General features: G+C 43.6%; 1 protein-coding gene, 1 long non-coding RNA gene and 3 other non-coding genes across 5 annotated transcripts; 2 read left to right on the forward strand and 3 right to left on the reverse strand.

Annotated features, from left to right (window-relative positions):
- Positions 1 to 4,618: 4,618 nt before the first annotated feature.
- LOC144670394 (histone H1-like) lies at positions 4,619 to 5,287 on the reverse strand. The gene has a single exon (XM_078532878.1). It carries the CDS (start codon positions 5,285 to 5,287, stop codon positions 4,619 to 4,621), a length of 669 nt encoding a protein of 222 aa, XP_078389004.1.
- Positions 5,288 to 11,285: 5,998 nt separating this feature from the next.
- On the forward strand, positions 11,286 to 11,357 carry trnam-cau (transfer RNA methionine (anticodon CAU)). Its single transcript has one exon. It is a non-coding gene; the product is annotated as a tRNA-Met (tRNA).
- Positions 11,358 to 13,242: 1,885 nt separating this feature from the next.
- On the forward strand, positions 13,243 to 30,322 carry LOC144670317 (uncharacterized). The gene is made up of 4 exons (XR_013573853.1): positions 13,243 to 14,230; positions 26,646 to 26,712; positions 27,759 to 27,924; positions 28,672 to 30,322. It is a non-coding gene; the product is annotated as an uncharacterized LOC144670317 (long non-coding RNA).
- A 10,607-nt stretch (positions 30,323 to 40,929) lies between these two features.
- Positions 40,930 to 41,003, reverse strand: trnat-agu (transfer RNA threonine (anticodon AGU)). Its single transcript has one exon. It is a non-coding gene; the product is annotated as a tRNA-Thr (tRNA).
- A 26,980-nt stretch (positions 41,004 to 67,983) lies between these two features.
- On the reverse strand, positions 67,984 to 68,055 carry trnaw-cca (transfer RNA tryptophan (anticodon CCA)). The gene has a single exon. It is a non-coding gene; the product is annotated as a tRNA-Trp (tRNA).
- Positions 68,056 to 72,089: the final 4,034 nt, after the last annotated feature.

Here is a 72,089-nt window from a genome sequence, read left to right on the forward strand (position 1 = left end):
GTTGACAAGTCTGACTTTTTAAACATTTATGTGTATAAAGATTGCTAAATATTTTTAAAAAAGATTGTCAATCTGATATGAAAATGTGAACTTAACGCTGAAGTGTTAACGCAGGACACTCGGTTCCGATTGAAGGTTAAACGGAATATTTCCCTCCTGGGAAAGCGGGGACCAGGGATTGATTCCCGCCCGGGACAGTTAGAAAGCGACAGGAGAATGAACCACATTTAAACAAAATGTTCAAATCCGCGCCTGCGATTGGTGATGACACAAGCTGAATAAAACCAAATAAAGAGAAGGGATTTGAAATCTCAGACCAAGGACGACATTTACTTTAATCCGCTTCTTTCCCGCAGTGAAATTGGCGGGCTTTTTAAAAATGGACATTTTTCTGGTTCTGACGGTTATTTGCAAATCCCGCCCCCTTCTGCTTCCATTTATCTGATTGGTGAAGAATATAGGCAAATAAGTGGATTGAACAGAGACCAATCAGACGAGTTTTCAGTTTATAAGAACAGTAAACGCTGGAGAAATTGTTCATTTTTTGCCGAATTGTTTGTGAGGTTGTGGAAATGTCTGGAAGAGGAAAGACCGGCGGTAAAGTTCGCTCCAAGGCCAAGTCTCGCTCCTCCCGGGCTGGACTGCAGTTCCCGGTGGGCCGTGTTCACAGGCTCCTGAGAAAGGGCAACTATGCTGAGCGTGTGGGTGCCGGAGCCCCGGTCTATCTGGCTGCTGTGCTCGAGTATCTGACGGCTGAAATCCTGGAGCTGGCCGGTAACGCGGCCCGGGACAACAAGAAGACCCGCATCATCCCCAGACACCTGCAGCTGGCCGTCCGCAACGACGAGGAGCTCAACAAGCTGCTGGGAGGGGTGACCATCGCTCAGGGCGGGGTGCTGCCTAATATCCAGGCCGTGCTTCTGCCCAAGAAAACCAGCGCCGCTGCGGGCTCGAAGACCAAGTGAAGCGGCCATTCTTTAATCTAATAACCCAAAGGCTCTTTTCAGAGCCACTCACAGAGTCTGCGAAAGGGTGACATATTGTCTGTCCGCGGCCGGACCAAATTTGTAAGTGATTCTGGATCAATAATGGCGAAGGAAGAACTCGCACAACGTTTGAGAAGTATTTAGTTGAGCCCTCGAAACGACATAACTAAAAGTACTACGGGCTAAGTGCTGGAGAATAGAATTAGAATAGATAGGTGCTTGATGATCGGCACGGTTACGATGGGCCTGTTTCTGTGCTGTATAACGCTATGACCTCTAGTGCAACAACATCCTTCCTATACGGGCAGATGAGATTTTCCCAGGCTGCTGTGGAAGGCAAGGGAGGAGATTGCAGGGACCCTGTTATTAATTTTCGAATCTTCTGACCACAGGAGAGGTGAAAGGACTGGAGGACAGCTAATTGTTTCCATTATTCAAAAAGGGGGCTAGGGATAAACCAGAGAAGTATAGGCCAGTCAGTCTTAACATCAGTGGTAGGGAAACTTATGAAAAAGATTCTGAGGGACACAATTAATTTCAACTTGGAGAGGCAAGGATTAATCAAGGATAGTCAGTCCGGCACGGACACGAGCGGCCTGTTTCTTTGCTGTATAACTGACTAATGATAACCATCAAAAATATCTGCGCACTGGAGGGTTACTCCTGGGCATTCGCTTCATGTTCATAGTGTTACCTTATAATAACAATGAGTATTGACTTACAAACCGTACCTCACCCTGTGCCGCAATTCGTTGGAAAAAAATCCGTGGCCTAAAATATTCACAGACATAACCTGAGCTGCAATTGATAACTGCATCATCAGTATTCTCTCAATTCTACAACCGCTATGTCGACATGACAAATAAACCGGTGCAAGGGAGAATAACTTGTATCTTCGAGATGTTTAAGTGCTGGAATGCTTAACAGGAGATCGCAGCTCTTTCATTTGTCAATTTAGTGGCTCTTAAAAGAGCCGTTGTTGTACTTGGTGCTGAAGCCGGGTTTTAGGCGCGTTCCCCGCGGATGCGGCGGGCCAGCTGGATGTCTTTGGGCATGATGGTGACTCGCTTGGCGTGGATGGCGCACAGGTTGGTGTCCTCAAAGAGTCCCACCAGGTAAGCCTCGCTGGCCTCCTGCAGGGCCATGACGGCCGAGCTCTGGAAGCGCAGGTCTGTCTTGAAGTCCTGAGCGATCTCTCGCACCAGGCGCTGGAAGGGCAGTTTGCGGATGAGCAGCTCGGTGGATTTCTGGTAGCGGCGGATCTCCCTCAGAGCCACAGTGCCGGGTCTGTAGCGATGAGGCTTCTTCACTCCGCCCGTAGCTGGAGCGCTCTTCCGGGCCGCTTTGGTAGCCAACTGTTTGCGGGGAGCTTTCCCTCCGGTCGATTTGCGCGCTGTCTGCTTGGTCCTGGCCATTTTCAGAACAGATTCACAAGAGTCTGAGATGCGAGAACTATTAATACAGTCTGCTCTACAATCCGCCTTTTTAAACTCTGTGAGGAACCGCCCCGAATAGTAATTGGCTGCAGCCTTACGCCCAGGCAGTTTTATCCAAAATCTAACCAATGAATTAATCCCTGGCAACTCAGGTCCCCATTGGTCGAGTTGTTTTTAATTGCCCATTTCAAAAATTCCGCCTTTTTTGCAGCCGTTTCCCGTCTCGACAATAGACTTCGTTCTTCCCTTTTTTGAAAATTAAAAATACCATTTTTCACTATCACTCACTATTTCCTAACCCCAATGAAATTCCAGTTCATGTAACCTGTCCCGGCCATTTTTAAACCCGGCATCATCCTGGTGAATCTGCTCATTTTTGGACAGAAACACCAGTCTGTTGTTTGAACTGTGTAAAGTCTGTGCTGAATTTCCGAGGCAAAAATTGAAGGACTGTCCATTGCTCCCTACAGCACAACCAACCCTCGAAATCGCCGCTCACTTCGTGGAATGGAATGGGTAATAAAATAGAAAGGGTGCTGGGGGCATCAGACCCCTTCGCATTGCCCTCATTCTGGGCTGTTCATGCCGATTAAGAGCGGCTCGAATCTCCCGCTGTTCCCAGTCTGAGTCTACACGAACATACGTGCGAATATTGAAATTAGGAGCAGGAGGCGACTCACCCCATCGATCCGGCTCCGCCTGATCCTGATATGATTGTAACCTCAACTCCACTGACGTATTGAACGGCTGGTGTCAGAGGAACGGTCAGATCCTGTCATTACTACCTGACTAATTATTCATTTAAAACAAAACCTATCGAAAATATGAGGCAGTGGAGTATTTTCAGTGTCAGTGCAGAATGGGCCATCTGGGTAAATAAACGATTAAACAGATTCTCAGTACATTCCCGTCCAGAACAAATCAGGCACTAACATTCCCGATCACAGCCCATCGCAGCTCCCGTTCTCAGGTCTCTGCTCTCTCTGTGAGACGGTGGGTGGCTCTTAAAAGAGCCTTTGTTGTTGTGTTTGGTAGAAAGGGTCGAGTTGTTCAGCCGCCGAAACCATAGAGAGTGCGGCCCTGGCGTTTCAGAGCGTACACCACATCCATGGCAGTGACCGTCTTGCGCTTGGCGTGTTCAGTGTAGGTGACCGCATCCCTGATCACATTCTCCAGGAAAACCTTCAGCACCCCGCGAGTCTCCTCATAGATCAAACCCGAGATCCGCTTGACACCGCCACGGCGAGCCAGGCGGCGGATTGCTGGTTTGGTGATGCCCTGGATATTATCACGAAGCACTTTGCGGTGCCGCTTTGCTCCACCTTTACCCAGTCCTTTGCCTCCTTTCCCTCTGCCAGACATGATGATTCTTCACTCAGATCGCTGCTAAATATGAGCGACAAGCTGTTTCAGCTTCCTCTTTTATACATCCCGCCCCGACCTGACTGAGAAAGGGACAGAGAGTGAGAGATGGGACGGGGAGGAGACTGAGTGACAGACAGAACAGAGGAACGTCTTTGATAATCCAGCTCCGCCTCCTGCCTGCTCGAAACGACATTTTTTTAAAATTATCGACAATGGAAGTTAACACAGCGCTCGGCATAAAACTTATAGATTGGAGCTTCATATTCAACGGTTTTAGAAACCCGCAGCTTTTAAATAAAGAGCTTTACAAAGAAAATTCAGTAATATTCCAGCCCAAGTACATCCACTATACCCTGTCAAATCCGCCTGTTTCCACTTCACTCCCAGCTTCTGTTCTATCCCCACACACCTCCCCTCCAGACGGGTTGAGCAGTTTACCGACACCTCACTCCAGCTGAATTAGACAAACTCATGTGTTGGGCTTTGAGTTGTAACGCGGGGTTTCTGCGCCCGGGTTACTGTCTTACACACTCTCATCCTGAATCTGTGAAAAGGAAACGAGCAGAAACTGACAGAGCAGCTGAACAAATCCCCAGTTACAATGGGGCACGGACACCGCTCTGTTTTATTGCAGAGTGGGGGAGGGACTGGGTATAGTGCATGTCAGTGAGATACCGGGAATTTTCAATTGAATATAAATCATTTCAGTGTGAAACCTGCTCCCAGCGCCGGGACAGCAACGTTTGATTCGGGGATCAGCTCTTTCCTGAGACGTGGGCGGCTCTGAGAAGAGCCTTTGTGTTCAGAGGTTTACAATTTGCTCGGCTGGTTTCATTTCTTTCCTGGCGCTGCTTTCTTAGCCTTTGCTGCTTTCACTTTGGGCTTGGCCTTCGATTTATCCACTTTTTTTAAAGCATTTCCGCCCGTGAGCTTCTTGGCGGGAGATTTTTTCTTCAGCGCTGCTTTCTTCACCGCCTTTTTTGGAGTTGCCGCCTTCTTGCTGCTTGTTTTCTTGACTGTTGCTTTCTTCGCTGGGGATTTCTTGGCTGCTACTTTCCTGGCTGGAGATTTCTTAGCTGCTGGTTTCTTTGTTTTCACCTTCTTGGCCGCTGGTTTCTTCACTAAAGATTTCTTGGCTGTTGGTTTCTTCTCCTTCTTTCCCACTTTCCCCTGGGATTCCTTCTTAGGGATTTTGAAGGAGCCGGAGGCGCCCTGTCCCTTTACCTGCACCAGGGAGCCGCTCTCCACCTTCCTCCTGATACTTAGCCTGATCTGGGAGCCGAGCTTCCCCACATCGACACCGCTGCCAGACAAAGCTTTCTTTATCGCGGCCAGGGACATCCCCTTGCGATCGCTGCAACCCGCCACAATCTTGAGGATCTGTTCGCCTAACTTGGGACCGGCTGCCTTCGATCGGGAAGCCGCCTTCTTCTTCTTGGGAGATTTGACTTGAGCGGCAGCGGCTGGAGGAGCCGTTTCGGCGGCTGCAGTATCAGTCATATCCGAGACTGTGTGTAAAATCTCTCTGACAGTCAGAACTGGATCAGAAATGAAACCAGTGGTGGCGGCTCAGAGCAACTTAAACACAGAGAGCGGACGGGGCAGAGACAACCTGCTGTCAGCTCCCGGCTCCTCCAGCCTCTCTGTGTTTCTCTCTCCTCATAAACTCCCCAATTCCAGTTCCAATTGGAAATTTCAGATTCCCACACTCGCTTCCTTCTGTTAACAAAATCCGAATCTTTGTTGTCGAGAAAGTTCCATCCGAATTAAAGGCAGCAATTTCGATTTAAACCCGTTTCTTTGCTGCTTTGATCGCACCCTCTCAGCCGAGCGCTGACTTCTTCTCTGTGTTTCCACTGAAATCTTGAAATTAACGAAAACTTGGCCTTAAGTTCTCTCTTCAGGGCTGAGCCGGGGAGCAGCGCGATCCTATGACAGGGAAATCTTGTGATTTTACACAAGAGGGACTCGGAAACCTGGCGCTGAGGCCGGACACACAAACACAGTGACATTAGTCTAACCCGCCGGCCCCTTTAACACACTCTCGCTGATACAATGTTCACATCTACACATTGACAGGACAAACTGTGTCTCAGATTTACAGCTCCCAGGACAGGCTTTCCTCTCCTCTCGGCCTGTGCTGTGGATTCTCGGGGATTAGGTGTAGTTTCCTAGCTCAGTAACTGTTAAACCCTCTGAGACCGGAGCTGCTCACAGTGTCTGTTCCCCAGATTCAGGAGGCTGCAGCCAATCACAGCTGTGCCTGGGTTAACCCGTAAGTGGTTTAAATTATTATCTTGTTCACAGGCAAATTAACTTTTGATCATTGGAGGGGGCATCGAATGAAGCTTTGTGGGTAGAGTTTAGGAATAAAAAAGTGGCAGCCACAATATTAGGTGTTTATTATAGACCCCCAGATAGTCAGCGGGAAATTGAGGAGCCGATTTGTGCACAATTTGTGGAGGTGGGTAAAAACAATAAAAATGGGGTGATTATAAAAGGTGATTTCAACTTTGCCAAAACTAATTGGGGTAGACATAGTGTTAAGGGTTTGGATGGAGTGGATTTCTTGAAATGTGTTCAGGAGAACTTTTTAGGTCAATATGTAGAGGGTCCAATAAGGGACGGTGCATTGCTGGACCTAATTCTGGTGGATGAAGCTGGACAGGTGGCTGAGGTGGTGGTGGGCGAGCATTTTAGTGATAACGACCACAACATGGTACAGTTTAAGTTTGTTATGGACAAAGAAATCGAAAAGTTGCAAAAATATGTTTTGGACTGGGGAGACTCGATTTTAGTAAAATAAGGCATGATCTGGCCAAGGTAGACTGGGAACAGATACTTGTGGGAAAATCTACAGAGGAACAGTGAGGGGTGTTCATAAAGGAAATGTTCACTCTAGGGTAATAGGAAGGAGTGAGGGCGGTGAGACACAGACAGTTGCAGAAATCCTTGTAAATTCTGGTGTTGTCCAGAAAGATTCTCATGGAGAGGCAGATGCTGCAGTCTCAGATCTTAATGATATTGTAACTGAGACAAATTATTTTTCCCACACGCAGGAATAATGCTGTGTTTTAACAGAAATGAAGCAGTATGAAGATAATGGTCCAGGTTTAAAAATTGTGCAAGGTCTGTGGGACCAAGAGTCTTTATATCTTTGAAGGTGACAGGAGATTTTCAGGGAGTAGTTAGGGAAGCAGATGGGATCTATGGTTTCATCAACAGAGTTACTGAGCTTACAAGCAGGAACGTTATGTTTAACATTTATAAAGCTCTGGTTAGGCTGCAACTAGAGTATTGCGTCCATTTCTAGTCACCACATTTTTGGAAGGATGTGAGAGTCTTTGAGAGGGTGCAAAGGAGGTTTACTAGAATAGTTCCAAGCATGAGGGATGACAGCTGCAAGATTTGTTTGTTGAATCCGAAGCTGCTCTCCTTGAAGCAACCGAGATTGAGGGCACCATCTCAATGCAGCTTGAGACTGTACTCTGCTAAACTACAAGTGTTCACCATATTAAAACAGTATTGGCCACGTACAAGAACATCCTCCAGATTCCGATCTTGTCAACTTGTAGGTTTACATTAAACAGACAGGTCTCTGGTACAAAGGTGACCCTACTTTCACCCAGACAGGGACCTGCCTTCCTATATAAACTGGGACCACCTGTCCTTCCCCTATCGGTTGAAGAACACACTTAATCTATGTTATTGCCATCCTCTGACTCCAGTTTAACTCCCAGGACCTTGCTGGTGATTGCAAACCCTGAGGGTGTACAAAGTTTGAGAGTGTATAAGGTTCACCTGGTTTAACTGTTTAATTATTGATTTACTGATTTGCGCTGGCCTGCCTATAGATTCTAATTTAAGTAATTCATTCCCTTATAATGAATTCTCCCTTACCATAAATTCTCATTTACTTCCTTCCCCCTAACAGCTTCAAAGCAGAATTGTTCACGGAATGTTGTAAAATTCTGCGCATGCGTCATTCCGACCCACCAGAGCTCAATGGGTGGGAGCGGAAGAGCGCATGCGCGCTGCTCTCCCCCAGCTCCACCTGGGACCGGAAGAGCCGCCAATGGAGAGACCCCGGTCCTGGGGGAATGGAACAAACAGCAGCCTCCTGGGAGGAGGGAGACGAAATGGCAAGAAGCTGTTATTGAAAATCATTGCTGCTTTTTCTCCATAAAGCAGCAGTGAATATTCCTGGTTGAGTTCCCACTCCCCAGGTTTGTTGATATTGGACAGTGAGGAGTGGGAACAGAGCCGGACAGTCAGGATGTGGGGAGTTAGTCAAGGAGCAGCTATTGCAGGCACAAGTTGAGAAATAGGACGGGCACTTTTTAAACGGCGGCTGTTTGGTTTCGGTGGCAGTTTTATTCGTGGAGAAGGTGGCTTAGCGGGAATCTAGAGTTCCAGGTTAATGAACATAAGAACAGAAGGAATAAAGAGCTGGAATAGGCCACTCGGCCCCTCGAGTTTGCTCCACCATTCAGTAACGTCTTGGTTGATCTGATTGTAACCTCAACTCCACATTTCTGTCTACCCTCGATAACCTCTCACCCACGTGCTTTCAAGAGTCTACCCCTGCTTTAAAAGTATTCAGAGAATCCGCTTCCACCCTCTTTTGAGGAAGCGAGTTCCAAAGACTCAAGACCCTCAGTGAGAAAAAAAATCTCCTCATCTCTGTCTTAAATGGACGACCCCTTATTTTTAAACAGTGACTACGAGTTCTAGATTCTTCTCCAAGAGGAAGCATCCTCTCCACACCTACCGTGTCAAGAAACATCAGGACCCCCTCAGGATATTGTTATGGAGGCGAGGGATCAAATCCCACCACAACTGCTGGTGACATATAATTATAAAAAATCTTGAAAGTCACGTTGATAAAAACCCATCTGGTTCACGGAATCTCCTGCTCCTTTTGAACGAATATACATTCCTGAGACTTGGGCTCACTGCCGGACTAACTTAGTTCTAACAAAAACAGAAAATTCTGGAAAACTCAGGAGGTCTAACAACATCTGTGGAGAGAAAGACAGAGTTTACCTTTCATGTATGTATGACCCTTAAACGTTAAATCTGTCTTTCTCTCCATAGATGCGGTTAGACCTGATGAGTTTTTCCAGCACTTTCTATTTTTCTTTAAGATTTCCAGCATCTGCACTATTTTGCTCTTATCTTACTGTGTTGTTGGTGCTTGTGGAACTGATGTCTCTGCTCTCTGTGAGTGATACTGTACTTACTGTGTGAGAAGGAGCTGGCTGCACTTCTACTTTTGTCACGGAATCACTATTTCGATTCAGCTGCTATCAAACTTTTGCCTGTCGGAAGAAAAAGGTATTTATAATAATTCAAAGAAAGGTGATGTAGCAAATACAAAATAGACCATCGCATTTGTTTCAATTAATAGTCATTATGAAAAAACAGAAAATTAAAAACAGCAACTCAAGCAGGGCCTGATCTGAAGGGTAATTAGAGCGAGGCAACATTTTCTGGTCTTGCCAGCGACTCCTACAGCCCGTGAACAAATAAAAACATAAGTGGATCCCGAGAGTGGGAAGTAGTAATTTTAACTGTACAGAACTCCCTGCTCTGTCACTCAGTCCCATCCATGGAGCAGTGGATTGTTTCTGGAAGGCAGGAAATGGTTGTAAAATGAACCAAGTCCTTGCTCTGCAGTAGCCGGGTGTTGCAGCCCTGTCGTGCAATCAGATACTGACTCTGTTCAGAGAGAGAGAGAGAGAGAGAGTGGAAGCAAATCATCCTCTATCCCGAAGGTCTGAATAATAGTAAGAATAACGGAGACATTCAGGTACAGAATTAACCCCACTTCCCCTGGCAGTAATGGGGTCTGATAGACACAGAATGATTCCAACATTCACATTCAGTACCAGTGTCTGATAGAGAATTAATCACACCCTCACATATAGTACCAGGCATTGACCCATAAAGAAGGAACCCTGATCTCACAAATTGTTCCAGAGACTGAGATGCAGAATGAATCCTACATTCACAAACACTATCTGTGATGGACACATACAGAACAGATCTCGCTCAATTCCAATAACAGATTTCTCAGGATGTATCACACAATCACATTCATCACTAGAAGGTAACAGTTTCAGCTGCCAATTGACGACTGTAGTCCAGATGTGAATTAACCAGGTTTTCACACAAGAAGAGGGAACATCTGAACACAACATGAAACACAGTAACATGGCAGGGAAAATTAATGCCACTGAAAAAAAATAATTTTCCAATAGAAAACACCCTCACTGAGCAACAGAGAACATCTTTGCAGAACAGGGAAAACTTTGAAACAGCAGAGAGCATTTTTACGCAGCTGGGAAAACGTTTGCACGACAGGGAAGCGGGTTACACAACAGTGAAGATCTCTCAACAGCAGAAAGCACAGTTACACAATGGAAAGCACAGTTACACAGTGGAAAGCACAGTTACAAAACAGAGGGCATAGTCACACAACGAGAGCACAGTCACACAACGGAGGGCACAGTCACACAATGAGAGCACAGTCACACAACAGAGGGCACAGTCACACAACGGAGAGCATTGTTACATAACAGGGAGCAGAGTTAGACAACAAAGGGCACAGTTATACAACAGAGTACACAATTACATAATCGTGAATACAGTTACACATCAGAGGGCACAGTTCCACAACAGAGAGCACAGTTAAACAACAAAGGGCACAGTTCGACGACAGGGGACACAGTTAAACAGGTGGCACAGCTACATAACAGAAAGCACAGTAACACAGCAGAGAGCATAGTTACACGACAAATAACACAATTACACAACAGAGAGCGCAGTGAAACAACATAGGACATAGTTACACAATAGATAGCGGAGTAACACAACAGAAAGGACAATTACACGAGAGCACAGTTACACAACAGAGGGCACAGTTATACAACAGAGGTCACAGATAAACAGCGAGCACAGTTACACAACAGAGGGAACAGTGAAACAACAGATAGCAAAGTTGAACAACAGAGAACAGAGTCCCGCAACAAAGAACACAGTTACACAGCAGAGAGAGCACCGTTATACAACAGGTGCACTTGCATAAAACAGAGTGCACAGTTACAAAAAAGAGGGCACAGGTCCATAACAGAGATCACCGTTACACAACAGGGTGCGCAGTTACACAACAGGGTGCACAATTACATAGCAGGATGCACAGCTACACAACAGGAGTCATTATTACAAACAGGGGACATCCCTGTGCAGCTGGGAACAGTTTACAGAAATGATTCGTTTCTCCTCCTCAGTATCTTGTTAATTTGCTCAGCATCTTTCTCTGTCATCTTGTGTATCCTGACAGTCTCTAGCTGCCTTTCTGTGTGTGTTTCTCTGTCTGTTTCTGGTGTTACGCTGTGGAATTGTGCAGCCAAGGTGATCCTCCCAACACATGTTCAAGTGACTATTTATCTCCTTAATACACGAAACTAATATTCATCAAAAAGTGACAATAGGCAGCAGAGTGGCGCAGCGGAAGCGTGCTGGGCCCATAACCCAGAGGTCGATGGATCGAAACCATCCTCTGCTATTTATATACCCACTAAAATAAACTTTTGCTGCTACCCACAAACTTATCTGATTTATAGGATGGCATCTCCCTTCCTGTGAACGCTTCAGTCTGCAACAAATATCTCAAATTGTTTTTATTTACACGAGGACACGAGCTGCAATTGCTGCAAACACACACCAGCCGAGACCAGCTCATTTCTCGCAAAGAGCTGGCACAGTCTGAATGTTCTTCTCTCGTTCACTATCACTCCATTTTTACCTGAATAGGAAACTACTGAGATGGAAAAGTATAGTGAAATTGATACTTATTACATGCAGTCTGTCCGACCTATATGACAACCTGCAGTCATTCATCATTCTAATTTGGACAACAGCTTAATTCACTCCGACATGTACCATCGAGGACGACAGAATCATCATAGTGAAGACAGCATCATGTCAAAGACAGTTAATCAATATTTGGGTAGATATCAGCGTTCCTGCTTAATTACTGGTTTAAAACTGGGATAGTGAAGTTTCCTTCCTTGGGCCTTGCATCAGATGCCTTTTATACAGAAAACACGTTTGAGAGCCTCTGATTGTTTCCTTTATCCTGTTAGTAGCTGTTCGGAATTTAATGTGTTCAGCTTCCTGCTCATTCTGCCCTTACCGACCTTACTTAAGGTGAAAATTGTAACATTTCTGTGACCTTTCTTTGCCTCCAACATATTGTGGTCACTCATTGCCAGATGCTCATTTACTGTCAGAATATGAATTAATTATCTCTCTTTACTTATTACGAGATCTAATATAACATTTTTCTCTTGCAGGAGAGGTTAAATGACAAAAGAGTTGATGGTGCAAGGTTAAGGTAAATGGGCAAGTAACAAAACCAAAGATGTGTCTAAAGGAGGTGTGAATGATGGGATGATGAACAGCTGCCATTCAAATGCAAAAAACAAGAGAAAAATGTGAATTCAGGAAAAATATCCAATGGAAATGATACACAATGGGGATTTAGATTACATTCTCAAATTTTTGTACTCAGTGTTGAGTCTGGAAGGTTTTAAAGATGAGACACGGTTCATCGAGCTGACATTGAGATTCATTAGAAAACTGCAGGATGCCGAGGACAGAATGGTCAGTGTGAGGACAAGATGGAAACTTAAAATCACAGCCGTTCGGAAACTCAGAGTTGTAGTTGCTGACCGAGCAGATGTTCATCAAATCAATCACTGAAACTGCCTAACATCGATCAGACCACCATTGTGAGCAGTGAATACGGGGTGCTAAATTGAAGAAAGTACACATAAATCACTGTTTCAGCTGGAATAAGTGTTTTGGTGAGGACAGATAATATTCCATACCAACACTGCTAATTTACCTTCCTTTTCTCAACTGGTTATCTCTCCTCTCTGTGATTGACAGGGCCCTCAAGCATTTCTGTTCCATTTCGAGAGCTCTGCTCTCATCACTTCCCTCTCTCCCAGAACACCGATAGGCTTCCCTTGTCCTGACCATCCTCCCCACCATCTCCCACATTGAATGGATCATCCCTTGTCATTTCTTAGTAAGGCAGAGAATTGTTGCAGTTTTAAATCCTCTGCTCGAAATGGTGTTGCAAGTCTAATCAAAATAAACTTTCAAAAGTGAAACGGGTAAATACCGAAGTGAAAATATTTTAAGGCTATTGTAAAGGAGAAGGGGAGTGGGACTGATTTGTTGCTATTGAGCTGGCACAGAAACCATTAACACAAACGTTTCTTCCCGTGTCGCTGATAAAAACGAAATGGCGCTAAACGCTTCCCAGAATGCTCCGGGGATATAAAACGGCCTATCTCTACCAGAAGGGCCGCATTACGCAGGCGCACCTATGTCCACCGGAAATCCTGTCTACGCCGAGCATGCGCGGTACATCTCCCGGTAGCTGAGCGCGGTCGAGCGCCGTTTCAGTAACACCGAGTCTCAGCGGCTCTCAGAGCCCGAATCAGAGCCGCCGGGTCCCGCGGACGTGCGGCGAGGGACCCGGGGGACTTCACCATGAAGCCGATGTGCACCATCCCAAGCGCCGCTTCCCGATTTCTTCCCCCGTTTGCACCGAGTCTTTGATGCGGTAACAGAGAGGGTTGGGGAGGGTGATGCTGTTCATGTGGTTTACATGGATTTCCAAAAGGCATTTGATAAAGTCTCACACAACAGACTTGTGAACAAAGTTACAGCTCATGGAATAAAAGGGACAGAGCAACATGGATATGGGATTGGCTGAGTGACAGGAAACAGAGGGTAGTGGTGGATGGTTGTTTTTCAGACTGGAGGAAAGTTTATAGCGGAATTACCCAGGGGTCGGTGTTCGGACCCCGGCTCTTCCTGATATATATTGTTGACCTGCTCCTTGGTGTATGGGGCACCATTTCAAAATTTGCAGATGACATGAAACTTTGAGGTATTGTGAACTGTGAGGAGGATAGTGTTAAACTTCAAGAGGTCATAAGCATATTGGTGAAATGGGCCTCTAAGTTCGACCTCAGATTGACCCGGGGCCGGCCCTGGGGAGCATGCACACTCTAACTGCCGGGGAAGTCAGTGCATTTGATCGAGCCGTTTCTGGGATGCAGGGAATTGTGGGAACTGCAGTCACCATGGGCAGATGTTAGAAAGTGTTTTATTGCAGGTTGATTCTCAGTGACCCGAAATGTGTACTTTCCTTTCTCCACAGATGCTGTCTGATGTGCTGTGTATTTCCAGCATTTTCTCTCTTTATTTCAGATTGCCACTATCGACATGATGTTGTCAGTGAATTATTGCAGGTGTTGCTCACAAAACCAAGGTCAGAAACTCAAACTGACAAATGAGGAACACTTTTGAATCAGAATGGATGTTGGACGTGGAAGTCATTCCTTGCTTACTTTAAAGGTATGTTCTTGTTGGCTGATTTAGAACTGGAGAGGAGAAGATGATGGGTTTAACCGTGAGCACTTTTGAGAACAGTACGGCCCAAGCATTTCTGATATAAGGTCAATAACTGCTTCCTGTACAGTAACAGAGACTGACAGGAAGTATATTTCACATTCACATGTAACAGCAGAGAGTGACAGACGGTGTTAATTCCACCCACACTGATATATTGTAAGAGAGATTGAAGGAGAGTTAATTATTCGAATCATAGAATGATTACAGTACAGACGGAGGCCATTCTGCCCATTATGTCTATGTTGGCCTTCTGAAGGAACAAATCACCTCTTGCCACTTCACCACCTTTTCCACATACCCCTGCACATTTTTCCTTTTTGGATAATAATCCAATTCTCTCTTGAATTCCTTGAATGAACCTGCCTCTACTACATTCTCAGGCACTTCTCCTATCCACTCACTGCATGACGAGGTTTTTCCTCATGTTCCCACTGCTTATTTTGCCAGTTACCTTAAATCTGTGCCCATTGTCCCTCCACCTTTCCACCAATGGGATAAAAAGTCTTCCTGTCTGCTCTGCCACACTCGCAGTAACAGAGACAGACAGAAAATTAATTCCACATACATTCAGTAATGCAAATTATTAGACTTTTTATTCAAACGCACTTACAGTAACAGACTCTAACAGAGAGTTAATTTCACACTCAGATCCAGTAACAGACATTGACAGGAAGACAATTCCACAATCACGCACAGCAACCAAGACTGTCAGAAATTTAATTTCACACTTACTCACAGTAACTGAGACTGGCAGAGAGTGAATACCGCACTCACAGCATAATTGATCCTGACAAGTACAGAATTAATTCTGCATTCATGTACAGCAAAGAGGTTGACATGTAAGGTATGAATTCCACACCCACAGTCAATACCAGAGACTTAATGATAGAGATTTAATTCTTCACTCACATAACAGAGACTGTGAGTTAATATCTCACTCATATACAGTAACACAGATTGGCAGATGATGAGTGTGGAATTAAGTTTCTTGAAGTAGCAGAGCCTGAAACGGAGTTCTTTCCGTGGCCTGATACAGTAACTGAGACTGACAGATACAGAATTAATTCCACCTTCTGATACAGTGACAGAAACTGACAGAGTTAATTCTATATTCACCTACAGTAACAGATTATCATACAGAGTTAATTTCACACTCACGTACAGTAACCAACATGATTGGATGGAAAGCTAAATCCGCGCTTGCAAATGTGACAGAGATTGAAAGTTAAGCTTAACACAATAGGAAGGATCTGAATGCATTGGAGAGAGTGCAGAAGAGGTTTATGAGAATGATTCCAGGGATGAGGCACTTCAGTTATGAGGAAAGATTGGAGAAGTTGGGAGTGTTTTCCTTGGAAAGGTGAAAGCTAAGAGGAGATTTGATAGAAGTTTTCAAATTCATGAGGTGTGTGGATAGAGTAGATAGAGAGAAACTTCCCGCTCGTAAACGGATCGAGAAGCAGAGGGCATGGTTTTAAAGTGTTTTGCAAAAGAAGCAAATGCGAAGTGAGAAAAAACTTTTTCACACAACGAGTAGTTAGGTTTTGGAATGCACTGCCTGGAAGTGTGGTGGAGGCAGGTTCAACTAAGTCATTCAAGAGAGCATTGGATGATTATTTGAATAGAAACAATGTGCAGGGTTATGGGGAAAAGGCAGGAGATTGGCACTAAGTTAAAATGCTCAGAGAGCCGACACAATAGGCCAAATGGCCTCCTTCTATAGCGTAACAATTCTGTGATTCTGTGAATTCACACTCACAATAACAGAGACTGACTGATAGAGAGTTAATTCCACACACTCAGTAACAGAGGCTGACAAATTGTTTGTTTATTCCTCACTCACACACAGTCACATAGGCAGACGAATATGTGAGTGTGGAACTAATTTTCTTACTTTCACTCAGTCTCTGTTGTTGTAAGTTAATTCATCACTGAAATATTAATGGAAATTGACAGGTCCTAAATTCCACTCTCAGATGTCACAACAGAGACTGGGAAGGAGAATTCCACATTCACAGTAACCGAGACTGACCGATGGAGAGTTAATTCCACACTCACATACAGTAACAGAGACTGACATAAGGAGTTAATTCCATATTTTCATACAGCACGAGGCTGACAGAGTAAATTCCACACTCATATACAGTGTTTGAGAGTTAGTTCCACTCTCATAACCATAAAAGTGACTGACAGAGATTTAAATTACACACTCGCATTCAGTGAGTGATGGACAGAGAATCAATTCCACACTCACATGCAGATCAGACTGAATTAATTCCACACTGAAATACAGTAAAAGAGACTGACAGACAGAGGGTCAATTCCACACTGACAAATTAAAAATATAAGAAAGAGAAGCAGGAGGAGGCCATTCAGCCCATCGGGCCAGTTTTGACATTCAATAAGACCATGGCTGATCTGATTGTGGCCTCAAACCCACTCTCCCACCTGCCCTATAACCCTTGACTCTTCTGCCGATGAAAAATCTGTCTAACTCAGCATGAATATATGCATTGACCCAGCCTCCACTGCTCTCTGAGGTGGAGAATAACAAAGATTAAGGACCCTCTGAGAGAAGAAATTCCTTCTCATCTTCTTCTTAAATGGGAGATGTTTATTTTTAAACTGTGTCCCCTGGTTCTATTTTCCCCACAAATGGAAACATTCCTCTCAACATCTACCCTGTCAAACCCCCTCAGAATCTTATATGTTTCCATGAGATCACCTCTCATTCTTCGAATCTCCTATGCGGATTAGCCCAACCTGCTTAAACATTCCTCATAAGACAACTCCTTCATCTCAGGAGTCACTCTAGCACCTCTGTGAATTTCCCCCTATACAATTATATCCCCCTTTAAATAAGGAGACTCCAACATAACACAGGACTCTCGGTGTAGTCTCACCAATGCTGTGTAGCTGTAGCAAGACTTTCCTACTTTTATACTACCCCCCCCCCCACCCCGGGAATAAAGGCCAACATTCCATTTCCCTTCCTAATTACTCGCTGCAGCTGCACATTAACTTCTTGTGATTCATGTACAAGGAGATCTTGACCCCTCTGTACTGCAACATTCTGCAGTCTCTCTCCACAGTATTGAAGGAGGCCATTTGGCCTATCGAGTCAGCACTGGATCTCTGAAAGAGCTTTGTACCTAGTGCCATTCTCCTCCCTTGTCCCCATAACCTTGCACGTTCTTTCCTTTCAGGTAGCAATTCAATTCCCTTTTGAATATCTCAAGCAAACCTGCCTCCACCATCCTTTGAGGAAGTTTATTCCAGACTCCAACCACCCTCTGAGTGAAAAAAAAATTAAATTTTAAATGAAACTTTGAGTCTATCTCACATCACATTTACTCCTTTTGCCAATTATTTTGAGTCTGTGCCTTCTGGTTCTTGATGTTCTATTGAGTGGGAACAATTTGTCATTTATTTACTCTGTCCATACCCCTCAGGATCTTGAATACATCCCTCAATTCTCCTTTAAGCCGCCTTTTCTCCAGGGAAAACATCCCCAACCTCTCCAATCTATCCCCATGGCGACAGTTCTTTATCTTGGAATCATTCTTGTGAATCTTCTGTGTACTTTCTCCAATGCATTAACATCCTTCCTTAAGTATGACACCCAGAACTGGACACAGTACTCCAGATGAAGCCTAAAAAGAGACTTATAAAAGTTCAACATGACCTCCTTGCTCTTCACAGAATCACGGAATCTTGTACTCAATGCCCCTATTAATAAAGCCTAAGTTACTATATGCTTTATTACCTGCTCCCTCAACATGCCCGGCCATCTTCAATGACATATGTACATATACAATGCAGTCCCTCTGTTCCTGCACCTCCTTTAGAGGGTCTCCCTTTATTTAATACTGTCTCACTATATTTTTCCTACCAAAATGAATCACCTGACACTTCTCTGCATTGAACTTCAGCTGCCACTTGCCTGCCCAATCCACCAACATGTCTATGTCCTTTTGAAGTTCAAGACTATCCCAATCACAGTTGACAATGTTTCCAATCTTCGTATCATCTGCAAATTTTGAAATCATGCCTTGCACACCACAATCTAGGCCATTAATATATTTATCATTTGAATAATGTGTTGTTTTTCTATTCTTCCCATCAAATTTTCCCACATTGTATTTCATCTGCCAAATGTTTGCCCACTGATTTAACCTTTCTATATCCTCTTGCAGACCCTTTGTGTCCCCCTCACAACCTGCTTTTCCACCTATTTATGTATTGTCTGAAAATTTGGTGATGCTCTCCCCACTCATCTGAGTCATTAATATCGATTGTAAATAGCTGAGAACCCAGCACTGATCCCTGTGACACTCTACTGGTTACAGTTTGCTAACCTGAAATTGACTCTCTGCCATAGAGTAACAGAGACTGACAGACAGAGAGTTAATTACACACACATTATTATAGATTGACAGAGAGTGATTTCCACACACACGTAGTGTAACATTGATTGATAGAGTATTAATTCTGCACACACACACAGTAACAGATTGACAATGTTTGTGCCACACTGACACACAGTAATGGAGACAAAACAATTGAGAGTTAATCCCAGGCTGTCATACAGTAACAGAGACCAACAGATAGAGAAATAATTCCACACACATATAAAGTAACGGAGATTAATGTAGAGTTAATTGTGCACTCATGTACAGTCACAGAAACTGAGAGAGAGTTAATTCCATATTCAATTACGGCAATAGAGACTGAGAAAGAGATAATGCTGCCCTCATATACAGTAACAAAGACTGACAGTTAATTCCACTCTCACATGCAATAATAGAGAGAAACAGAGAATTATTGTCCCACTCACAAACAGTCATAGAGAATAACAGAGACAGAATTAATTCCACCCTCACATACACTAACAAGATGGACAGAGAGGTAATTCCACGCAGAAATGCAGTAACAGAGACTGATGGATAGAGAGGTAATTGTGCACTCGTACAGATTGGCAGATACTTGGATTTAGTTAATTCTAGATTCACATACAATAACAGAGATAGACAGATAGAGAGTTAATTCCACACTCTTGTACAATAAAAGTCACCTGGTTCTCGCTTGAAGATTTCACCTGACATGCATCATACAGTCTTTTCATTGTTTCATTAAATTTTCTATCTTTTTCTTCACTGAATGAGCTCTGGCTTTGTTTACCCTCCCTTTCCCCCCTCATTGGAATGTACCTAGTCTGTACCTGAAACATCTCCTCCTGAAAGATCACTCATTGCTCTGTTACAGATGTCTCTGTCAGTCTTTGGTTCCATTTTACTCTGGCTAAACCCCCTCTCCTCACATTGAAGTTAGTCCTCTTCCAATTTAGAAGTTCTACTTTTGATTGCTCCTTGCTCATCTCAAGCTTGTGATACGATGATCACTCTTACCCAAGGGTCCACCCACAGACACTTGGTTCACGTGGCCAACCTTGGCCCACCTCATTCCCCAGCACCAGATCCAGCAATGCCTCCTTCCTAACTGGACTGAGAACATTCTGGTCGAGGATTGTCTCCTGAACACATTTCAGAAGCCCCTGGATATCACCACTCTACAGCTCTTGTCGCTGGTTAAAAATAAGGGGTTGCCCATTTAAGACAGATGAGAATTTTGTTTCTCTGACAGGGCCTTGAGTCTTTTGGACTCTCGTCCTCAATGGTGCTGGAAGCAGAGTCTTCGAATATTTTTAAGGCAGAGGTTAATAGGTTCTCGATAGGCAAGGGTGTGGGGGGGAGGTGAAATCTTATCACGGGTAGGCATGAATGTGGAGTTGAGGTTACAATCAGATCAGCCATAATCTCATTGAATAGTGGAGCAGGCTCGTGGGGCCGAGTGGCCTCCTCCTGCTCCTAATTCATATCTTCCTATGTTCTTAGACACCTCTGTGATTTCCCTGAAGATTTGCTCCTCTATCTCTCTCTCTCACTATTTGGAGGCCGATTTAATATCCCCATGAGTCTGATCGTCCCCTGACTATTTCTCAGCTCTAACAAATGAATTCTGCCCATTTCCGGTCAAGGACATTGTCTCTTCCCAATATTACAGTGATTTCCTTAATCCCGCTAACCCACTTCCTTTTTTCCCTTCTCTATATTTTCTGAACAGTTTGTATCAGTGAATATTAAGCACCAGTCCTCACCATTTTTAAACCATGTTTTCGTCATTGTCTCTGCATCATCTTCCCACATGGTTATTTGTGCTTCTAGCTCAGCGACATTATTCACCACACTTTGTGCGATTACACACATGCATTCTAAACCTGTCCTGGTATTCCTCTTAGAATCCTTCTTCATCTACTCCTATTTTATATGGTCCTATTTCCTTCTCTAGTTATTTCTCTTTTCTACTTTGATATACTGATACCCACCCCCCCTGCCAATTTAATTCAAACCCTCCCCAACCACTCGAGTGAGCCTATCCATGAAGACATTGGTCCCAGTCTTGTTCAGGTGCAACCTGTTCCTTTAGATTAGGTGTTTCCTGCCCCAGAACTTGTCCCAATGTCCCAAGAATCTGAATCCCTCCCTCCTGCACCAGCCTCAAGCCACATATTGATGTTCCCTATCTTCACATTTCTACTCTCACTGGCACGTGGCACTGGCAGTAATCCCGATATTACTTCCTTTGAGGTCCTACTTTTTAACTCCCTCCCTCGCTGCTGGAATTCTGACTGAGGGACCTCAATACCTGTCCTCCCTGTGTCATTGATACTGACGTGTACCACAACCTCTGTCTCACTCCCTTCCCCCCGCAGAATATTCTGCATCCTCCCCGTGATGTCCTTTACGCTGGCACCAAGGAGACAACACACCATGTGGGACTCACAATGACGGTGACAGAAATGCCTGTCTGTCCCCCTGACTATGAAATCTCCAACAATTACTGCATTTCTACTCTTTGCTGTTCCCTCCTGTGCAGTTTCTTGCCCATTGATGCCATGGTCTGGACTGCACTCCTTCAGGGTGTCACCATTCCCAGCAGTCTCCAATGCTGAATACCGGTTTGACAGTGGCACATACCTGAAGACTCCTGCACTTTCTGCCTCTTACTACTCTTTCAATGGCCACCCATCTACTATCCTGAACCCGCTCTTTCCGTTTGGAGTGTTCACCTCCTGGAACGTACGATCCAGGAAACTCTCATCCTCCCTGATTCTCCACAGTGACTCCAGCTGCCCCTCAAGCTCGGAAATCCTGAGCTCGAGCTCAAGCAGCTGGAGACACTTCCTGCACATGTGGCCCCCAAGACACATGAAGTGTCCTGAGGTTCCCACATGGGGCAGGAACTGCAAACAACAGGTCTCAGCTGCCCATCCATGATCGAAAACAAACCTCTATTCCCTCTTTTAGAATCTAATTAGTACCTTGTTTAAATTATTAATTTTATTAAATGCCTCTCGACCTGCCCTGTACTAATACTCTTATTATACTTATACTTACTGTTATACTTACCCTGATTGTAATGTTTAATTTTCCAGCTCCTATTTATCATGCTCTGACTATTTATTTTATCCATGGCTGGTTTGCTCCAACCCTGCCCTCACAGCTCTTTATTCCAACCCCGTCACTCTTCCCTCCTTCTCTCTCTCTCACTGCTGCTCTCGGGCTGCTCTGCCACTGCTCTTTATCCACCCTCCAGCCTCACTCAGCTCTCTCCCTCACTCTCGGCTCCTCCACAGTCCCACGTTTCTGACTGTTTAGGAAATTCTCTGATCTTTGCTCCAAGGTGGATGATCTCATGTTGACCACCATCTGCCACAGTTTTTTTCACTCACTGAGTCTGTCAGTGATGCTTTGAAACTTGCTGCTCCCACCTACACTTCTAACCATGTCACCTAACCTAGTGCCATCAGCAAACTTGGATATAGTCTGGAAGTTATTAAAATGTAAAAGAGCTCTGGGAATGGGAATAGAACAGCCACCTGACGTGACAGAGAATCAGCTGTGTATGTATCCCTCCACCCTGAAAAACACACCGCTCACCACCACTTTATCCTTTCTTCCCCTTATTCAATTCTGTAACCATGCTGCCACTGCCCCTGTATTCCCATCTGCTTGAATTTTACTAACAAATCTATGATGTGGGATTTTTGCAAACCCTTTTGCAAGTCCGGACACACATCATCAACCTCACTCCCCGGGTCAATGTTGTCTGAAACTTCATCAAATAACTTCATTATGTATTTCAGTCATGATTTTCTGTTTACCAATCTGTGTTGGCTGTCATTTATCAACCCATGTTCTACCAAGTGACCAATTTTGTCCTGGATTCAATAATCTATTGAATTCTCTAAACCTTTCCCCACCACCAGCATTAGACTAACTGGTCTGTAGTTACTGGGTTTATCCCTCTGGCTTTACTGGGTTTGTCCATCTCTGGTGCTTTACCTGAGTGTGTGATTGGTTATTTAATTATCACTCGCCAGTCCTGTGTCAGGATTACATTAATTCTGTACATCAGTTTCTCGTCTCTCCTGGCCTATGTCAGCATGACATTGAATTTGTTTCACTCTGAAACGTGATCTGTGTGAGTCTGGCAGTCATTTTCCGACTGTTAGTCCTTGGCACTCTTTGGTAATATTTCATACATTTTGTATCTGCCAATCTGTGACACTGTCAATATGAGAAACATTCTCAAACTGTCAGTCTCCATTACTGCCTGTGAGCATTGTATTATTTCTGTGTCTGACAGTCTGTTGTTCTCCAGGTGAAATTGTAAATCCTGATGTTCAGAGAGATTTGAGTGAACTTGTATATGGATCATGGGAAGATAGCATCCAGAAATCAATGTGGAAGGCAGCTAGCATGTTAGACTTTATGACAAGGGGATTGGAGTACAACAGTAAGGAAGACTTACTGCACTTCCATACGGCTTTGCTGAGACCACACATGCAGCATTTGGCACTGTTTTTTGTCTCCTTATCTAAGGAAGGATATATTTACATTGGAAGTCATAAAATAATTGGTCGCTGTGATGAGACGTTTGTCCAGTGATGAGAAGCAGTGTAAATTGTTTTCATATTCTCTGGTTATTGGAAGTAGAAGTGATCTCATCCACGCGTGCAGGATTACAATGGAGCTTGACAGGTTAGACACTGAGAGGTTGTCTGTCCTGGCTATGGAATACGGACATACATATGAATTCGGAGCAGGAGTCGGCCACCCGGCCCCTCGAGCCTGCTCCTCCATTCAGTAAGCTCATGGCTGATCTGAATGTAACCTCAACCCCACATTCCTGCCTTCCCCGATAACCATTCACGCCCTTGTTAATCAAGAAACTATCAAGCTCCGTCTTAAAAATATTCAAAGACCCTGCTTTCACTGCCGTTTGAGGAAGACAGTTCCAAAGATTCTCAACCCTCTGAGAGAAAACATTCTCCTCATATCCGTCTTAAATGAGTGACCCCTTATTTTTAAACAGTGACCCTTGGTTCTAGATTTTCCCACAAGAGGAAACATCCTCTCCACATCCACCCTGTCAATACCCCTCAGGACCTTAAAGGTTTCAATTGAATCACCTCTTACTATTCTAAGTTCCAGTGGATAGAAGCCTAACCTGTCCTGCCTTTCCTCATAAGACAACCCCCTCCCCCCTTTCCTGGTATTAGTCTCGTAAACCCTCTCTGAAGTGCTTCTAACATATGTACATTTCTCTTTAAATAAGGAGACCAGTACTGTATACAATACTTCTGAAGAGGTCTCAGCAATGCCGTGTACAACTCAAGCACAGCCTCCCTACTTTTGTAATCAATTTCCCTTACAATAAATGATAACATTGTATTAGCTTTCCTAATTACCTGCTCTACCTGCACACTCACCTTTTGTGATTCATGCACCAGGACACCCAGATCCCTCTGAATCTCAGAGCTCTGCAATCTCTCACCATTTAGATAATAAGCTTATTTTTTATTCTTCCTGGTCAAAAGGAAAGATTTCACATTTGCCGACCTTATACTCCATTTGCCAGATCCTTGCCCACTCACAAAATCTATCTATGTCACTTTGTAGCCTCCTTATGTCCTCTTCACAATTTAGTTTTCTACCAACTTTGTCTCATCAGCAAATTTAGCAAACATTCCTCCGGTCCCTTCATCCAGGTCATTTATGTAAATTGTGAAAAGCTGGGGTCCCAGCACTGATCCCTGTGACACACCACTCATCATATCCTGCCAACCATAAAAAGACCCATTTATGCCAACTCTCTGCACCCTGTTAGCTAGCCAATCTTCTATCCATGCCAATATGTTACCCCCTTCACCATGAGCTTTTATTTAATGCAATAACCTTTAATGTGGCACTTCAACAAATACCTTCTTGAAATCTAAGTACAGTACATGGACTGGTTCCCCTTCATCCACAGCACATGTGACTCCTTCAAAGAACTCCGATAAATTGGTTGGACATGATTTCCTTCACAAAGCCATGTTGACCCTTGAATTTTTCTAAGTGCCCTGCTATAACTTCCTTAATAGCTTCTAAAATGTTCCCTGTGACAGATGTTAGGCTAAGTGGCCTGTAGTTTTCAGCTTTCTGTGTCCCTCCCTTTTTGAATGAAGGAGTTATGTTTGCTATTTTCAAATCTAATGGAACCTTCCCTGAATCTAAGGAAGTTTGGGAAATTAAAACCAGTGTATCAACAATCTCACTAACCACTCCTTTCTGGACCTTAGGGTGAAGCACATCCGGACCTGGGGATTTGTCAGCCCGCAGCCCTAACTATTTGCTCAATACCACTTCCCTGGTGATTGTAATTTTCCCCAAGTTCCTCCCTCCCTTCCATTTCCTGATTTACAGCTATTTCTGGGATGTTACTGGTGTCCTCTACAGTGAAGAATGAAGCAAAATACCTGTTTAATTCATCCACCATTTCCCTACTTTCCATTATCGATTCCCCTGAATCTAGAAGATGTGGGCACCATGTCAGCATAAGGGGTTGATCATTTTGGACTGAAATTTGGAGAAATTCTGCACTCTCAGCGTGTGAATATTAATACTTCTCTGTCCTAGTGAAATATGGATGCTTCATCCATGAACATATTTAAGGATGACGCAGACAGGTTATTCAGTGAATCAATGGATATGGGGTGTAGGCAGGAAAATCTAGTTAGGCAGAAGGTCAGGCCTTTGACCTTATTTTGTTTGCTATGATATTGCCCCTTAGTGAGTTATTTATTTGGTGTATTTCAATCTTTGGTATGATGTATGAGTGGTTCGGGTTCTGCAAGTCAGTCTCTGGTACTCAATCTGAGTGTGAATATCCTTTTATTTATCTTTTAGTCTCCCACTCTGAACAAGAGTGAGTGATTTTTTTTTCCATCAGTATCTGGTACTGACTGTCAGCTTGAGATTCATTCAACATCTGCCAGTGTTTTATATTCCATGTCAATGTGGAACTAATTGTGTTTTTCAGTGTGAGTAGTTGCAATTAATTCTGCATCTGTCAGTATCTGGAACTGAACAGGGCTATGGGATTCATTCTGTATCTTACAATCTCTGTTAATGAATGTCAGTAAAATTCATTTTGTGTGCATTATTTTCCGGTACTGGAATTGATGGCGGGATTTTATATTTAACTGTTATTCCCTGGTACTGCATGTGAATTTGTGTCACATCCTGTATCAGTCACTATCTTTGTGTGTGTCTGTATGTGTGTGCAGGGTTCATTCTGTATTTGTCAAAATCTGGTACTGAATGGGAATTTGTAAAATATATTTTAATATATGTCTACATCTGGGGCAGAGAGTTACTGTGGGATTAATTGTTTATCACTCGGTTACTGGAACTGTGTGTGTAAGTGGGATTCGTCCTCTATCTATGTGACTCGGGAGCTGTATGTGAGGGTACTTTACTTCCATATCTGTATTTAATAGGTATCTCAAGGGTGGTCGGCAAAACCATTTATTTCACATTGTAGACTGCAGTTCAGGGTTAACCTGATGATTGTGATTGGTTCTAAGATCACACATAAGCCAAATTGGGTAAGGATTGGGATGAGAGGTTTCCTTCCTGACAGGGGTTAAGATGTGAATCATTTACAACACCATGCCTGAGATAACTATTGAGTACAGATCCAGAATTAATCCCAGAGTCATAAGCAACATCAAAGATTGAGAACAATAAAATAAACCCCACATTCACACACAAAACTGGACATGGTGAACTACTGGACAAACCCTATACGTTACCAGGCACGGACAAACTGCACAATACACAGACAGCACCAGAGACAGACAAATGCAGAATGAATCCCACATCTCCGCCGATGCTGCCAGACCTGCTGAGTTTTTCCAGGTATTTCTGATTTTGTTACAGTTCCTTTTCCTGTCTCGATGTGTCCACAGAAACAGCAGGAGCCAATTTATTGTGGACTGGTGCCGTCTGCTGGCTGAACGTGAGACGTGCAAAGAGGTAACTTCTTTGGGGACATTTTAAATGAGTATGAAACAACATAAACATGGTGAGAATTATTGCAAAACAGTTTATCATTCAGAAACAAAATGCCAAAGATATAGTGTGTTTCGCGGTACTATAAATGCTGACTGTAATTTGAAGAAGTGTGCGATGGTGGTATAGTGGTGAGCAGAGCTGCCTTCCTAGTAGTTGACCCCGGTTCGATTCCCGGCCATCGCAGTAGTGATTTATTTTCAGCCTTACCCGTGGTCAGACCACAATTCCGGGCCCGCGGAGTTAATCTCTGTACTTTCCAAAATGAGATAAAGAACAACAGAAAGTGTGGGAAGATTTACAACAAGAAAATAATGGACTAACGAAATAAAATAGATCTAACATTTTCATCACTCACGTTTTTCGATCGTAATACTTGGGCCTTGGATGGAAAGACGCCTCACCTCCTCCCTCTCGCATATTTCCGATATGTGGATGATACGTTTGCTATATTTAAATCCGCAGCTGCATGTAACAATTTCCTTACATGTCTTTATGGGCTCCATCCTGCGCTCAAATTCACCTATGAAATAGAGCAGTCAAAATATCTCCCCTCCCTTGACACACTAGTTGAGAAATCTTCCAGAGGATTCTCTAGCAGGTTTACCGCAAGCCGACCTTCACTGGTCAATATACGCGTTGGGATTCTTACAGTCCCACGCTCTGTAAGATTGGTCTTATCGGCAACCTTGTAACTAGGATCCGAGCCATTTGTTCACCGTGCAAGCTTGATGCTGAAATCGGGCTCATCAAAGGCATCCTGCAGGGTAATGGCTCCCCTGATCAGATCATTTCGCGCTGTGTATCACACAAGCTCATGACCGGGACTAAGACCGTCACTTTCCACCCTGAAGTATATTCTCTATCAGTATAAATTGTTGTCTTCCCCTTATATTGGTTATCTTGCGAGTGTCCTGTTGAGTGCAGAAGGAAAAGCTTTGACATGTCTCTTTTTTTCATCCATTCTCAAATACATTGGCGCTAATGTTCAATTTGAAAACCTGTTTCAGCTCTGCCAGTTTGGCTCAGTCAATCTGCGGCCCATTTCCTCATTGATGTTTGAAAGTTGGTGAAATAGGCTGCTCTCTGATTGGTTACAAAAACCACCCAATGAGATTCCGAACACATTGACCATTCAGAAGTGGCCAACTGCATTCCCCAGAAGATCGGGGAAGGGTGAGTGCGGGAGGAATTCTTCATTCGTGGTGTAAGTGTGTGTAAGATTGTAGAAAGACCGGCGGTGGAGCCCAGGACAAAGCCAAAGCCAAGTCTCGCTCCTCCCGGGCTGGACTGCAGCTCCCCGCGGGCCGTGTTCACAGGCTCCTGAGAAAGAGCAGCTATGCTGAGCGTGTGGCTGCTGGAGCGCTCCGCTCTTCCGATTGTAACATTCCCGGCCGCTTTCAGGGGACAGGATCAGAAATCAGCCGTTTCTCTCTGTCCCGATGAAGCCTGTGTGAAGGAGTCGGTTGGTAACCTATGTTATTGCGTTTCCAGTGAGCTGAGATTGGCTCTGTTTTAAATCGCTGCTTTGTTACCGCCGGTTACAGATAAGAGATTGACAAATTTAATCTGTTCCTAAAATAGCGCCAGGATTCTGTGACACAAAATGCAATATTACAGCTCCTAAAGTGTGAGATTAAAATTGCCCAGAAATTAAGCCGTTCGGCTGTTATTTATTTTTCCCTCAAATTGGCGGGCTTTTCGAGTTTGAAAATATAAGCCAATCGGCACTTCCAATTCCTGCTACCTGGCTCTCCGATTGGTTGAAAATTTAGATTGAGAATGGACTGACCAATCAGAGCTAGAGCCTGGCTAAAGCCTCTCAAACCATTCACAATGATTATTTATGGAGGTTAAACTGATGGAATCTGTATCTTCCACCCCACCTGTACTTGAGTCCTAAAATAGACTTTTTTCCAACAGGCAAATAATTGAAGGAACCAGAATAAATATGGTGTTTCCTCCAGCCAAGCTAGAATGAAGATTCCCGCCAGCTCTTCCCACACAGTCCGTACATTATCACTGACAGAGCGCAGACACAGACAGGACATCAATTTCACAGTCTCAGACAGCAGAAATAGTTCCAGAGTCACACTTTCCATCCATCAATCAAACAGTGCAGGAGAGACAGACGTTGTTCCAATGTTACCTCGACTTAGAACCACAGGCGGGTAGTCCACATTCTCACCCACGATACAGTTTTCACCAGGTCAATCCCACAATAGGACAGCCTCAGCTACAAACTGAATGTCAAATAAAACTGATGCACGTTTCCAATTTCAAGTTTACTGTCTTAACCTTAATAATGTACACTGAGATTCATGTTATGCACCGGTCCAATATTTGCACACATAATTAGTTTATAAATTGCGGTATTAATTCCCACATTGTGTCCTGACACATACATTAGATGCAAATCCAAACCTTAAGTGCATTATCAGTCTGAGATATTCTGAAAGTGAGTATAACCTGAGATCCAAAGTCAGATTGTAGTTAAAACTCACCCTGATTAAGAAACTGAGATACAATATTAATTTGATGAGTATGGATTGAGCTATAAACTACATGCTAATTCTAAATCCTCACACAGTGTCAAATTAAAGATACTTTACCAATTCAGGACTGGGCTCCATTTTGCATTTGTGTGGAAATTCTAACTCAGAATCAGACACAATGCCACATATCAAATCGTTTTGTACAAGCTGGAGTTACACTTGCGGACCACTCCAGGATCAGATTAAAGGATACATTATCTTTCACAATTGTGTGCACAGTGACAGAGATTTAATACCATTGTTTGCTTTAAACCTACCATATCAGTGGCCTTTTGTTCTGCTGGAAAGGTATGTGGCGAGAATCCAAACTTATAATTAGTCCCAGAGACTGAAGGTTATATAATGCATCCCACACTCACACAGAGAATAATTCTCAGGCACATTTTCAGTGCCAGATGCTGAAAGATACAGGCTGGTCACTGCACTCACTCACAATAGCTGAATCTGAGTGATACTAAATAAATATGACACACCAATTGTACCACTGAGAGATTTAGAAAGAGTCCAAGAATCACATAGAGTAACAGATGCTGACAGATACAAATGGGAGATCACACACTAACACACACACAATAAATTCCACTTTCACATACACTACCAATGATTGAAAAACACCAATTGAACCTCACAATTTTTTATACCAAAGTTTGACAGACGTGATACAGAATGAATCTCATGCTCACAAACAACCAAGTGATGAAAGAAACATATGATTCCCACACTTCCTTTACAATATCACAGATACAGAGTGCCATTGACAGATCTGTATTGAATCTTACGCTCACGCACGTTACGAGGGTCTGACATGTATGTAACGGATACAGAATGGATACTACACTCAAAATCCTGACTTGGAAATATTTCGCTGTTCCTTCACTCACTGGGTCAAAATCCTGGAACTGCCTTCCGAATAGTACTGAGGATGTACCTACACCACATGCACTGCAGTGCTCACCACCACCTTCTCAAGGGCAACTAATGATGGAGAATAACTGCTGGCCTAGCCAGCGAAGCCAACATCCCACAAATGAATAAAAAAAGGGCACCAAAGACTTCAGATTCAGAATGATTTCCACGTTCACATACAGAAGTACTGATTGATAGAGCTAAACACACACACAGACCAGTAAGAGATTCAGAATGAGTCCCAAGCTCATTTGCATTACCAGAAAGTGACTGAGAACAAAACACTTGCACACCTGCAGTTCTACTGGCAGGCTCAAAAAGTGTCCAGACGCACATACAATACCAGAAAATGCAATATGCAGTCTGAATATGACACAGGTATATTGTACCAGAGAATGAGAGACACAGAATAACTCCACCACTCACTTTCAGCTCCAGAAGCTGACTGATAGAGCAAAATCCTTCCACATACAGTTCCACTGACACTTTCAGAATGTAACCCACCTCTCTCAGTATCAGAAAATACTGACACAGATAGGAATGGAATATAACACAAAAAAAACTGTCCAAGAGAGTGACTGTTACAGAATAAATCCAAACATATTGGCAGATCCACTGACAATGTCTCCACACTCACATACAGTAACCAAGACTGACAGGTTCAGAATGTCTCTCAGTTTCACACAGTACCAGTGAGTGACATAGATATTGAATCCCACATTTACAAAATGGGCCAGAAAAGGCCAGTGAAGAATGTATCTCACTCTCAAATACAAAACAACAATCTGACGGTTTCAGCACAACATTATAACTTCTGCTTGGTATAACAAAATATTATGAAATGTCATCTTCACCGTTAGTAATTCCAAATACCTCCCTTCGCCGTCCAATAAAATGTGAACGGTTCTTGTCTGTCCTGTCGCTGTCTGAGTGTGCTGACATCTACTGGCCAGAGCTGAGAAGTGCACCAGAGCGGAACTTTTTTTTATATTCAATGGATGTGGGATTCGCTGGCTCGGCCATCATATTTATACAACCGGGAACACGTTTGTACTGCAGGGAAGCATTTTACACAACAACAAAGAACATTTCTCAACACCAGAGAGCACAATTCCACAGCAGGAAATATATTCTAAACATGTGAAACACTTTAAAACTATAATGGAACAGCAGACATTAACAGCCATGCAGCAGAGTGGCGCAGCGGAAGCGTGCTGGGCCCATAACACAGAGGTCGATGGATCGAAACCACCTTATGCTATTAACATTCTCATTAATGCCAAAAGGGAGCATTTTCTGTTGCCCACAAGCATATCCGTTATTTGCATCAGCTTCCTGCAAAAAATTCAATATGCCATTTAGTCACAGCCGGACACAAGCTGTAAATGCTGTGAACACATCCGAGCCAATTCCCTCAGCCCATTGACCCCAAAGAACTGGCACAGACGCAAATGGCCGGAGTGGCCACCTCCTATTCACTATCATATTGTTAAGTCATTCGAAATTCCAGTGAGTCTAGATCCAACCTGATCAACCCTACCTCATTGGGAAAACCCCCTCAGTCGAGGGAATATCCCAGTCACCTTTCTCGGGAACTGTCTTCAATGCAAGTTATGTCCATCCTTCAGTAATCAGGCCAAATCAACACCAATTATTCTAGGTGTGGTCTCGCCAATGCCCTGTACAGTTGCAGCAAGGCTTCTCCGCTTTTCTATTCCAGTCCCCTTGCAATTAAGACCAACATTCTGCATGCCCTCCTAAGTATTTGATGCACCTAAATGATAACTTTTTTCCAATGATTCTTATACAGCGGCACCCATATCCATCTGTACTGCAGCATTCTGCAATGTCATCTAAACATTTTTTGTAATTCTTGTACAAGGATCCCTCTGTGCCACAGGATTCTGCAGTCTCTCTCCAGTAAGTAATATTCCTCTCTCCTATGCTTGTTGCAGAAGTGGGCAACCTCACATTTTACTACATTGTACTTGCATTTTATCCCCACTCACTTGAACATCTACATATCTATGCAGGCTCTTTCTCCACCCTCTGGTCTCACTCAGCTCTCACTCTCGGCTCCTCTGGCATATTCCCAAGATTCTGACTGTTTAGGAAATTCTCGGATCTTTCTTTAGTTCAAGATGGATGACCTCACTCTTTCCAGTGTTGACCACCACCGGCCACAGTTTTATTCACTCAGTGAATCTGTCAATGACCCTTTGAAACTTGCTACTCCCACATACGCTACTAACCATGTCACCTAACCTAGTGTTATCAGCAAACTTGAATATAGGCTGGAAGTTATTAAAATTTACAATAAAACAGAAAATGCTGTAAAAACTCAGCAGCCCTGGCAGCATCTGTGCAGAGAGGAACAGAGTTAACGTTTGAGTCCGTATGACTCTTCTTCAGAGCTCGCCACAACTTTACCCTTTTTGTCCCTTATTCAATTTTGTATCCATGCTGTCGCTGCCCCTTTAATCCCAGCTGCTGGAATTTTACCAAGTTCATTATGTGGGACTTTTTCAAATCCCTTTGGAAGTCCAGACACACATCATCATCCTCGCTCCCCTGGTCAATGTTCTCTGACACGTCATCAAAGAGCTTTATTAAGTATTTCAGTGCTGATTTTCTGTTAACCAATCTGTGCTGGTTATCATTTATCAACTCATGTTCTACCGAGCGACAATGAATTTTGTTCTGGATTATTGTCTTTAAACGTTTCCCCAGCACCAGCATGAGACTAACTGCTCTGTAGTTACTGGGTTTATCCCTCTCCATTTTAAACACGGATGTAACATGAACAACCTGCAGTTGTTTGGCTTCACTCCCAACTCCAAGGAGGATTGAAAGATTGTGGCTCGAGTCTCCGCTATTTCCACCCTTCATTCCCTCAGTAATCCAAGGTGTATCCGATGCGGATCGAGCAGCTTTTCTACTGTGAGCGGTGCCAGCCTTGTGATAGCTTCCACTTAATCTATTTTCATCCTATCCAATTTCCCCACCAATGACATCAGCAGCATCCACTTGTTTTGTGATGACAGGTTTAGTGCAAAGTTTACGAGGCGAATACCAGGGATGGGCCGGTTGTCTTATGAGGTGAGGTTGAACAGGTTAGGCTTGTATCACATGGAGCTCGGGAGAGTAAGAGGCAACTAGATTCAAACCTTTAAGATCCTGAGGGTCTTGACAGGGTGGAGGTGGAGAGCACGTTTCCTCTTGTAGCAGAATCTGGAACTAGGGGTCACTGTTTAGAAATAAGGGGTCGCTCATTTCAAACAGAGCTTCTTTTCTATCCGAGTGGCGAGCGTCTTTGGAGCTCTCTTCCTCAAAAGCTTGTGGAAGCAGAGACTTTGAATATTTAAAAGGCAGAGTTAGATAGATTCTTGATCAACGAGGGGGGGTGGGGGGGGGGGGTCGTGAAAGGTTATTCTGGGTAGACAGGAATGTGAGGTTGATGTTACAATCAGATCAGGCAGGGTCTTACTGAATGGCGGAGCAGGCTCGAGGGGCTGAGTGGCCTACTCCTGCTGCTAATTAGTTTGTTTGTATGTTCTCATTTAGTACCTCAGCCATGCCCTCTCCCCGCACAGGATCTCCAAATGAGCCCCCCTTTAAGTTACTGTCCTTATGCTGGTAAAAAAATCTTCTGTGTTTTCGGTTGTTACCTGCAAATCTTTTCTCAAACGCTCTCTCTTCTGATCTAATTTCCTTTTTCCATCTCTCCTCTGCACTTTCTGTTTTCTGTTTGGTTCGCTAATGTATTATGAATCTGACTATTATCATCAGTCTTATTTGGAGTTCCCACAGAGCACAGGATGTGTAGGCAACAGCTCTCAGCTGTCCCAACATTTCACTGAAATGAGTTGTCTATTTAATTAAAGTTCTCGTTATTTAGAGAGTTCCACTCCTTCCCTCTTGTACTTTTGCTGCAGTATCTCGGTTAAAATTACACAGCAGCTCCTTCCCCCTCTGCACTTAACCCCCACTTGCAAAAAATTGAAATTTTTAAGTTTTCACTCTGAAATTTACTCTCTCTGTGTTTGAGCTCACAGGTCACTTGAGTTCTTGTTTGTAATTTAATTGTTCCACGTAATTTACCTGAAAGTAAGGTTTGATTTTGAAGATCAATTCATTTGTATTGTAAGTCCAGTTTATGTGAAGTCAATATATCAACAAACTAGAAGTTTGCCCCTTATTTCTATATTTTCAAAGGAAAATCTAGAGGTAACTTATTTGTTCTGCAATAACGTGCCTGCTCAACTCAGGTCAATAAATCCTGTTCTAAACAGAATGCTTTATCCAGACAATGCATCCACCTGATGAGCTGATGGTGCACGGAGCACTCAGCTTTTACTCACTGATCTTCACAAGAGTTGATTCAGTTTTGATGTTGACTTGTTCGCTGGTGTTGATTTACTCAGACTCTTCACCTGATTTCTGTGCTGTCCAATGAAGCTTTCGCAGCAGAGTTCTCAATAATAACTTGACTTTTCCTCACAGGATTTCAATCTTGATGGTTTTTGAACTATTTTATCAAATGATTTAGTTTTGTAAATGTCACAGTCGCTCTCATGATCAGGCAGCAAGTTTAATTGCTGCGTTTTCAAGCAGCCGACAGTTTTATTTGAGATGTCATTGAGACAGGATTTTGGGTTTGAATCCAGTCACAAATCTGGCTGTGATGCCTTGTGGCTCCAGCTGTCATGTGACCTGCCAGGGGATGACCACATAGTTACCCAAGTCATGTAGCTGTGGATTGGGCGATTTCTTAAACACTTTCACTGGGGCTGACTTGGTCACACTCGCCTTTAAAACACAGGAGTCTTTCTTCAAATCCCAGTAAGGAATTTTCTTGTAACAAGGAAGGCTGACACTCCAGTACTGAGGGAGGTGTTGTCCTTCAGAAGAGACATTAAAACAAAGCTCCGTCCATCCTCTCATTTTATTGTAAGTGATCGGATGGTGCTACGGCAGAAAACACACGAGCAGTGGAGTAATCCCCGTCCCGAATACTGGCTGATATCTATCCATCAATCAACAGTCCGAAGTATGATCACATTGATGTTTGTGGGAGTTTCCTCTGTGCAAATTAGCTGCCCCTTTCTGACAGAAAGTGTATGTTCCTTTTCCCTTAATCAGTTTCGGTTTTGCTCAATTAGACACGAAATCTGACTGAAAACTCAACTCGGGTGGCACTCAAAATCACAACAAATGAATCATTAATAAAGGATAGAGGGTCTAATTGATCAGAGTGGGTGAGGGGCTAATGTTTTCTGTATGAAGAACTGATTTCATTAAGTCACTAACCTCAGTGTCCCAGCTCAATGTAACCCTGAGCAATAACTGGCAGCAGGTTTTTGAAGAGATGATTAAATTGGACCCTGATGTTGATGAAGGTTCCCCCGTGCTATTGAAAGGAGCGCAGGGAATTCTCCCACTGTCTTGACCAACTTTCCTGACTCAATAACACCACCAGAAACTGCTGCACATAAAGAACTAACTGAAAGGTCAAAGTTTAAAGTGGGAAACCAAACCCCTTCCCGGCATCACACAGGAACACATCTCCCTTCAAAAAACTTTCTTCATCAGATCCAATATCTGATCATTAAGATACAGGCATCTCCTCCTGCCTGAATTCATTATGTGCAGGAATTGGATTTATTTTATTTCATCAGCTCATAAAAGTATCCAGGAGCCGGGAAACTTTCATGATTTCCTGTGTTTCAATGAGAAATTATCATCTGAAATTTTAAAAAAGACACAGAAAATGTTTGTGTCACGGAGCAGGTTTCTCCATCACAGGATTAATACAAACTCACTTCCCGTCCAATCAGTGAGGGATGTCGACACTGAGAGAATATGAACAGAGAAGGAAACAACTGGATTCTAATTCCGCTCCCCTGAAAAAACACGACGGAATTGGGTTAACAGACAGATGTTTCAAGATTTAAATTCCCAAATATTGATCATAGGATTGGTAGCTTGTAAAATCTAGTAAATGCAGGTTGGAGAGGATAATTTAATTATCTGCAGTATTTACTCGGGGTTGAGTTGTGTGCGGAATTCTAGTTCAGGATTGGAGACTGTCAATATTGAGAGAATAATGGCATCAACAAAGGCTGACACCTCGATTCAGTTCCCTCCAGATTTAGTTTTTTCCTTATGAAGAGGGGGTGGAGGAATTAACTTCATGAGGCAATATCTACACACTGGATCAGAATTTGAAAACTTGCTCGGTCCAGGATTATGAAAATCGGAATATACAAACAGAAGTTAAGTATTCTTCCCTCATGCCTGTTCTGCCATTTAATGACCTCATGACTGGTCTGTATTTTAGCTCCGTCTATCCCTCTTTGTTTTGTAATTGTTAAAGTTCTTACCAAACAAAAGCCATTAGTTTCAGTTTGGATATTTTTGATTGACTCCCAGCTTTAACGCTTGTTTGAGGGAGAGAATTCATTATTTCCACCACCCTTTGTGTGAAGAAGTGCTTCGTGAAATTACCCCTGAAAGGCTTCGTTCTAATTTGAAGGTTATGTCCCCTTCTTCTGGTCTTCCCCCGCCAGAGGTAACAGTTCCTCCAGATCTACCCTGTCAAATCATTTAATCATCATATATATCTCAGTTAGGTCGCCCCTTAATCTTCGATATTCAAGGCATTACGAGACTAGTCTTTGAAATCCGTCATCATTTGAGGCTGGTATCACTCTGGTGAAATTCTGCTGCTCCCACTCGGAGGCCAATCTCTCTTTCCTGAAGTGTGTTGTCCGGAACTGAACACAGTGAACTAAATGGGATCTAAACAGAGTTTTATAAAGCTGTAGCAAGAGGTCCAATCCTTTGTATTCTACTAGCATTATTACAGTATTTTTACCTTCCTGTCCACTAGCTTTTAATGATGTCTGTACATAGCTTCCTGCTTCTCCACCTTTTCCCACATCTCACCACAAAAACAAACAGTCCACTCTAACCTTCATAGGATTAATTAGACAGCCCATCACTTTAAAGTTCATTTGATAAAACTTGCTCACTCACTGAACTCATCAAGCAAATTTCAACTTAAATGTGTTCCCCAAGGATAATGTTATGTTTCTGCTCCATCATCATTAACTTTTTCCGTTGCCTCCTTTCATGAATCTTGTCTGATAATCATTCCCGTATAATTTGGGTGAAGAACTGTAATTGTCAGTCTCAGTTTTGATGAAGTCTGAACAAATCCGTGATCTCCAGTGAGATATTGACAAGCAACGGATTTCAGGTCTATTTTATTCAAAATGTAACAAAACAGGAAGCAACAATTAATTAATAATATCCACAAACTGGCAGCAAGGATTGGATTGGAACCCATGTATGCAGAACACAATAGATTAGCAATCCAGCACCTTAAACTCTCAGTCACCTGGTCACCTGTCTGAGTTTTAGAACACAGTCTCACACCCTTTTTCCATCCATGAAAAGTTGGTAAGAAGGTTCTGAATGAGCAGCCTGGTGTGCAATGTTGGAAATGCAGCTTCTGTAAGTGAAAGGAATTTCTATCACATCAGGTCAGGGACTGTTTGGAATGGACCAATGTGAAACATTTCCTGACGAATTAAATTATGACAATAGAAAATCTTGCAGAGTATATGTACTCTTCATTGGTTGTCAAACATTCTGTCAATTGGTAAACCGTATTGTATGAGAAAGAAAATACTTGGGATGATTTTAAATACCTAGACTGCATCTCCCCTTAACGTTCCCTGTGAAAAGAAGAACACTGGCAGTTTTTTCCCCAGTCCATCCACATACGGGACCCCTCACTGCTCATACCATTCCAGTAAATCTCCACTGTACACTTTCCAAGGTCTTGCTGTTCTTCCCAAAACATTTCCCTAGCCCTCACCAGGATCTTATAATCATTATTATAATGGGATATGCCTCCAATTCTTTGAATCCCATTTACCCACATGATTCTTGTTAACTAAGATATGATGCATTACAGATAAGGATAGGCTTCCATCAATGTTAATTTCCTTAAAGACGTCGAAAAATGGATTTTCAATCTCTATTAAATGAATCTTTGTGAAATTCGGCAATCAGTCGATGAAAACCCCGCTTCCTTCATTCCACTTATTGCTATTTTTATTTCTGTTAATCCTACTTCTTTATCACAAAGGTTTCCCTCTTCTCCTTTACATCCTCTTCAACAAAAGTGTTCATTTTCTCCATCCACAATTTACAACTGCCTTCTTTTATATTTAACTCTTGTTTAAAAAGAGGTACTGGACGGACTGGCTGAACTTTATGTTGGTAAGTCGCAAGGACTTAATGGGATGCAGCTGACGATGCTGAGAGATGTAATAGTGGAAACTGTGAAGTTACTGGCCAGAACCTTCAGAATTCTATTTGTTTTTGTAATGGACAGCAACAAACCACCTATTTATCCCAGGACACAATATTGAGTTAATGTGAATCGGTGCTGAGCAGGTTCTAACGTCCCGCATCTCCAATTCTTTTTTACTTCAGTGACCGGTCCTTGATGTTAGCTTTTTGCTTCACAACTCTTGTTTATTACGGGAAACAAAGATGAATAGAATTTAATCGGTGCAGAGCAGATTCCAATGCCCTACATCTCAGTTTTGATGTAAGTTTTTTCCTCTAAAAATGAGACCCCACCTCCTGGGATCACAGCAGCAATACTTCCAGGATCTGATTTACAACCTTCAAACTCAGTGAAAGGCTTTCACCCTCCCCTCGGGATCTGAAAGCCGCTCTATCCCCAACATTCCGCTTGGATAAGCAGACAAAACAACTTCCTTCCCAGCAGTCCCCCAGCACAGACTGGATAATGTCCCAAGCTCGTATCCCACTAATCTCATATTGGTCCACCGATTTATGCTATTCCCCCAAACTCCGGGAATCTCGGCCCATATCCACAGACCGCGCAGACAATACCTGCTTCATAGAAACAACAGCGCGAAGTATGAGCCATTTCAGTGCCAGCATCCTGTGGAAATAGAGGATTCAAGATAAAACAGAATTAAAAATACTGAAGAGATCCTCACGGAGCAGGACTCAAGTCAAAGTGGAAAAACCCAGTGGATTTGTCATCGAAACTTTTCACCATTGGACAATGACAGCTGAAATAACTCCCCCCTCCCTCCAACCCCCACCCACCCCACCCCACCCCCCCGCTTACATACAGACCAAAAATGTTCCTGCACTGATTCACTTTTGCTCAAGTTGTTTACAATCAAATGAAGAAAATAAACTGTCGGAGGGAATTTCCATGATTTATGGAAACACCAACAACCGCCAGTTGTCAATCACTCAGCCCCATCAGACCCACCCACACTGACGGGAGCTTCCTGCATCCAGCACTGGCCCTGTCGCACTCACCAGCTGCTCACCCAGACCCCACTCTCACAAACACTGAACATTTTTACCCAGACCCTTCAATTTATTTTTAAAATGATAAAAAAATGTACACATTACATCGCTGTTTGGTTGAACGGAAGAAATGTTAAACTTTTCACCGTCACTCGGTAACCACGTTCGACATTCCTTCAATCAGTTGTATAAATTATCGGCTGTAAGGATTTATTTCACTGGGTTAAACAATTTCCATGTGAGGAATGTTCCAGCGTGAGAATGGAGGGGGCCGGGCTGACTGAGCTGTGTCTTCACCGCTTCTGGGCAGTGGGAATGTTCACCCTTCATTCTGCTCCCATTCACTTTCCCAAGGGGAATCTACAGATTCCCTAATCTGGGCCCTGGGGTTTATTCATTGGTTCCTTTCAATTTGTTTCATTTTTCCGAATGACGATGTTTTCCGAACTTCGGGGAAACCCTCCCCCTTACATCCTGCCCCAGTCTAGGGTGGAACAGGCGGATATCGACCCGAAACTGGTCACCTCCACACTGACAGATACAACACGGCCACACTCTGCTTCAGTGAGATGAATGTCGAAAGCGGTTTCTTTGGAAGAAATTGTGGCTGACTGAGGTGCTTAGAAAGTCCTGATTATTTGTAATGAATCCGTCCCAAATCCTTTGGAATGTCCGTGGAGTGACACCTAATATCCCTCTTTGTGAAAGGATATTTAAGATAAATGATAATCTCTTTCAGTGAAACGTGTTGAGCAGGTTGTGAGGAGAACTCTTTGAAATGTTCACGTGCTGCCACGTTAACAACATGTAAACAATTGACACTTTTTCACAAATAAATTTAAACCGAATGTCCACCTAGATGTAAACTCAGAATGTTCAGCATTTTAAACGGAGTGGAAAACAGGTTCATTGCACATCTTCAGTGAGGTCTCGGAAAGCAGAATTTGCCAACTGCTTGTTACAGCGTTCACACAGTAAACTATTGTTCACTTCTCTTCCTCTTATTTCCGGTGATGAAGTTTGAATCCTATCGCTGACCCAGTGAGTTTTACCTTGCTCTGTTGTCTTGTTCTTCCAGAATCTGGATGTCAGTGTTCTGAACTTCAACTGTTAAATAGAATAGCGCCCATCTCTTCCGGTGGAGTCACACGAGGGAGAGTTTCTCAGTGTGAGTGGCCACTTTCCACAAATCTCTTCTTCAGTTGTGTTGAAATGTTAGAAGAAAACCCGCTGTACAAGGGAGGGCAATTTGAGTTAGCAATTTGGAAATACTCATCAGAACCAAGAAATGCTTTGCACTGTTACGAAGAACTTGCTCAAATCAGCCCAGAACTTGTAAATGGAAGCGAGGCTCTGCTGGGATTTGAACCCAGGGTCTCCTGAATACTAAACAGGCGCTTTAACCAACGAAGCCACAGAGCCCAAACGCGGTGGAGGAATTTAATGAACAGTTAGTTATATGTCGCAGATCGGGCACGACTTCGGTTCAGAAAACTGGGGTAAAGTATAAAATGAGTGTAGAGCCTTTCATGATGTGGTAAAGAGACACTTCACACAAAGGGTGGTGAAAAATTAGAACTTTCCTCCCAAAAAGCGAACGAAACTTAGAGTCAAGTGGCAATTTTAAAAATGAGATGGATCGAGGTTTTTTTTGAATCAGCACTGGTTTGATTGTCTGTGAAATCCTGCCAGGAAGCTGCAGTTCAGAAACAGATGATCCAGGATCCAGTTGAAGGGCGGAACAGGATTTTGACCCAGTGACAGGGAAGGGGTGGCGATATATTTCTAGGTCAGGGCGGTGTGTGGCTCCCCTGAATGGAGAACTCACCATACTGAAGGGACAATCCCCTCCGCAACCGCTGCTCTACCGCCAATATCCCCTCCCCTTTTAACTGCATCTTTCTGTGCTAATGCAGGGGATACAATGTCAGATTTTGTATCTCCTCAAAACCCAAACACGTCTTCCAAGTGAAGCAGTGATGCACTTGTCCTATTTTTCAGTTTAATGTCGTGTGTTTGCAGGTGATGGTGTTCCCATGCGTCTGTTGCCCTTGTCCTTCTCGGCGGCAGGAGTGGCGGGTTTGGAATGAGCTGAGGAAGGAAAGTTAATGTCAGGAGGGGGATTCGTCACCCACGCTTCCAGAAGAATAGGGCAATATAAACACAGCACTTCAGACCACTCGGCCATCATAAATCGCAGCTGTGATTTATTGGGACACTAACCCATTGAACTTTACACAAATGTCTTGAATTCTATTTTCATCTTCATTGCATTTGAAACTCGATGTGATTTTCCTTTTTTCAGCACCTGTCAGGTTCCTGTATCTGAGTCCCATCCTTCCCCAAGCCGCCGGGGGGTGAGGAGCTTCTCATTGCTGCATTGCTCTGTTTGCTCAAATCAACAAAGACCCAATTCCCGCCCGACCTGTTCCTCACACGAAGGTGATGAGAGTGTAATATCTGAGCGATGTGAAGCATCCAATTTGAGAGTTACATCCTGGCGACAGGAATATCTCTTCACAGCTGCTTTCAGACCTGCTGAATATTCCCAGCTTTTCCTATTTCTGATTTTGTGCCTTCATTACAGGAGTTTTTTTTTCACTGACAACCCAAAACTTGTCTCTCGGGGCAGCTCCAGGCATCGCTTTTCTGTGATCTCCTCACCTACATGCTCTCTCTTCACTTTCCTACACACATGTTTTAAAGTCGGCTGTTTTCACACTCATCATCCTGCGCCATGGATTTCAATCCCTCCCTCCCCGACACACCTCCCCCTACCCCACCACCCGCCGCGCAATTACACCTCACGCAGTCTAAGCATTTCTTAGGAATTGGCAAAGACGAGGGAAGAATTAATCCACACTCACTTTCAGCAGCACTGAGTGATAATGAATTAACCACACAGACACACACACGTACAACCACACACCCCAGCCCCCAGCCGCCACCCAACAAACACACACAGACACAGACACACACAGCGCCATTGTGAGATTCAGGATGAGGAGATTCAGAAAGTCGCTTACCATACCAAAGACTGACAAATACAGAATAAATCCGGTCATTTACAGCACCGGAAGCTGACTGTCAGGCAAATCAATTGCATACGTACAGCTCCACTGACAGACTCAACTAATGACCCAAACCTCAAAGTATCAGAAAGTGCAATATACATACTGAATATGACGAAGATATATTGTGTCAGGGAATGACAGATGCAGAAATCTGATCCTGTCACTGGAAGAGTAATCCAGCGATCCCAGGCTCATGCTCTGAGAGCCATCAGCAGCAGCAGAATTGTATTCGACCATAATTGATACACTCCTGGCCCAGCACATCACCCACCCTAACATTCCCATCAAACGGCGGAATCAATCTGGATACCGAGGCTCTGCCGAATGTCACGACTCACTGGGGATAGTTCGCTGCAATATCAAACCCCACTGCTCCCCGAGCCACGATAAATGTGAAAAAGTTTCATCAAACCACCAGATTGCCCCAATTCTACGAAACTGTTTAATTGAGGTTAACAGAACATGAGCAGCAGGTTTGTAAACGTAATAAGTAAATAACTGTTTTTGATCAAATTGTTTTTAACAAATGGCAAAAGAAAAAAAAATAACTGCTAACTTCTAACACTATAACTTAAACTCCACCTGCTTCTTAAACCCCTACACACACACGCACGCACTCACACACACACACATACACATAAGGCACGCAAAACATGCATTATAATGGTGTGGTAAAACAGTTCATTAACACCAATCTGGAGTACAGGGTTGGAAGGATTGATTTTGATTGATGTCTTCCAAATTCCTTTCAGATCTTGTTGATGACACGAGGTGGCCTTCCAGCACTTTCAGAATTTAGTTCATTGGATGATAACTTACCTTTCAATGTCTCTAACAGTGGTTTTCCCTTTCCCTTTTCACATTGGTTTCCTCAGAGAGAGAGCTAGTTAAATAGTTATGAGGAAATAGATTTTAGATGTTTTCTCTTTGCAGGCCAAGAGCTTTCTGCTATACCACTCTTCACACAAAACCTTGGTCAACTGTTCAGGAGCCAATGAAAATGTTGCTGTCAGACAGCTCCCTTGGCCCAGAAATCCTTCCTGGCACCATCCTGTCTTTCATGACACACTCTGTTCCAGGATTGCAGCATTGTATATATCTCTCATTCTGTTCCAATGAGCATGTCTTTCAACATGCAGCCATTGTAATTCTAATCCACAGTCCAACAGGAAATAAAGAGATATGTTCTTTATAACAGTCCAACAGAAATGAGAAGATATATTTCTTACACTGTGAATAAGAAAATACCAGAGACATTTAGCCAACGAATTAATCCCAATTTCCCTAACAGTAATGATGGCTGATAGATACAGAATGACTCCCACATTGGCAATCAGTACCACTGACTGATACAAAATTAATCCCACCGTCACTTACAGTAGAAGACATTGACCCATAAGGAAGGAATTCTACTCTCACAAACGGTCCCAGAGTTGGGGATACAGAATGAATCCTACACTCACAAACACTACCTGTGACTGACAGATACAGAACAAACTCATTCAGGTACAGAAGCAGAGTTTTATGAATACGACATGAATCCCGCAATCAAATTTACTCCCAGCGATTAACAGATGCAGTCAAGACTTGATTACATTAATCTCATTGTCGTTTAATCAGATTTGTACACAGGAACTGGAACATTTCCTTTTTTTGCACGAGATGTGGGCGTCACTGGCGAGGCCAGCGGGTGTGCCCTGTCCACAAAAAAAGCAGAATAAATCCAACCCGGCCAATTAGTCTACTCCTGATCAAAAAAAAGTGATGGATGGGGACTTCGACAGTGCCATCAGGCAACAGTTACTCAGCAATAACCTGTTCATTGATGCTTGGTTTGGGATACACCAGGACCATTCAGCTCCTGACTGCACTGCAGCCTTGGCCCAAACATGGACAGAAGAACTGAGCTCAACGGGCGAGGTAACAGCGACTGCCCTTGATATCATTGAGGCGTTTGAATTGAAGACTTGCCTTTTTAAAGCTGTTGTCACAACCACAAGGGGTCTCAATACGCGTTACAATGAATGAAATACTTTTCAAGTCTAATCAATGGTCTAATGTTGGAAATTGCTGAGCTTTGGAACAATTATCCATTGTTGGAAATCCGAAAGGAACACGCGCAAACCGAAGTGGTTCTGCGGCGCAATGGAAAGCGGGTTGAACTTCTAGGCAGTGATAATTAAGGTTTTCAAAGGTTGTGGTTTAGAGTCCCACTGGAGTCAGATTTTAGATCAGGTTACAAGCAAATCAATGAGCCCATCATTCATGTGAGTAGAAATAATACACTGCGGATGCTGGCAATCAGAAAGACAAACAGAAAATGCTGGAAAAAGTCAGCAGGTCTCTCAGCTTCTGTGGAGGGAGAATAGGGTTAATGTTTCGAGTCCGATATCACTGTCCTTCGGCACTCTGAAATACTGGATACGAAGCGTTAACTCTGTTTCATTCTCCACAGGTGCCGCCAGACTGGCAGAATTTTTAACATTTTCTGTTTTTCTCACTCTTTCACTCAAGGCTTTCAGTGAAGGGAAGCTGTTTCACCGACATCTCCAGTTATACACCGGTTCCTGTCCGCCCCCACTTTCTATCTGAACCACTGGCCAGAAGAATCTCACCTTCTCACGGCAACTTTTCATGAAACTAGAAAACACCAGGCCAGTCCAGAATCAGTCTGTTCATTCTTCAAACAGTTTCCAAAGTTGACATATACAGCCAGCGGGAACAGTGGCACGCAGCACAACACGATCTTTCCAAAACTGCTCAGTCATCTCACCGTGCTGTTTCTGGCAGAGAGCGTGGATACAAAATTGTCAATGAACAGGTGTTTTCCAGACTTCAGCGGAGCGGACAGTAATGTCCCCAGGAGTCAGTGTTAGAGCCACTTCTCTTCTGCATAAACTTTAATAGCTTACACTTGTGTTTATTGCGTACAATTACAAAGTCCAAAATTACACTAAACTCAGATGTGAACTAAACAATGTGAACGATAGCAACAGATTTCAGGAGGACATTAAAAAAACACTGGTGAAATGGTGGAGTCCAGGACTAAAGGACATAAATTTCAAACAGAGACAGGCCATTCAGGGGAGGCGTTAATAATTATTTCTTTGCGCCAAGATGGAGATGTGAAGCAATCTTCCCTCGTAAGCAGTAAATGCTGCCTTAATTAATAATTCAATAACTACGAGTGATAGATTTTTGCTAGGCAACCGCCTAACAGGATTGGAAATCACGGCATCTGGATGGAGCTAAGATACAGACCAACCATTGTGTAACTGAGTGTGGGAACAGTCTGAAGGGACTGAATGGCCCCCTCCTGTACCTCCAAAATACCCAAAACCTGGGTTCAGACAGTCGCTTCAGGATCTCTCTCCATAGATCCCGCCACTCTGAGCTCGAACGCTCTCTTGAGAATTTCTCCCTATTGATCCCATCATTCCAGACTCGGGCACTCTCGACAGGCTCACATCTCACAGATTATCACTGACACGATCGGATTTTCCAGCCTTTATTCCTGATTTTTTCATCTTTACAACATTTTAAAGCTGCTGCGTTATAATTAGGGTGAATTTTACTCGTTTATAAATTGAACAATACTTAACTTGTGCGTAACACAGCGATCCAGGCGGAGATCGGAAGTCTAACTTAGAGTGAGTGAAGGGTTTCTGAGGAATCTCTACAGCTCAAGAAAAAGGGCAGAAATAGCAGGTATGGAACCGACACAGGGCTGACAGGTAGGGGATGGAGGTTCAGTCTATAGTTCCGTGCTAGAATCGGGGAAATCTGGAAAATCAGCAGCCATTCTTACAATATCCCTGCAACCTATTCTTTAAAAAGCCGAGGTTGTGGGCCGCCAGATCCAGGGAGTTCATCAAATTTTAAACTGTATTTTTTTTTTTCCCAGTAGCACAACATCCTATTTTCAAATTTCCGTCTGAACTTTCTGAAAAGGAAATTACATTTGTTTGGCGAAATATGGAAAGTGTTTTCTGTCGATGGCTGATTTTCCTTAAGAAAAACGGGAAAGAGGAATCGGAATCCATTCAGCCCTCTGTTGCCTTTTCTGATCGAGAGGGAGGGAGAGCGCGAGATTTTAGGGAGGGATAGTCACAGAAACAGACAGATGAACAGAGGGAGAGCGATGGAACTGCGCTTTTGACGAACACATGACGTTCCAATTCGTTTGACCAGCAATGAAGTCGTTTTGAAACGTAGTTAATATTCTAATATCAGAAATGCTGAACTTTGCAGCTCTCAGCTAGTCCTACATTGTCAGAAATCCTCATAAGGCAAAGGGAAATGCTGCCACATGTGAGACTCTGTAGTGCAATGGATCGTGTGTGTATTGCTTAAAACAATGACAAAAAGGACATTCAGAAGTTGTGAGTGCGAGTCCCGTCGAAGTTAGTTTTTAATTCATGTGTGAGCAGCTCATTGTAGGAAAATCTACATCATCGCAGTGGGAGACATTCAAAAAGGAAATGAGAAGAGTGTAGGCCAACATTTTCCCGTAAAGGTGAAGGGTGGGACCATCAATTCCGGAGAACCCTGGATGTTAAGAAATTTACTGGATTGTAAAAGGAGAAAAAATGGAAGCTTAGGGCAGACGCCGAGGACTCAAAACAGCGGAAGCCCCCGCGGAGAATAGAAAGTGCAGGGAGTAACTTTAAAAAGAAATTAGAGGAGCGAAGAGCGGGCATCAAAATACGCTGGCAGGTAAAATAAAATAAAAATTCCAAAGGCGCTTATAAGAATATTAGGGGCAAGGCGATAACTAGGGAAAGATAGGGCCAATAGGTACCAATGTGACAGCCTGTGTGAGGAACCAGAAGACGTCGGTGAGGTTTTATTTGAACACTTTGCATCTGTATTCACTATAGAGAAGGACGGTGTAAGGCATAGAAATCAGGGAAGGGGACTGTGATACACTTAAACAAATTAGCATCGAGAGGGAAGAGGTATTAATGGTTTTAGCAGGCGTAATAGTGGATAAATCGCCAGGACCAGATGAGATGTATCCCAGGCCGCTGTTGCAGGCAAAGGAGGAGTTTTCAGGGGCCCTGATATTAATTTTCGAATCTCTCTGGTCACAGGAGAGACGCCAGAGGACTGGAGGACACCATTATTTAAGAAGAGTGGTAGGGATAAACCAGGGAACTATAGGCCAGTGAGTCTAACATCAGTGGTAGGGAAACTTCTGGAAAAAATCTGAGCGACAGAGTTAATCTCCACTTGGAGGGGCAAGGATTAATGAAGGATAGTCAGCAAGGTCTTGCCAGGGGGATATTATGCCTAACAAATTTGATTGATTTTTTGGAGGAGGTGACAAGGTGTATAGGCGAGGGTAATGCAGTTGACATAGTCGACGTGGACTTCCATAAGGTGTTTGACAATATCTCGCATGGGAGACTGGTCAAGAAGATAAGAGCCCATGGGACCAGAGAAATTTGGCAAATTAGATCCAAAATTGACTTAGTGGCAGGAGACAGAGCGTGATGGTCAAAGGTTGTTTTTGTGACAGGAAGCTGGTGTCCAGTGGCATACTGCAGTGCTCAGTGCTGGTCGCTTGCTGGTTGTAGTGTACATTAATGATCTAGACATGGATGTAGAAGGTAAGATCAGTAAGTTTGCAAATGTCAAGCAAATTGGTGGAGTGGTAAATAGCGAGGAGGGAGCCTTTAGACCACAGGATAACACAGGTGGACTGGCCAGATGGGCAAAACAATGGTAAGTGGAATTTAATCCTGAAAATTGTGATGTGAAGCATTTTTTGAGGACTAACAAGGCAAGGGATCACACGATGAATGGCAGGACCTTAGGAAGCACAAAGGATCAGAGGGACCTTGTTGTGCATTTCCAATGATCTTTGAAGGCAGTCGATGAGGTGGTTTAGAAGGCAGATGGGATACTTGCCTTTATTAGTCGAGGCATTGACTATCCGAGCAGAGAGGTTATGTTGGAACTGTATAACATTCTAGATAAGCCACAGCTGGAGTACTGTGTGCATTTCTGCTCGCCATAATATAGGAAGGATGTGATTGCACCAGAAAGGGTGCAGAGGAGACTCACCAGTATGTTGCCTAGGCTGGAGCCTTTCAGCAATGAAGAAAGATTGGATCGGAAAAGGTTGTTTTCCTGAGAGCAGAGGAGGCTGAGGGGGCGACCTGTTGGGGTGCACAAAGTTATGAGGGGCAGAGATTGGGTAGTTAGGAGGAAGTTCTTTCCTTTTTTGAGAGATAAATAGCGAGGGGGCATATATTTAAGGTATGGGACAAGTGGTAGAGAGGGGATTTGAGGATTTTTGTTTCATCCAGAATGTGGAGGACAATTGGAATTCACTGCCTAAAAGGGTGGTGGAGCCGGGAACCCTCACGACATTTGAGAAGCACTTAGATGAACACTTGAAACGACGTAGCATACAGGACAAAAACAAAATACTGTGGATGCTGGAATTCCGAAAGAAAACCAAAAATAACTGGAAAAACCCAGCAGGTCTGACAGCATCAGCCGAGAGGAATAGAGTTGACGTTTCGAGCCCGAATGACTCGTCATCAGAACTAAGGAAATAGAGAAATGAGGTGAAACATAAGCTGGTAGAAGGGGGTGGGACAGGTGGAGCTGGATAGGGGGTCAGTGATAGGTGGAGGCAGAGAGGAGATTTTCAAAGGTGTCATAGACAAAATGACAAAGGGGTGTTGCCGGCGGTGATATTATCTAAGGAATGTGCTAATGGGGGCATTAAGGGCAGCAAGCAGGCTAGTGGCAGATGGCCCTAGTGGGGGTGGGGGGGGGGGGGGGTGGTGGGGGGGGGGGGGAGGAGGGATCGATGTGCTAAAAGATGCCGATAAAACAATAGATCGAAATAAATTTAAAAATAGGTGGAAAAAGAAAGATATATTTTTTTTTAAATCAGAAATTATTGGAAAAGGGGGGATCAGAAAGGAGGTGGGAATGGAGGAGAGAGTTCATGATCTGAAATTGTTGAACTCGGTATTAAGCCCGGAAGGCTGTAAAGTGCCGAGTCATAAGATGAGGTGCTGTTCCTCCAGTTTGCGTTGAGTTTCACTGGAACATTGCAGCAGGCCAAGGACGGACATGTGGGCATGAGAACAGGTTGGAGTGTTGAAATGGCAAGCGACAGGGAGGTCTGGGTCATGCTTGCAGTCAGACTGAAGGTATTCCGCAAAGCGGTCACCCAGTCTGCGTTTGATCTCTCCAGTGTACAGCAGACCGCATTGGGAACAGTGAATGCGGTAGACTAAATTGAGCGAAGTGCAAGTGAAGCGCTGCTTCACCTGAAAAAAGTGTTTGGGCCCTTGGAAGGTCAGGAGGGGGGGAGGAAAGGGGCAGATGATGCACCTTCTGTGGTTGCATTGGAAGGTGCCGTGTGAGGGCGTTGAGGTGTAGGGGGTGATGGAGGAGTGGACCAGGGTGTCCCAGAGGGAACGATTCCTGTGTAAAGCCGCCAGGGGGTTGAATGGAAGATGTGTTTGGTGGTGGCATCATGCTGGAGTTGGCGGAAATGGCGGAGGATGATTCTTTGAATGCGGAGGCTGATGGGGTGATAAGTGAGGACAAGGGGGACACTATCATGGTTCTGGGAGGGAGAGGAAGGTGTGAGGGCGGATGTGAGGGAGATGGGCCGGACATGGTTGAGGACCCTGTCAACCACCGTGGGTGGAAAACCTCGGTTGAGGAAGAAGGAAGTTATGTCAGAGGAACTGTTTTGGAAAGTGGAATCATCAGAACAGATGCGACGGAGGCGAGTGAACTGAGAGAATGGGAGGGAAACCTTACAGGAAGCGGGATGTGAGGAGCTGTATTCGAGGTAGCTGTGGGAGTAATGTGCTTGTAATGAATATTGGTGGACAATCTATCACCAGAAATTGAAACTGAGAGGTCAAGGAAGGGAAGAGAAGTGTCAGTGATGGACCACGTGAAAATGATGGAGGGGTGGAAATTGGAAGCAAAATTAATATTTTTTTTCCAGATCCAGATGAGAGCATGAAGCGGCAACGAAGCAGCCATCGATGTACCGGAGAAAGGGCAAGTGCTGGAGAATGGGATTGGAGTAGATAGGGGATTGATGGCCGGCACGGGCACGATGGGCCGAAGGGCCTCTTTCCGTGCTGTAAAACTCTATAACTCCATGACTGTGGTTTAAATGAGAAACTGGTTCGTTAATGCCTGTTGGCGATGGTGACTCAAGTCCCTGTTCGCTTTCCCTCCGAACCACTGAGCAGAATCATCAAATTGCCAGGGCAACTCCTCCAACACACGTTGAGAATTGTTCGAACCCAGTCAGTTTGCTCAGCCCTCAGGCAGACTCCAACCTGTTCACAAGCAGCCAGTTGGTAATAGTGACATGCAGCATGACACTGCCTCTCAGAACTGCCCTGTCATCTCTCCAGACTGTTTCTGGGAGACACCTTTAAACAATAACATGATGAGGCCGATGTGAACCTCCACCACTGGATGTCAAGACCAACACCATCACCACGCGGCTCTCCCAGTTGTAATGATCAGCTCCTGTTGCAGTTTTCGGTCAGACAGTGGAGGCTTATCCCGGGTTCCCTGTCAGATTACATGCTGCTTCCGAATGTTTTCCAACCGAACACATGGGGCGAGCGGCAGTGAGAATATTGGAGGGTCGGGGGTAGATTCCTCACTTGTCAGGCTGGAGTTTCGCGTCCATTTCCAGACAATCCCCTTACTCGGTCTGAATCTAATTCCGGTCTCTTGATGATTCGCGCATTTCCTTGTTCCACCATTGGAGGCCGGGCCTTCAGCTGTCGGAACCATCAGCTCTTCAATTCCTTCCCTAAACCTCCCAGCTCTCCTTTCTCCTTTAACGATCTCTTTAAAATCTACCTCTTTGATGAAGTGTTTGGCCACCTGGCCTAATACATGGTTCGGTATCAAATGCTGTTTGTTGCCTCTCCTGTAAAGCTCCTTGGTCGGGTTTACGGCTGCACGGTGTTGAAATAGCCTGAATGTGGATAAACACACATTCTGCTTCAATCTTAAAGTGTCCCCTGCATTTTCCTGATGTCGCCTATGTCGACAAAACAATGATGAGTTGCACAAAATGATGAATGATTTTGATAGACTAAATAAGGAGAACGTTTTTTTTTAACCCAGTGACAGAAGGGTCAGTAACCACAGGACCCAGTTTTAAGGTAAATAGCCACTTGGTGGCACAGAACTTGAGTGTTTCTGATAAAAAAAAGAGACATGCTGTCGAAGTTTTTCATCTTGCACTTATCAGGACAGACACACGAACGCCAAATTTCAAAGGGAACAACATTGAAAACTCCGTGATAAACAGGGTGCTGATTGGCTGGCATGTGGAATCTGACTGGTTAAGGCGTTGCCATGGACAATGCACCAAGAAACAGTTAATCCAAAGCTTTTGTTTTAATTCCAAAAAAAGGCAAGTCAACTCTGATTGGTCAAACATATCAACAGGAGAGCTTACGAAATAGGAGCAGAAGTCGGCCATTCAGCCCCTGAAACCTGCTCCGTCATTCAATAAGATCATGGCTGCTCTGCGTGTGTTTCGATTTTCACATTCCCATCTACCTCCGATAACCTTTGATTCTCTTACCTAACATGAAAATTTGTACCTTTGCCTTAAAATTTTTCAGTGATCTCGCCCCTACCGCTTTCTGAGACAGGGAATTCCAAAGTCACACAACCGTCTTAGAGAAAACAAATTCTCCTAATCTCTGTCCTAAAATGGCGACCCCTAATTTTAAAACAGTGCCTCCTAGTTCTGGACTCGCCCACAAAAGTGAACATCATTTCCGCGTCCACCTTGTCAAGACCATCCAGGATCTTATATGCTTCAACAAAGTCACCCCTCAATCTCCTTAACTCCAGTGGAAACAAGCCCAGTCTGTTCAACATTTCCTCACAAGGCAGCCCGCTCATTGCAGTTATTAATCCAGTCAACCTCCTCTGTACCACCTCCAACACATTTACCTGCTTCCTTAAATAAGACCAAAACTGCACAAAGTGTTGGAGATATGCTCTCATCAATACCATTTATAACTGAAGCATAACATTGTTACTTTTATGTTCAATTCCTCTCGCAACAAATGGTAGCATTCCACGAGTTTCTCAATTACTTGCTGTACTTGCACTAACTTCCTGTGAATCGAGAACTAGAACACCTAGATCCTTCAGCATCTCGGAATTCTGCAGGCCTACCCCATTAAATAACAATCTGTTTTTTTTAATCTTTGTGCCAAACCGAAAAACTTCACCATCTGCCAAATGTTTGCCCATTCATTCAACCTATCTATATTCGTCTGCAATCTTCTTATGTCCTCTTCGCAACTTACCTATGTTTGTTTCTTCTGCAATTTTAACCACTATGCCTTGCCTACCCTCATCTAAGTCATTGATATAAATTGTAAGAAGTTGAGACCCCAGCACAAACCCCTGCGCGCCCCATTCGTCACATCCTGCCAAACAGAAAAAAATGACCCATTTATGTCTACTCCCTGTTTACTGCCAGCTGCCAATTTTCTACCCACACTAATCTGAACAGCGACGATCGGCTTGAGGTAGACAGTAGCAGAGAACTCATTTAGCGGATTTCTCAAATAGCACATCGAGGAAAGGGAGCTGGTTACACTGCTCATTTTCAAATGTGAATATGAGCGCGGGATGGAACACGTTAATGTCTGCAAGGAAATTCTTACTTACAGCTACATGTTGGTTGTTAATTCCCCCTGAACGAGATTGCAGAACCACATAAAGGCCCATTTTCTCCTCAGTGAAACTCCTGGAATACAGTGTAAATGCGGTCAAATAAAAACCAAGCTGCGGGGTTACCAGCTCTGTCAGTTCTTTCTGATAATATTACAACAGAATTCATCAGCCAGCAACCTGAACCCACAAGCATGGTGTTGCCTGAATTGCTGTTTTGGGATAATTTCAGAGTCAGATTACGTAGGCAAACATTTATAAGGCCTGTGTTTATTTTCCCCACATGTGCAGCGTGGATAAACTCTAAGCAATAACGACCCGGATTCTCAAACCTGCTCCCGATTTCATTAAATCCCACCTTCTAGAGCACAGCTCTTCATTGTTTTCCTTACGCAGCCCACATCTTGGACCAAAAGCCACAAACGTTGATGTTTGGCTGGGGGTTGAACCCTTCACTTCTCGCAAACTAATTCAACAAAAATCCCAATTTAAGGATCGCACTCCTAGACCAAAGAGCCAGCGGAGATGACCTGCTTCAATGAATATAGATGTTGATTGCCATCAAAGTGCTTCAATCACCCTTTTACATCGCTATAGTGAAAAGACAGCAATTAACAATTCCAGCTCAGCTCCGGCTGTAATACGGGGAGTGAAACACTTTGCTGCTCCACAATTTTAGTCCTGCCCAGATGTCCTAATTGTTAATTCCCCCTGAACCGGATTGCTGAAACGCTCACTTTCTGCTGAGTGCAAATACTAGAAAACAGCTCAAATATCGAAAAAAAAATCAAACGATGCCATTCTGTGTGTTCGTTCAGGCAAAATTGCAAGTGACTGCATTGGGCATCCCACCTGAATCCACAAGTTGGGAATTGCTGCATTTGGTGCAGTGGGATGAATTCAGAATCCCATGTCACCAGGAGATTTTGCGTTCATTTTCTTCACGTCTGCTGAAGTGAAGTATTCTCAGCAATGAACTAACAGGGTGTTTCAATCTCGCCCTGATTTCCGCAATTAGAATTTGAAAAAAGCAGGGCTCGTCCGGGATTTGGACCCGGGACCTATCGCAAGTTCACACAATGAAGATCCCTAAGCGAGAATCATACCCCTAGACCAACGAGCCAGGCGGTAGCCTAGCCCCTGTGCAACTAAGGAATCGTTTCAATGCCACCTAGAGTCGACCAAACATCTTTGGACATCGTGATTGGGAAATCAGACATTTTGGCAATTACTCCGCATCTCAGGCAGTAACACGAACAGTGAAACCGATGTTCACGTTTCACATCGATTACTTTTGATCAACACTGGAAAAAGTTACTGTTGTCATTCGTTTTAATCCAGTGAAACGCAGGAAAAAAGCAAAAGCGGTAGCCTATGGTGTATTGGAAATCAGTAAAGATAAAAGGAGAATAAAGTTTGTGCAGTTTGGCCAGAGAGAGGGAAACATAAACTCTTAGATTTACAACAGCGCAGAATGAGGCCCGTCCTGTCCGTGAAAACGGATCCGACTGTGCAGCCAGATGTGCAATGTTGGAAATGTCGTTTCTGTTTTTGATCTTCACCAGAACAGACAGTAAGATGTAACATTGATCATCATACAAACCGCGAGAGATTAAATCACAATAAAACACAGAGAGCGATAAATAACCTGAAACAACAAATCTGTTGGATTGAAATGTTGAATTTCGATTGATATATCGGAAACAGCCAATTAAATTGGATCTTCGTCGTTTTATAGATCCGGAAGAGAAAAGAGAAACTGATGAAAAATGAAAAAAAAAGAACGATAAGAAATGAAAACTAAAACTGCTGCCTTATTATCTGTTTCTTCACTCACCCTTCAATACTGGATAAACAGAATGGAAATAACTGGATGAATTTAACCAAACGGATCCCGACCAGAAACGTTCACTCTGTTTGTCCCGCCACAAACGCTCCCAGTTCTGCTGTGTATTTCCAGCTTTTTCTGAGTTTTCTTCAGATTTGCAGCATCTTCATTATGTCGCTTTTGGAATGTATGAGAAACCTCGGTGAACACTCGCCCTTCCCCCTTGCGTCGTGCCCCAGTCTCACTTTAAGTGGCCCAAAGCGACCCTAACCCCTTCACCTCCACGCTGACAGATACAAGGTGGTCAGGCACTGGTTCAGTGAGGTTAATGCCGAGAGCGGTTTCCAGGTCCAATGCAATCGCAAAAACAATCGTCGATTGAAGTTGTGGGGGACTGCGGCAACTTTGAATTGTGAATTTGTGCAGCGAATTACTTTATGAGAAGGGACAATTTCAAACAGCCATTCTGAAAACCTTTCTGAAAATAAAATGATTCGGCCCCGTTTTGTTTAACTTCACAAATTAATCCAAATGTTAGTTTCTTCGACAGGGATTTAACCACAGCGTGTTTGTTAGGAGGATATTTTAAGTAAATTCTCATAGAATCAGAGCAGAGGAGCCTGATGACTTGACCTGAGGGGCCTTGGGGGTGTATTTGATGTGTTTAGCTCTGAATTTTCCGTCTCTGGGTATTTTACGATTCCGTGAGTTTGCAGTTCTGTGTGATTGAGAGGGAGGGAAGCAGGAAGATCTGTGAAGAAGTTTTCCCTTTAAATATTTCACAGCTCCGCGTCTACTTTTTTGTATTCGTTCATTGGATGTTGACATCGCTGGATAGGCCAGCAGTTTTTGCCCATCCTGAATTGCCCTTGAGAAGATGGTGGTGAGTTGCCTTCTTAATCCGCTACTGTTATGACGGGGCAGATGGTGTGAGCCAGGCGGATCAAATCCACAAAGGAAACTTGATCACTCGGTCACAACGATTTGGCAATTTGTATTTTATTTCAAGGTGCGTGCCCTGAATTCAGTAGTATTATATCTACCAAGACTCTAAAGGTGTTTTCAAAACTAAATTAAACATTTATTAGCAAAATAAAATATTTCAAGTACATACATAGGTCTACAAATTACTGCTACAATAACTTGTAAATCCGCTAATTAATCTGGCTTCCAGTTACACCCCCGTTAAGGCAGCGTTAAAAAATAGATTTAAACTGATCCATCCAAGTTAAACATAATACCCTGAACAGTAGAATTCAAAGTGGCTTTTCCCAGCTTCGGTTTCTATAGACAGCACCTTAATGAACAAACACTGGAGGCTTTTCACACTTCTGGTGGATCTTGTAATGCCTTCCCTTACACAGGACTTCTATCTCCTTTAGACAAGTTTCTCCCTTTTAATGTATATTCCATTGTTCCCATATGTCTTTGGAACTTTACTTTTCTGATAATATAAATCATTGCATGGTGCTCATATTATCAGAAACCTCTGGGGAAAAATAATTACAGTGCTTGGCCTAGCTTCTCTGGCTAGGCGTAGCATTCTATCATCTCTTTGAAATTCATACTACCCTGATTTATCTAAAAATGCAAATTCTCCTCACCTCACATTCTAAAATTTCAGCCATGGTTATGAAATTAGCATCTCAAACAAAGCTTCCTTTTGATGAGTCAAGCCTCCAGACCAGCTGCCTCTAACTCAATTAAAGCCCACACACACGCACAAAAACGATTCACACCGCACTATTAACCCACTTTTAAAACAAGTCACAATAACATTATGAGAATTATTATACTGTTGTGATAGATACAGTCCGTGTGTTGTAGTTACATCCACAGTACTGTTTGGGAGGGAATTCCAGGATTTTGACCCAGCAACAGTGAAGGAACCACGGAAAAGTGCTACCTCAGGATAGTGTGTGGCTTGGAGGTGAAATTGCAGATAGTGGCCTTCCCATGATTTTGCTGCCCTTGTCCTTCGAGGTGGTAGAGCTGCGGGTTTGGAATGTGCTGTTGAAGAAGCCTTGGTGAGTTGCTGTAGTGCCTCTTGTACATATTGCTGCCACTGTACGTCAGTGGTGGGAAGAATGCTTGTTTATTGTGGTGAATGAGGCGCCAGTCAAGCGGATGGCTTTGCCCTCGGTGGTATCGAGTTTCTTGAGTGTTGTTGGAGCTGCACTCATCCAGGCAAGTTGAGAGCATTCCGTCACACTCCCGACTTGTGCCTTCAAGATGGTGGAGCAGCTTTGGGGAGTCAGGAGGTGAGTTACTCAACAGAATTCGCAGCCTCTGACCTTTGATCTTGCAGCCACTGCATTCAAGTGGATGGTGCAGTTCGATTCCTGGTCAATGGTAGCCCCCAGTGTGTTGATAGTGGGAGATTCTGAGGCAGAATTGCCATTGAATGTCAAGAACTGATGATTAGATTACTTCTTGTCGCGGATGGTCATTTCCTAAAATTAATAGCGCGAATGTTATCTTCCACTTATCAGCCCAAGCCTGAATAATGTCTAGGTATTGCTGTATATGTCCGGACTGCTTCACTATCTGATGAATGAATGGTGCTGAACATTGCACAACATCCACCAACATCCCCACTTCTAACCTTATGATGGAGGGAAGTTCATTGATGAAGCAACTGAAGATTGTTGGGCCAATGGCATTCCTCTGAAGAACTCCCTCAGTGATGTCCTGCAACTGAGCTGAGTGTCCTATGACAGCCGCAACCACATTCCTTTCTTTTAGGCCTGACTCCCCCTCATGGGGAGTTGTCCAGCTGATTCCCATTGATTTCAGTTTCGCTAGGGTTCCTTGTTGCCACACTGGGTCAAATGCTGCGTTGATGTCAACGGCAGTCACTCTCACCTCACCTCTTGAGTTCAGCTCTTGTGCCCATGTGTGGACAAAGGCTGCAATGATTTCAGTAGCTGAGTGGCCCAGACGGAGCCCAAACTGAGAGTCAGTGAACAGGTTCTTGCTGGGTAAGTGCAGTAAGTGGTGATAGCATGGTTAACGGCACTTTTCATCACTTTGTTCATGATGAAGAATAAACTAATGGAGCAGTATTAGGATGGGTTGGATTTGTCCTGCTTCTTCTGGACAGAACATGCCTCGGAATTTGTATGCACATTGACGTGTAGATGCGTCTTCTGTCTCTAGTTAGCAGCTAGATCTGGAGCTCAAGTCCAGCGATGTCCAACAAATCCAATTGGAGAGGTCAGGCGCAATCGGGCAGCGATTAAAATCACTTTCCGTAAAATTCACCCAGTTTTTTTTTTACATGTTTTAATGCAGTATTGATTGGCGACCGGATAAACAGAAAACAAGGGAGCAGCTCCATCATTTCTTTTCTTTCTATCGACATTTTTTCCCTCCGTTTCTCTTTTCTCTCCCGGGTCTATAAAACAACGGGAATTCCAATTTACTTTCCTTTTCCATCGATGGTTCCTCATTTCTAAACGATATTTTACATTCCAATCGAATTGATTTGTTATTTCTCATTGTTTTTCCGCACGTTTTGTTTTGTTGAATTCTCTCACGGTCTGGTTGATGATCAATGTTCCGTCTAACTGTCTGTTCTGGTGAAGATCAGCAGCACCATCCGCCTCGTCGCTTGAGGCTGCACCTCGCCAATCATGTGGAATTAAATCAATTCGTCCTGTCAGTTGGCAATTTAAAACACATTAGAATAGTCATTACTTCGACAATGGCTTAATGTTTAAGGCGTCTGTGTGATGGCCATGTTGATGCAATCCGATGATTAGATCTTCCGCTTATTCCGCGATGTTATATTTGCAATGTGACGAAACATGTTGCACATGGTCTTGCAGTGTTTCACATCAGCCCATTTATAAATATCCGTGACCTGATGTGATGGAAATGTAATTTACCGACAGAAAAAACATTTTCAACAAGTGGCTAGTGATGTAGTTGAAGAGTTGGTTTTAATTTTCCAAAATTCTCTAGATTCGGGGAAGGCTACATTAAGTTGTAAAATAGCTAATTTAACACCTGTATTCAAAAAGGCCGGGAGGCAGAAAGCAGGAAACAATATGCCAGTTCGCTTAACATCCATCGTAGTGAAATTTTTAGAAGCTAATATTAAAAACGTTATAACAGGGCACTTAGATGAATTCAAGGCAATCAGCAGGATCAACATGGTTTTGGGAAAAGGGGAATCATTTTTAACCAGTTTGTTGGATTTCTTTACTGTGAATAAAGGGAAATATTGGATGTACTATATTTAGATTTTCAGATGACATTTGGGTCATCGGCATTGTGGAGTCTAATCGCAGACTGGGTGACCATTTTACGGAACATTGTTGCTCAGTCCTCAAGCATGACCCCGCCTTCCGGTCACTTGCCATTTCAAATCACCATCTTGCTCTCAGGCTCACATTTCCGCTGTGGCCTGCTGCAATGCTCCAGTGAAGCCCAACGCAAATGGGAGGAACAGCATCTCATCTACTGGCAAGGCAATTTACAGCCTTCAGGACTTAACATTGAGTTCAAAGACCATGAATTCTAACCACCTCCCCCTACATGGTCATCTGTTACCTGTTCTCATATTTGCCTTCGGAGAGCGCTGACCCTTGTTCTGCTGTTAACACGTTCTGTAATCTTACCTTTATGCCCCATATTAGCATTTACTATAGTCTTTAACACGACATTTAACACTCCCCTTGTCTTGTGACCATGACATCCTTGTCAAGTCTCTGCTGAGGTCCCCACTATCCCTCACCTTCTGTTTTGCACCATTGCTCCACCGGCTCTCTTCTACAGTATAAAATCCATCACATTTCTACCTCTCTTCAGCTCTGAAGAAGAGTCAAACGGAGCCGAAACTTTTCTCTCTCCACAGATGCTGCCTGGCCTGCTGAGCTTTTGAAGAAGTTTTTATTTCAAGTTTCCAGCACCTACAGCATTTTAGTTTCATTGTCGTGCACGATTCCTGGATTCCCAGCCATCGGAAATAGTTTCGCTCTCTGATGCTATCGCCTTAACATGACGGAAAATTCGATCAAATTACTCGTTAAATGGACAAAAGGACTTTCTTCAATGAGTGGTTTAAATGTTCCGTGGATTAATTTCTGGAATTTATGGAATAAATACAATCACATATTTATTCATATGGGACCCGTATCGGTTTTACTAGGCCGTGTAATGACCGCGTGGCCTAATGGTTAATTCTTTTGACTTCGGTGTGCGTAATGCTATCAGAAGATTACAGGTTCGAGTCCTCCTGCGGTCGCTTTATACAGAAATCGATTGGAACTTTCTGAAAACCGTAGTCTTCCTCGTTAGTTGAAGATTCTGCTTCTTTTCCCAAACATTTCAGAGCTCTTTCTCAGAATGCAGTGTCTTGTTATTTTGTACAATCATTGTATTTTGTTTCCAACTGGAACAAAAGGCTTTGCCTCAACCCATTTCATGGGTTTAATAAAATGCTTTGGAAAAAATTCCAATCTCTCCGTGAAGCGGCTCAAACATAAGCTAAACGCGCTGCTTTGGTGTACAACAGGGATGGACCACAATGTCACTGTGTTCCTCATCTTGAAGCCCAGATTAATCTCCATGGACAAAAGCAAAATACTGCGGATGCTGGAAATCTGAAACCTTCGGTATGTCCGCAAGCATGACCCAGACCTCCCTGCCGCTTGCTATTTCAACACACCACCCGGCTCTCAAGCCCACATGTCCGTCCTTGGCCTGCTGCAATGTTCCAGTGAAGCTCAACGCAAACTGGAGGAACAGCACCTCATCTTCCGATTAGGCACTCTACAACCTTCCAGACTTAATGTTGCGTTCAACAAATTCAGATCATGAACTCTCTCCTCTATCCCCACCCCCTTTCCGATCCTCCTTTTTCCAAATTTATATTTTTAAAATATATTTTTATTTTCCCACCTAGTTTTAAATTTATTTCGATCAATCGTTTTATCTCCACCTTTTAGCCCATTTGGATACCTTAGCCCCACCCCACCCCCGCTGGGGCTATCTGCCGCTTGTTTATCCTGCTTTCTACCCTTAATATCACCATTAGCACACTCCTTAGATAATATCAGCACCGTTAACACCACTTTGTCCTTTTGTCTATGACATCTTTGGCAATCTCTTCTTTGCCTCCACCTATCACTGGCCCTCTATCCAGCTCCACCTATCCCACCCCCCGTCAACCAGCTTATATTTCACCACATTTCTATATTTCTTTAGTTCTGCTGAAGAGTCATTCGGACTCGAGGCGTTAATTGTGTTCCTCTCAGCAGATGCTGTCAGAGTTGCTGAGTTTTTCCAGCTATTTTTATTTTTGTTTCTAATCTCCGTGGACACAATCCCGTGATGGTAGCTGATGGAATTCAAACTCAATTAGGTAGTAAATATGGAATTGTGATCTCATATTAGTAATGGCGACCATAAAACTATAGTCAATTGTTCTCAAAACAAATCAATTTCATCAAAGCGCTTGAGCTACAGAAGTCTGCCGCCCTGTCGGTGTCTGGCCCGCATGTAACTCCCCACCCACAGCAATATTATTCCCTTAACTGCTCTCTGAATTAGCCGAGGAAGCCACACAGTTCAAGGGCAAATAGGGAAGAGCAAAAAAATGCTGGCCCTGCAGGCGACGCCCACATCTCATGCAAAGAAGTATAATTAAGAAATAAAAAAATTCCTGGTGGACAGAGACGGAAGGAGTGACAGGTTGGGTCTTTTTTCTCTTATAACGACAAACGTAACGATCCCAGCTGATGTTACTGCTGGGTAAGTCAGATCCAGGGTGGAACCTTATATGATAGATCGTATACGTTTTTTGCTAAGAAACGTGAAGGGTGGTTACTGAACAGAATCACAGGGGTCTGCTGATGAAATTTTAACACAACAATAAAACATTTACTAAGGAAGGAAAGGCAAAGTACGTTACACCGATCCTTCATCCAAACTATACCTTAACTGATATACACAAATTCATAAAGATAACAGAAACTACAAAAATATCTTATGCTCTAACGTTCGCGGCAAGTGTACAGTCCATGTAGCTGAATGAGTGAGCTGCAGTCGGACATACCACACTCCAAAACCAAGTTTCGAGGGATTTCTCATTAATCCCCCAGTTGCTCATCGGACTGTGAGGCAACTGGTCTCAATGAAACTCTGTCTTTCTGACAAGGGTTTCCAATCTTCACATTCGAAGATCTCGCTTTGGTATTCTTTCCCAAACGACGCTTTCTCTCAGATACCTTCAAGAAGGATCCACCTCCAGGGTTTCAGCCTCTCTTTCCAAGGTTCTTTTCTCCTGGATCTATCCGCACATTCAAACTTCACCTTCCACACGGACACTATCCGGTATTAGGCCCCGCCAAACAGAACAACATTGCTGCAAAGGTCCATAATAAGGGTCAACCTTTGGCTGTCTACGCAGATTTTCTGGCTTCTTGCAAGTCCCAGCTCGTTCTAAGTCTGCTCCGCGCGGCTCTGAGTCTGCTCCTCAATCTTCACTGAACAGGATCTGTTTCAGATTCCTGTCCTCATCCTTCAACTTCCTGAGACCTCTTTCTGTACCAGTCCCTGGTTTGGGACTGCTCCTTTGTTTTGGGACCTACTCCGTGTACCTCCTCTCTGTCCAGCTTTTTCTGGCACTTTTTTATCAGAATGGAACTCTCTTCTCAGTCACCTGCGTCCCTTTTCACGCTGTTTTGCTTTTGGACCTTCTTTTACTTCTGCGCAGGCGCAGAAGTAACTTCCAACCTGGAAAAAAGGAAACGAATTGCGCATGTGTGCATGGCCGTGTCTCGGCCTGAAGTCGAGAAAATGAGCCGACCAGCACATGCGCAGTGCCAACAACGTCGCTAAAAGAACAACCTGCGCATGTGCGACCAGTTCAGAACTAAACTATGCGACCCCCTGGGAACTGTAGTTCTCAGTCTCCGAGGGCTCGATCTCCATTTTGAAAGATAAATTTTAGCTTGTTCCTTTTTGGGTTCATCACAGGTTTCAGTTCCCTCCAGATTAAGTTTTACTTTCTGAAAAGGGGGTGGAATAATTAACTTTAAGAGGCAACGTGTACAGACTGGGTGATAATTTGAAAACCTGTTCAGTCCAAGATTATGAAAATTGAAACATAGGAACAGAAGTAAACTATTCTTCCCTCATGCCTGCCCTGCCTTTTAATGAACTCACGACTGGCCTGTATTTTAGCTCAATCTATCTCTCTCGTTCTAATTTTAATGTTGTGTACCTTTGGCCTGGCTTCCCCCCAACAGACGTCATGTTCTCTACTTATCTACCCTGTCAAATCATTGAATCATCATAAACATTTCAGGCAGATTACCCCTTAATCTTCGAATTTCAAGGCATTACAAGACTAGGTTTTGCAATCTGTCCTCACCATTTGAGTGTGGCAACACAGCTGCACCCACTTCTCACTCTTCCTCAAGTTTTGTTGTCCAGAATTCATCGCAATGATCTGAATGGGGTCTAAACAGTATCTTACATAACTGTAGAATGAGTTCAATCAGTTGTATTCTATTAGCCATGTTTTTTTTCACCTTCCTGTCCAATAGCTTGTAATGATGTCTGTACATGACTCCTAGTTCTTCCACAGATGCTACCATCTCACCACAAAAATAACACCCTGCTCTAAGTATCATATGTTTATTTCAAAGGGCCCTAAATTTAATCTTATTTTGCTAAAACTTGCTCACTCACTTAACTTATCAAGTAAATACTAAATTAAATGTGTTCCCTAATGATAATCTTGTTTTTCTGCTCCATCACCATTATTTCTTTCTGTTGCTTTCAGCTGGTGTAAATCCAGAGAATGGAAGGGAGGGAGGAAAATATCTTGCTGCCTTTCATGAATCCTATTTTATCATCATTTCAGTAAAATTTGAGTGAAAAACTGTAACTCTCAATCTCAGTGTTTTTATGGCCTGAACAGACCCGGAATCTCCAGTGAGATATTAACAAGGATAGGATTCCAGGCCTATTTGATTCAAAATGTTAGCAAACAGGAAGAATCAATTAATTGATAATATCCACAAACTAGCAACAAGGATCCAAATCAGAATGGATCATCGGTCCTTCACCTTAAACTCTCTATCACCTCGTCACCTGTCTGAGTTTCAGAACACAGTCTCATACTCTTTTTCCATCCAGGAACGTTGACAAGAAGGTTCTGAATAGGCAGGCAGGTGTGCAATGTTGGACATTCAGCTTCCGTCACATCAGGTCAAGGATTGTTTTTGATTTACAAACGTGAAACATTTCCTGACAAACTTATTTCGGACAAAAGCAAAACTCTGCAGATTATGTTGAATTTGTTCATTGGTTACCTAACATTCAGGCAATGGAAAAATATGGAATAATGTGTATAAGAAAAACATATGCCTGGGATCAATTTAAATACCTGCACTAAATCTCCCCTTAACACTCTCTGTTGTAAGAAGAACATCCCTAGTTGTTGTTTCTTTGTCCATCCACATCCGGAATCCCTCACCGCTGATACCATTCCAGTAAATCCCCACTGTACGCTCTCCAAGGCCTTGCCGTCTTTCCTAAAACTTGTCCCTAGCCCTCACCAGGATTTTATAATCCACATTATAATCTGATATGCCTCCAATTCTTTGAATTACGTCTATCTGCATTATTTAGATAAACTAAGATTACAATACATTTTCGATCACGATTGAGCTTTTTCAATGTTAATTTCCTAAAAGATGTAGAGGAAATAGACTTAAAATCTCTCGAAATAATCCTTCGTGAAAATCTGCAATCAATTCACGGACAACCCTCCATTCCACTTATTGCTACTTTTGTTTCCGCTAACTCTACATCTTTACCACAAAGGCGTCTTGAAACCATCTTCAAGAAAGGTTCTCACTTTTTCCATCGACAATTTGCAAATGTTTTTGTTGTTCCCATAAATCTTGTGAAAGAAGAGGCCCGAGCAGGATTGGCTGCAATGAATGTTAATAAGTCACGAGGTCCAGATGTGATGCAGCTGAGGATGCTGTCGGATGCAACAGCGGAAACCCTGAAGGTACTGGCCAGAATCTTCCGAATACTGTTTGTTATTTTTAATGGACAGCTACACACCACTTGTTTATTACAGGAAACAAAAATGAATAAAAGTGCATCAGAGATGAGCGGATTCTAACGTCTTACATCTCCAGATTTTTTATTTGGTAATGAACAACCCATCCTCGATGTCAGATTTTTGCATTAAGAATGAGAACCCCGCCTCCAGGGAACACAGCACCGATACCTCCAAGATCAGATTTGCAACCTTGAAACTCAGTGAAAGGCTTTCACACTCCCCTCGGGAACTGTGGCAGAGTGTGTGGAGTCACCTCAGAACCCACAGCCCCGGAGTGGAAGGAAGTCATTCTCAGCCACGAGGTACCGTCTAAGACAGGAGACTAAATTCTTTTGTGAGTGTCTCTGGGTGATGAACTGATGGTGCTCGGAGCTCTCAGCTTTTACTCATTTATTTCACAGGAGTTATTCAGTTTTGACGTTGATTGGTTCTCTGGTGTCGATTCCTCGTATTCTTCGCCCGATTTTCTGTCCAATGGAGCTCTCTCAGCAGAATTCTCATTAACGCCTTGTCTTTTCCTCGCAGCGTTTCAATCACGATGTTTTTTGAACTATATTATTAAAGGCTTGCAGCAGCCAGCTTCCAGGAACAGCAATGTGATGAAGGCAGGAGAATCTGTTTTGAAGTGATGTTAATTGAGGGACAAATGTTGGCTCCGACACGATGGAATAACTCCCGTGCCACTGTCCGAAATTGTGCCATGGGAATTTTACATGTGAAGGCAGATGGCACCTCAGTTTGCCATAGCATCTCAAAACTGGCAACTGTCACAGTGAAACTTTGGCTCAGCGCGGCACTGAAGTGTCAGCCGGACTTTCTGCTCAGAATTCTGGAGAGATTTTGAACTCACAACCCTCTGCCTGTAAAAACTTGAGAGCAACTGACTGAATCATAGTTCACAGAATAGGCAAAGACAGGGGACATTGTACTCTGAGAGCAGAAGCAGCACTAGATTGTTATTTGGAGAGGTGTTACAGAGAATGAGAGATTAACACTCACAGTTGAAAGAGGTGGACTTTTTAGCAGGGCAGGGAGAGAGAGGTTGCAGGAATTTCGATTCGAGTGTTGAAATCAGAAAACGTTAGCTTTGTTTTAAAGATTGGATGTGATAAGGCGTCAGAGGCGGAGAGAAATTAATGATAACAACTCTTTTCAGTCGGATCCACATAGGGAGAAAGTGATGATTTCTGATTCCCACATTTGCCCCGGGAATGGAGCAGACACCATTACAACATTGAGAAGTTCAACGAAACAAGGAGGGAAACTCTTCAATCGACTGTCTTTGAAGACAATGGGCAACATCTGCTGTGGTGTGTGAGCTTTATTCTGAGGTATGCCGACATCACATCTCCACCGACTGGAAGAGGTTATATTTTATCATCACAGGCCACGTGAGTTAGTAATGCCAGAACGAGCAGTTTCTCAGTGTTTCCAACTCCTTGACCTTCTCGAAGAGTTAAATTGTTTACCACGATGTACTGTAATTCCCACAGAGGGGTAACAATGATATATGACACTATCCAGTAATAAACCACATTTAAAACCGAGATCCCATCTTCCCCACTCGGAGGGATGTGAACAATCTAACCAGGCTATTTACAGCAAGAGAAGAGGAGTTTTACCCAGAGTCCTGGGATCAATAATAATCCCTCATCCAGAATCACTGAAACAGGTTATCCAAATATTGATCAGGTTCCTGCCTGTGGGATCCTGCTGTGCACATTCAAGCACGAATCTCAATTACCAAGACGCCCCATCAACCCCCTTGCCCAAAATACCCACCCATTGGCTGTGAGGTTTTGGATCTTTCTGCGGTTGCAAAATGTGCTGGCGAAATGCAAGTTCCCCCTGATTCCCGCCCTCCCTCTAGCTCCCTCCATCTTTTCCTCCGTCGCTCTCTTCCTCGTTCTGACAGATGCTGTCCCCCATAACCCCTTCCATTTTCTCTCCCGTTTCTATTCCTCCAGTCGCCAACCCTTCAGTCCCCTCAACCCCGCAATAACCTTCCTTCTCTCTAATCTCATTCCCTTTCCCTGGGATCTGTCCTCTCCCCAGGCTCCCACTGACCCCGGGCTCGGGGACTCTCAGGCCGGCCCGGGCTCTTTAGCCGGCTCCATTCATAGGAAAAGTGACTTCAGTTTCCACAAAAACATCCGCTCTCTCTCAAATCCCAAAACTGAAATTCAGGCTGCCCGTTAATGTGAAGAGGCGGGTGTCGGGCTGTGGTTTCCGCTCCTGCTGTTTAATGCAGGTCGCTATAACTGGATGCCGTGAGCAGAAAGAAATTGCTGCTGTTTTTAGACATTTGTTTTAACTGAACTCACTGTCGCTCTGCTTTAAAAGGACGAGTTTGAATCTCCTGACTTATGGATAAAATAAAGTCGGGCGATTATAGCTTACATAACCTACTCCAGCTAACGGAACTAAGCAGCTATATGGACGGAAGCGGCTGCGGATTTAAACACCATGATGGACACTTTGTGTTTTACTTCTCATACTGGGTAACGGAATAATTGCAAAAACAGTAGATACCCCACATCGCTGAAACATTGTTCCAATGTAACATGAAAACTGAACCGGTAAATCGGAAGAGATGACTTTCATCATGGTTTTGAAATTCAACATTTCGGTGGAATCCAGACACAATGAACTTTGTGCCCAGACAAAAGCTTCAAGTACAGTGAAGAGCCATGAGCCTGACGTGATTTGAACACGCAACCTTCTGATCTGGAGTCTGACGCGCTACCGTTGCGCCACAAGCCTAGTTGTAAAAAGACAGCTGTTGCTTGTCCTAGATTCACTTCCTTAGACCTTGATCATATTCAGTGCATTGAAAATCAAACAGGGATCATGAAAGGGAACATGATTTTCCCTCCATTCCTCGTGGCCTTCTTTGCTTTCCGTGGATTTACATCACAAGGACGAGTAGCAAGAAAAGCAAAGAACGTGAGAGCAAACGCACAACAATAAGCCGTGGGAGAAGTTTATTTTCAAATTTCATAAATAGTTTAAATGAGTGAGAAATACTTTGGCAGTTGGATTCACAATGAACCATAATCTGACTGAGGCCACGAATGTACGAGTTTCGTTTCGTTTTGTTTTTAATTGGTGAGATGTTGCCAACTAGGGAGGAGCAGAGGCCCAAATTATACAACTGAAAGTTAGCGGACAGATAGAAAGAAATAACGATGCAGGGTTTCAAGGAATCACATCATCACACAGTGCAGAAGAGACCCTTCAGCACATCGTGTCTACACCGACACGTGAGAAACACATGACCTACCTACCTACCTAATCCCATTTACCAGCACTTGGCCCACAGACGTGAACGTTATGACGTGCCAAGTGCTCATCCTGGTACTTTTTAAAGGATGTGAGGCAACCCGCCTCCACCACCCTCCCAGGCAGCGCATTCCAGACCTTACCACCCTTTGGGGAAAAAGGTTTTTCCTCAAATGCCCCCAAAACTTCCTGCCCCTCATCTTCAACTCATTGCCCCCTCGTGACTCACCCTTCAACTGAGGGGAACAACTGCTACCTATCCACCCTATCCATGCCGCTCAAAATCTTGTACACCTCGATCAGGTCGCCCCTCAGTCTTCTCTGCCCCAACGAAAACAACCTAAGTCTATCCAACCTCTCTTCTTAACTAAAAGGTTTCATCCCAGTCAACATCCTGGTGAATCTCCTCTGCACCCCCTCCAGTGCAATCACATCCTTCCTATAATGTGGCGACCAGAACTGCTCACAGTACTCCAGCTGTGGCCTCACCAAGGTTCTATACAACTCCAACATGACCTCCCTACTTTTTAAATCTATGCTTCGATTGATAAAAGCAAGTATCCCATATGCCTTTTTCACCACCCCACTAACATGCCCTTCCGCCTTCAAAGATTTATAGACACACACTCCAAGGCCCCTTTGTTCCTCAGGGCTTCCTATTGTCATGCCGTTCATTGAATACTTCCTTGTCAAATGACTCCTACCAAAATGTAACACCTCACACTTTTCAGCGTTAAATTCCATCTGCCACTTATCTGCCCATTTGATCATCCCGCATATATCTTCCTGTAGCCTAAGACACTGAACCTCACTGTTAACCACCCGGCCAATCGATGTGTCGTCCGTAAACTTACTAATCCTACCCCCCACATAGTCATCTATGACGTTCATATACATGACGAATAATAGGGGACACAGCACAGATTTTTGAAAGATCATCAAAGAATTATCCAGCACGGACTCGGTTGTTCACTTCAAAGAAAAAATGAAAATGCTGCAAACACTCAGCCCATCAGGCATTAACTGTGGAGAGAGATTTTTAAAAATGTTAATGTTTCAAGTTTGTGAACTTATCAGAACTTTTGTATTCGGTAAATAACAATTCGATGTCACACATCAACAATTCCCTGTTTGAGCATCAACGTCCGGAATACATTCTCGGTCCCGCTCTCTGGAATCCCCCGCTCCATGTTTGGTCCCAAACTGTAAAGAGGTCAGGAGCCTCCTGGTTCCGATGAAAGTAAACTGGCGCCATCAGGTTGGGCAACACAATAAATAATATAGATGAGATCAGAGAGATTTGCATGTCGGAAGTGTGAGATCATCCACTTAAGACCTCGGAAAGATGTATCAGACGATTGTGTATCTGGTGAGAAGCTGGTGACCCTGGAGGAACTGAGAGGCTGAGGTTCCAAATACAGAAATCACCAAGCACAATGAACAATTACCACGTTTTCTAAAGCCTATTTCAGTAACAAGAAGTAATTTTTAGTTTACGTCGACTGCAATTTGCACGTCAATTCATGTTAAGTTGAATAAACGGCATCTGGGATCCTGGTTTTTTTTTCAGTAGAAGCATCAAGTACAAAAGCAAGGCAGCTGTGCAGAATCTTTAAAAAAAACATTGGTTCGGTCTCAACTGGAATATTGTGCCCAACAATGATTATCAAAATTAAAAAGAATGTGGCGACATTGGAAACATTTACAAGAATGAATTCATTGTTGAGGAACTTGAATGAGATGAATAGATTGGAAAAACAAATCTGCGGCTGTTCTCAGAGAAGAAAATGTTGAGAGGAGTTTAGATGGGGATTTTCAAAATCATAAGAGGTCTGGACAGAGTAATAGAGAGAAACTGTTTCCATTGTCGGGAGGGCCGAGAATCAGAGCGCATCGATTTAAGATGATTGGCAAGATATACACAATTAGACCTGGGGAAGAACTTCGTTTAAGACAGCGTGTGGTTAGGATCTGGAATGTTCTACCTTAGAGGCAGATTCGACAATGGCTTTCAGAGGAGATTCCATAATTTTCTGAAGAGAGTAATTTAGAGGCTACGGAGGCATTGAATAACTGAGTTTCCCTGCAGAGAACCAGAACAGAGAACAAGGGCCAAGTGCTCACCCTCTATGCTGCCATCATTCTGTGTCTCTCTAACGCCAGGAATGAAGCCAGGGATATTTTCGCGTAAAGTGATGGTGAGCATTAGTCTATCAAAAGTACTGGGAAGTTCGGAAGGAGAGAGTAACTGATCCTGCATCCCTCACCCTAATACAAGAATGTAAGATTGTGGAAATAGTCAGCAACTCAAGCAACCTCTGTGGAGAGAGAAACTGTGTTTTGTGCAGTGATAGTAGGAGCCCCGGCATCCTCAATGTGTGGGTGTAGAAGAGAGCACGTTGGGTTACTGCTGGGTCAGTGACATTTTTTGTAAGAGGCAGCGGAGGGGAAGTTTTGAGAGCTTATCGTACGGGCAGAAGTGATACCGTTTAAAGTGAACAGACAGTTTCACAATCAACACTAATGTAGTTGACAGGACAGATCCACTCAGCCGTCAGTAACTTGACAGAGGATGTCATTGTCTAACAGCTATCGTACTCACTTTCACAGGCGAAAGTTTCCCGGATGGAAATGTTCTGCTTCACCCTGTTAAGGGTGAGCAAGCCGTGGGCGACCTCATCCCCCTGTCGAAAGGGTTGCAGTGGCTGCTCCCCTATTCTTAACTGAAGTTAATTTTACTTCACTGAGAAGAAAAATGACCCACAGTGTTGACCATTTCATCATTTCATCTCTTTTAAACGCAGGAATCATGAAATCCTCCAGGCTAAAGATCTGAAATGTAGCTCAGCCATCTATTTGGTGGCTGACAGTAGAAAGCCTTTCCTGTCTAGATCCGCGACTACAGCTGGTTGGTACGTAAAGATTGCTACAATTGCTGGTAGATTATTGTTGGGCGTGAGCATTAAAGGTTATGAGACTAGGGCTGGCAGATCGATTTGATGTAGAAATCAGTCATGATCTAAATGAAAGGTGGAACTGATTGGAGGAGCTGAATGTCTTCATATTGATTCACTGCAATGAAATGCACCTCAGTGTTCAGGGTGACCAATGTGTATTGGCTGTTCTATTGTGACAACGGATGAAAAGCCAATTGTCCGAAAGTGAGAAGATGCAATTTGATGTTTTTTCACCCTCTTCTGTTTAATAGCAACATTCGGAATATTTCCCCGGTGCCGCTCTCTGTAATCAACCGCTCCGTGTTTGGACCAAAGCTGTAATGAGGGCAGGAGCCTCCTGGTTCTTGCGGAAGTAAACTGGCGCCATCAAGTTGGGTGAAGCTGTAGATAATGCAGCTGCGATCAGATAGGTTTCCATGTAGGAAATGTGAAATTGTTCGCTTAAGGCCTAAAGAAGATGCATCAGATTTTTTTTGTGTCTGGGTCTGTTCCCCTTAGAGAAGGGGATGCTGAGAGGAATGTACTGAGCGGTGATCATCTGAAAGCCTGTTTGCTGCT

Source organism: Cetorhinus maximus, chromosome 31 (genome assembly GCF_964194155.1).
Source record: "Cetorhinus maximus chromosome 31, sCetMax3.hap1.1, whole genome shotgun sequence".
Taxonomy (NCBI): Eukaryota; Metazoa; Chordata; class Chondrichthyes; order Lamniformes; family Cetorhinidae; genus Cetorhinus; species Cetorhinus maximus.

Bases quoted from the DNA above. Each gene is read 5' to 3' on its own strand.
- LOC144670394 (XM_078532878.1), bottom strand. From the start codon at position 5,287: ATGACTGATACTGCAGCCGCCGAAACGGCTCCTCCAGCCGCTGCCGCT.